We start from the raw sequence: 70,522 nt of genomic DNA, 5'->3' as shown, positions 1-70,522 counted from the left end.
GTGATACAAAGACCAGCGATACAAAATCCATGAAGTACCACATTGAGAAACAGTGTATGAAATGTTCGTTTAAGAAGATGGATAAGTTTCAAACTACTTTAGGTTGGAAGGCAAAGGATAGAGGAAGTGATAGTGGGGGACTTGTTCCTATGGCATTTAGTGTTGAGACTTGTAGACAAGTCTTAGTAGATATGTTGATTCTTGATGAGTTGCTCTTTATGTTCATTGAAGGTGAGGGTTTCAAAAGATTAATGCTTGTTGTTTGTCCTAAATGGGTAGGGATTTCATCTCGTCTCACGATTGCGAAAGATTGTTTTGAGGTGTATTTGAGGGGAAAAAAAAAAAGTAAGTTGAAAAATGCTCTTTAAGGGCAACGAATTTTCCTTACTACGGATACATGAACATATGTGCAAAACCTCAATTATATGTGTCATTGCACATTTTATTGACGATGATTGGAATCTACACAACATGATTATTTCTTTTTCTTTTGTTGAAAACCACAAGCGTGATACACTTAGTACGGCCATAGAGGTGTGCTTGCATAATTGGGGGCGACCGAAAATACTTGCAATCACTGTTAATAATGTTTGTTCTAATAACGGAGCAATATCTTATTTGAAAAAGAAAACCAAGTATAGGATGGACACTGTCTTGGGACATCAATTCTTGCATATTCGGTGTTGTACCCACATATTAAATTTAATTGTCCATGAGGAGTTGAAAGAGTATGATGACTCGATTGCAAGGGTGAGAAGTGTTGTGAAATACGTGAAATCCTCACATCAAAGATGCAATCATGTAGTACATTTAAGTCGTGTGTACAATTAGAAGACATTACATGCAAATGTCATGTTTTCATAGATGTGCAAACTAGGTGGAACTCCATATATTTTATGTTGGGAAGAGCAAAAAAATTTAGAAAAACTTTCGAATGATTAGCGGAAGAAGATTCAAACTTCCTTATTGGTATTGGAGATGATGATGACGATAATGATGATTGTTGGATGAGGAGAACGTCAAGGAAGTTAAGGCCTCCCAAGAATGATGATTGAGAGCAGGTAAAGTTGTTTGTGAGGTTTCTTCAAGTTTTTCATGATACAAATTTATGTTTCTTGGAGGTAAATATGTAACTTGCAACTCTTTTTTTATGAAGTTAGTTACAATTCAAGATGCAATTGACATGTAGTGTGAAGAAGAAAACCCCGTGGTGGTATTAATGGCAGCGAATATGAGGAAACAATTTGATAAATATTGGGTAATATTGCAAATATGAATTTGTTTTTGTATGTTAGGCTTGTTCTTGATCCTCGGTACAAGATGAGATATCTTGAATGTTCATTAGAATCAATGTATGTTCATGATCCAACAAAAGCGGTTGATTTGAGTTTGAATGTGAAAGATGTTTTAACCTGCATGTATGATGTATATGTTAGAATGAAGAAGGGAACTGTTATGTTCAACAACAGCAGTTCACAAGTCCCCACGTGAAGATGTAAGCGTTATAGTTAGTAGACTTGATGATAGAAAAGCACATAGATTAGCCCTATTTAAGCAACAGTTATAGTCGAAAAACTATTTGGAAAGAAAGTCAGAGATTGATAGATGTTTAGCTGAAAACTGTGAGGAACAAGATGCAAGTTTTGACATTCTAATTTGCTGTAAGGTTTATTCAGTTAGATATCAGGTACTTTCAAAAGTTGCATGCGATGTACTTGCAATACTAGTATCTATAATGGCCTCTGAATCTGTATTTGGCATGGCGGGTCGTGTACTTGATCATTTCCGAAGTAGTTTATCTCTGATGATGGTTGATGGTCTCATTTGTACACGGAATTAGCTTCGTACTTCTTTCTACTCCAATCAGCTTTAGGACTTTAATGGATGAGGTGGAGGATTTTGAGAAGTAGTTGGATATGAGTATCTACTAATTACAAATTTACTTCATTTTATATCGTTTATGATTTATATAATTTGTTTTGCTTTATCTTTTAAGTATAGAACTTGTTGGGGAGGCTGAAAATTCTATAGAAGTGTCAAATACAATGCCTACACCCAATACAGATGAATGAGGTGAGAAGAATATATTTTTATACTACTATACTAGTTATTTTTGTTATTAAACTAGGACATTTAATATTTGTTTGCTATGTTTTTGCAGTAATATTGCGAAAACTTGGAGTTTTGGACTTTGAGACTAAAGACTAGGAGTTGGAGTTTTTTTTTTTTAATTACTATTCAGTCATTTATAATTTTTAATTTCGACTTAGATGCATGGACTATAATTTATAAATTTTATTGTGTTTTTTCTTTACTGTTTTTTTCTTTGTTTTGGAGTTTGGATGATTAGGAATTTTTAGTTTTATTAGTATTTTTTTCCTTTTTTCTATAATTTTCTTTTATTTATATTAGGGATGTTATTGGCATTTTGTATCTTTTTCTAGTTTTTTTTTTTTTTTTCTATTTTCTTGTATGTTAATGATAATTTAGGTTGAAAATAGTCTCAAAATCAAGACTTGGGCCAAAACTTAACTAGTAAAGTTGGTTGGGCCGAAATTGAAAAAGTGGCCCATTGGGGGTAAGGGTCGGACAGAACGGACCGATTGGCAACAGTCCAGTCCGGTCCGGTCTAGGGTGGGAAAACTATAGACCGAAACCCTTCAGTCTGGTCTGCAAAATCCCTTAGGGACCAACCGGACCGGACCACATTAACCACTATTGATGACATTATCAACCTTTTGCCACCTTTTTCTCAAGAAGGTAGAAGGACATTCTAAGAAAAATTAGATCTTTAGGTCTTACGAATTGGAATTTACATGACATCCTCGAAGCTTTCCTATCTATCATTCACCAGAATAGTCAATGAAAAGTTTAGTCAAGTGAATTAAGTTTTTGGTATGATAACTGTCCTGTCAATGGTTCTCTTTTCCAAAAGGGTTTTAACGTTTCTAATACCACCTTGCAAATCAAGGATGTTTGTTCCCCTTCTAGCCATTATAATCAAATTTCTAATCTTTGTGATCACTATCTCCTCCAATAAATGAGCGAATACTCTTATCACTCTTAATTTTGGTTTAGACACCAAAATTTGGAAGCACTCTTCAAACGATCTCTTCAATAGAGTCAATACAAAAATAGCTTGGGACTTGGTTAGAGATCACTCTCCCCTTTTCCCTTTACTTCTTTCATTTGGAACAAAGTTATACCTAAGAAAATCTCCGTCATTGCTTGAAAACTTTGGCATAATGGAAACCCTCTTGATGAAAAGATTCAAAAGCGGGACTCTCATCGCTTCTAAATGCAATTGTGGCTCCATGGAAAATGCGAATTTGTACTCTTTAGTGATGTAGTTTGGCTTTATTTCTCCTCTCTTTGGTCTCATTCTCACTGCTCCTACAAAATGAAAAAATAAAACAAGCCATTGGTGGTACCCTTTTTGGGGCTCTAACCAACTCCATTTAACTGCAACATTAATTCTAGCTCTCATTCGGCTTGCTAGTAATAGACATCGTTTTGAGGACATTCAACCTAATTCTAGCTCTCTCTCTCTCGTATTGAATAAGGAATTGTGTACTTCTTCACAACTTAATTCTGGTGCCCCCGATCTTCTACCTGCTGATATGATTCAACACCTTTTGGGACCTTCTATGAATACATTCAAACTAGTAGGGGGTTAAAATGCTAACAAAAAAACTAATATCGCCTCATTGTCGCAAGTCATTAAATGAAACTAGCTACGGAAGGAAATGCTGCAGCAGTTTTCAGCTGAATATGCTTGAATCGACTACCAACCAGAACAAAAAACTTCCTATTTATGGATGACAGGAACAGTCATAAGAACCCTGCTGAGAGTTGGAACCATTCATTCTTTAGAACTAACCCACCGACCTTACAAAACATTAAGGATTGGTGGCCACAATCTTACAAAACATTCACCGTTATATAGAAATCAAATTTTCACGCAAAACTAACAAACCCAAATTGGGAGCCAAAAACAAGAAAAAGAGACAGGTTATGAAATTAAAAAAGATTCACCAACTAGAAACTCCGAAAAACTTGCTATTTGTTTCAGCACAGATAAAATTCTTTTTCCTTTTTTTTTTTTTTTTTTTTCCCCAATCACCTTAGTAGTTTCTGAGTTGGTAGGTCAAGTGGCTACACGGCAGGCAAGGACGAGGAATTCAGAGTCGAGCCAAGGAGGTCATTGCACTGGCTTGCCCCTTCAAGTGTCTTGTGATTCTCAGCTCTCGGGCTGCTCCCTGCACTGCTGTTAGAAAGAGACCCAAAAGTGGTCTTCTGTAAGACCCCAGTTGGAGATGATCCAATAGGGGGGCCATTGTCCCAGCCCCCAGTCATAAGGTTAAGAGCGGATGGGTTCTTGCAGTCATTTGCACCATTACTATGATGCAAAACCTCTCCAAGGGGACCACCCATAGATGCTTCCCATGAGATTGGTATCCAACTTGCTTGCCTTGGGCTTGGTTCATTAAGGACACTACCCACTCCCAAGCCCATCCTTACTGAGTCCAACTCATGTGACAGTCTGAGTGGCGAAAGGGTAAGTTTCTCACCAGTTGGAGAAGAAGAGGAGGATACAAAGCCCGGGGAAGCCAAGGGGATAGAGATCGATAGCTGGGTCCTGTCTGGTTGCATCCCAATCTCAGGCCAGGAAATAGCTGAGCGATCACATTGGGATTTAGGCCAGTCATCAATGAAATGGCGAAGTGCTTGTTGTGAATCAGTTCCTCCATCACTGACCTCTTGCGAAGAACAGTTCACTAAACTTGGGCTTCTATGTGAAGGGTTGAGCAAGGAATCAGAAGTGACTAGCCCAAACACATTTCTTGAGGGTTCTTCATATGAAATTTGCTGTTTTTGAATCATGAAAGAGTTTTCTTTAGGTTTCAGGTCAATGGAAGGAGATAGCATCGAGAGGCCGGGTTGATCTTGCATTCTTTCACCCATATTGTCTTTGTTGATAAACATCCTGCTAGAGAAATTACAATTCCATCATTCAACCTAACAATCGACGTTGGACTCCAAGAAGAACTACAACATCTTATGGAAATTCAATGAGAACCACTGTTTATCATACTATAAATAATTTTCCTGAATCATATCATCGATGTCAAGGCAGTACTAACTACTTATGTTCGAGCAAATATAAACTAACAGTGCTCAATAAGGAATCAGAAACTGACATCAGCTAGCCTCGGCTGAAGATGATACAATTCTATTTCCTTTTGAGACATGAAAAGTTATAGTAACCAATGTCGCATATGGTACCACACTAGCACAACAATTTAGATGCCAAAGGTGAAGCATCGCTACGAATAGAATCTAAGAGGTGGATAAGAAATTTGATACAAGAGATATTATATCTATTACTCACCTGTTGATGGTGCTGGCCACAGAAGGACCAGATACATCATGCTGCAGGTTCTTAAGTTGTTGGTGTGCAGAGGTGAGGCCATTGGCCGCACCGCCGCCACTGGGTACCACCGCTGCAGATGCTGAGGGGGATGAAGCAATAGGCATCAGCTTCGAGTTGGTGCTGGGGGTGGTGGTCCCGGTGATGGCGTGGCCGATTTGGCCTTCCACAGGCTTTCTTGAACGATGGCGGCCCCTGTTCATGTGCCGTTCACAATATTTTTGATCAGCAACGGCATCTCTTGAGCATCGCCATTTCTTCCCATCGGTCCTTCGACACCTTCCGGGCTCAGGATCGGTATTGTTGGAGAATCCCAAATGGAAAGAACTCCATCCCACTTAATACATCCAAAAGACAAAAGCATCCAAAATCAGAACAGAGAAAATTAGCGATACGAAGTTTGTAAAAATATTTGCATCTAAATGAACAGAAATCTGTGGCTTACGGCAACAATTAACAGGGTTGAATAGCAACAGTAGTTTAATTTTTTTAAAAAAAATAGCAACTGTAATTAATTCATTACAATTTGGAACAGTAAGAAACATTGGTAAATTAATTTATCCACTCACCCGCATATATCATAAACATGGTAGAGAGAGAGAGGGAGAGAGGAGGGGCCATATGACAAACGTTATATGTTAAATACGACTAGAAAAATTCTTTTAAAAGCTAAGCACGCAAATCTCGCGGATGTACCAAAGTAGTTTTCTTTAGTTTGCAAAAAGGAACAAAAAAAAAAAAAAAACTTACATGTATTGGCTCTCAGAAGCCCCCCTGGAAAGCTAGAGAACCCGGCAGAATCAAGGGCTTTTCTGATGGGAATGAGAAGGTTAGATGGTACAGGCATATTTGCAGTTATGTATTTGTAGATCAAGGCCTGGTGTTCTAGCTCCATCCATTGAGATGGAGTAAATGGCCCTCGCGATCCCGGTAAAACACCATGCGCGCTTGCGCCATCCAGGCTTCCTGAGCTATAGCCTGAGAAAAAAAAAAACCAGAGAAGATCAGATAGGTGATAGGTAAAAAAGGACGGAAGGGAAGCCAAAATCTCAAGGCATTTCACAGCAAGCTGGATAGAAAAAGTTTATTTTAGAGATACAAAAAAGAGGAAAAAAAAAAAAAAAAAAGTGCCACAGGGTTGCTATGGGGAAAACTAAATTGTAACTTGAATATCTATATATTTCTTTTTTATAAATAGCTCGACTGCAATATTTTACGGCGGCCGCAACAATCAAGTATTTTCTTGTCTTTGATCAGAAAACAAAGTGATTGTGCTAAATAAAGAAGAGAAACGAAAAAGACGGAGAAAATCAAAAGACAAAAAAACTCAAACCAATCGAAAAATGGGGCCTTTTCTTTCTGTTATAGCTCTTTCCATCCTGGCTTCATGAAAATATCATTTTTGTGCTCACTAATCAGCTGCGTGGGAATATTAGAAAAACACATCTCCCGGAAACAGGACGACAGAAATTTTAAGAGAGAAAATGAAGGGGCATTCTTTTTTCCTTGACAAGACTCGAAACAAAGACCACCCGGACATTTCCTTGAAAAGACCTTCCACGAGTACAGGGGAATCAAAATCCAAGTTACCAATAACATCCTTATTTCAACTAACGTTTCCCATCCAATGTTTCCAACCCAACAATCAAACATTAATCAAAAGACAACCCATCTCATAGATCTGGAGATCCATGCGAGCACCTACTTCCCTATCTCTCCAAATCATATTCAAAGCCATTTCAGTTGCACTTCCCCATATAACGGTCCAGACACCACATAAATATTACGACCTCAAACTGCTTAATGAGTACCTGTATTTCTACTGTATGCAGATAATGCGTGGTGAAAGTTAGGTAATGGGGCATTCTGAAAATTTTTTTCCACAAGAACTTCTGATTTGGGAGAGGAGAAGCTCAGCATTTGCTGTTGTTGCTGACCATCAGAGAATAGGGTGCAATTAGATCTCAGTAGAGCATTTTTCTGGTGAAGCAGCACCGCCTTGGAGGCAGAGTAGTCATCAGTCTTGACCAGCTTTGAGCTCCTCCAGTCATCTTCAGAGGTGCCAGATCTCTGCTGCTTGAGGAATCCAGCTCCGTACCACTTCTGTTTTGTCTCAGGATCTGAAGCAAGAGAAGAAAAACCATTGTCTGAACCCATTAACCCATCAAAACCCACCACCCCGAAATCCATTTAGAAAAGCCCACCAAAATATCACGAAACCGCTCAGCCGAGGAAATGGAGCATTGGGTCATTGGCTAAAAAGACAGACTTGAGGGGTTGGATGGAGGCGCATTTTCAAGGGTCGAGTGATAAGCTTAAACTCGAACTGAAAACCAGACTGGTTTTATTTCGGAGTTGATGTTTTGCGAAAGATAGAATAATTGGGGAGAGAGAGAGAGAGAGAGAGAGAGAGAGACTAGTGGGCGAAGAAACTGACCGAACAATGTTCGTACTGAATAATCCCTTTATATCTCGTGCATGCTAACAAAAATATCCGATTATTTAAATTATGCTGTAAGAGAAAACAAAAGAAGAAATCCTGGTTAAAAAGAAATAATTTCTACCACCATTATTTTTCCAGGAAAGATAAGAGCAGTATTAAAGAGGAAATAAAAAACAGAAAATAAAGACCACGTTGAAACCTTCTCACAACGCCCAAAAATAAAAACTTTCTCGTTCTTTGTTTATCAGTTTCTTTTGAATGAATTACAATAAAAATTAAAAATTAAATAAAATATTATTAAAATATATTTTTATTTTAAAATTTAAAAAAATTAAATTAATTATTTTATTTTTTATAAAATTTTTAAAAATTTATAATAATAAAATGACGAGAATGTTTATGAAAAGGCACTGTTTTGACTGTTTATATTTATATCACCAAATCAATAATATTATACCAAATACAAATAAAGTGTTTTATTTAAATTTAGATGGCCTTGGATAGGGATAGGGATAGGGAAAACGGGTTTTTTATTTTTTATTTTTTATTTTTTATTTTTTTTTGCCCTGCAAAGTCCGCTGGCGGTTTCGCATAGATCTCTCACTCATCTTAAAAGTGAAAGTGACGGACAAGTGGTGGGCAGCATGAACAAAGATGCACCCGCCACGTGACAGAAGCCACTCTCAAACTCTTACCCATATTCTCTCTCTCTCTCTCTCCGTCACCCCCACCCACAGTTTCATTTATTTCATTTACAACCTCTCGAATTGTTTTATTTTTCTTAATTCCCAAACACCGGATTTGGATTCCATTCCCGCCCTTACCTCTCCACCATACCGTCACTTAGTGTAACGGCAAACCTCAGATAAGTGCCACGTATTCAGTGATACATCGACGGCAACAAACAAGCCTACTCACAGCAGGTAATAAGCTCGTTCACTGGCTTAACGGTAATGTTAACGTTAACGCGGGTCTCCTTCTCCCACCATCTGTTTCCTGCAAACACAGCTGAACCCATTTATCAGAGCCAAACTCTGGACCCACCCACGATGAAGAAGACCCAAGGCTCTGTGGTGACTGACTCGAACTCGTTCAAGAACTGCTTCAGAATGATCTCACGTCCTCGACCTCAAATGGCTCTCAGGCTTTCTCCATCCATTTTTTATTACAGTGCCATCACCTACGGCGGATCTACATATAGGGCAGGCCACCCCAATATTTTTTCAAAATTTAAAATAGACCTTAAATTTTATTCATAATTCCATATATATATGTGAAAATTTCAAATTAGCCCCTCTAAAAAAATTTATAAATTCTTTATTCTTATATGTTTTCTAAATTTTTATAAAATTTTAATATACATGTAAATGTCTCTCTAATTCTTTTTCCTATATAACCCTTGATTTTGTATAATTTCTATATCATCTATTTTTAAGGATGTGACCACACTAAAATTAAACTAAAACTAAGTTTAAGACAAATAATAAACTATTAACATTGATTCCAAAGTATTTTATTATATAATATTAAGTTTCTTAATATAGAATTCAAAGTGAAAATACCAAAAAACCATTTAAGATTGAAGATTTATATAAAAAATAGTGGAGATGATTTATCCTCTAAACTTCATTGAGTAAGAAAAAGTTTATTTAAATTCTCAGTTATAGTATTATATGATTAATGTGACACCAAAATAGATAGATTTTACATTAGATTTGGAAACTATCTTAGATATTAGAATGAAAAATGACATTCTAAAATATCATTTGATAATTTTTACGAAGAAAATAATTTTTAAATATACAAAAAATAATAATGAAAAAAATATTATTCTATAAAATATTGTCGTCAAAAATCTAAAACAGACATTTAAGTTATGTTTTATGTTATTTGGAAAATTATCAAAATTTAATTTTATATATGTTTTATGATTTTGTAATATTTTTTCATTTTACATAAACATCTCGTGTGATAGAAAAGTTGGTCTCCTAACAAAAATTGTTGGTTCTGCCACTAGCCATGACCCAGCAAATTTCCACTCAAACCTTTCTGATGAGCTTCAGCTCGATCTTGGCCTAGTACGCTTGACGTGTGCATCGTTTATTTTTACAAAATTTCTCGTTTTATCTCATTTAATTATTATTATTTTTTAAATTTTTACATTAAAATAATATAAAAATATATATTATAACAATATTTTAGACCTTATGCATCGATTGTGGACTCTTTTTTCCCGACCCCATATGAGTTAGAACCGTGTCCACAACGTTACAAATTGTGAAATTGCTGCGGAGTACTTTATGAGATTCGAGATTGTCACCCAAAACCGCTTACCCAAGTCACCAAAAGATGCAAGACATCGTTGCTCAAATTGCTGCGGAGTACTTTAGCCTTTTAGGGGATGTTTAGAAATAATTTTTATCTCTTTTTATTTTATTTTATTTTATTTTATTCTCAAATATCATTTAAAGATAAATATTTTTAAATTAATCATTACAATTTTTTCAAACTAATCATTATAACTTTTTCAAAATTTTAGATAAAAAATAATTTAACTTCATCAAATCACAAAAAAATAAAAATATTAAAAATTTATATTCTAACAATATTTTAACTTTATAATTTTTTTTATTCAAAATTTTCCATCTCATTTCTCAAAACTCAATAAATACTTAATTCAAACTATCTCACTACTATTTACAAAATTTTTATCTCATCCCATTGCAATGATTACACAAACATCTCCTTAAAACTCCGTCACACTTGCAGTGACGATCAAAAATACAAAAATACAAGTCAATTCAAAACTTTCCTTTTTTACACCCAATTTTAGCTATGAGAATTTTTTTTTTCAATGACTCAAACAGAATACAAAATTACAAATACAAGGGAATAATAAATAAATTATAAAGAGTATTACAAATACATTATTGCTAGGTGATATATTTGGAATGTTGGATGTCTTTTAATGTCGATGGATGTCGTTTCTTCTGGAACAAATATTCCAATCAGATATAGAAGTACTTCTGTTTGCATAGTTATGATGACTTGCTACAATGGAATCGCCTAATTCTAAAATTGTATTCGACATTCTGAGATTCCAAGCTTCTCTAGCGGCCAATAGAGTCCTCTCGCTTCCTCAACATTTGGACTATCCAGTTGATTTGTATAGATCGATGCATGCTTCAATATGGCACACTGCCGCCATCATTTGAAATTCTCGACCTAGGGCAACATCGAAATCTAACATCATAATTAACCATATTTTAATTAAAGTCATTACAAAAAAATTATTTATTTGTTGTTATTTATTTTTTATTTTTAGATAAGTATATATATTTCATTCATTTATAACCGACATTACAAATTTGACCTAAAACATACATTACTAGTTAACTACAATATTGATAGCTCTTTAATACACAACCGTGATTGACATGGTATAGCTCTAGCTGCAAACCTCTACAGACTTAAAGTCTGAGAAACAACACATTTCTGTCCAAGACAAAATTAACCAAACCACATACTCCGTCTAAGATGAAGTAGAAGACACACTCTACGGACGAAAGTCCCTAGAGATTATGTGTTATTTTTCTAAAACAAAATAAATTACAGAAATTAAAAAAAAAATATGAGAAAATAACAGATTACGTTTTACTAAAATGATTATTTTTTATCAAAATGAGTTTATTTTCGTCATAAATAGTCATTTCCATCATATATAAATAATTCGTCATAAATACTCATTTTTTTGTAGTGGGTTATCCATATTTCAATGATATTATGTCATGCGGGACTTAGAAAGGGACCTTCACAAAATGCTACTCATATCAATAAATTTTGAATCTGTCCTAAAAATTTTATAAAGTTAATATTCACCTCGTAAATAGTACGTAATGAATGAAATATAGCCAAGTCCGACCAAACTAGAAATCTATGACTATTTATATATATGACTTCAAGCTTATACGAACTAGAAATCTGATCTTGTCGGACCAAAAATAAATTAAGGTCTAGTCATGTAAAAATTAAAATGGAAAACTAAATTTGTTGATCATCTCGTAATTTATAAATTTTAATGTATTACCAAAAGTAAAGGTCTAATCCTCTAAAATTAATTACTCTTTTATTATTTTGGACGGTGGATTGGATCTAATTAAGTCGCTCGTTCTTCACATTTAATTTGTATAAATTAAAGTAGGCAACTTGTCGTCCGTCGTTGTGTTCACTTTCTGTAATTGCTGGTCAAAGAATTTTGTCTAATATTGTGATGATTATTCTTATGTGCAGAGATCAAAGATCTGCGTCTATTTTTAAAAAGTTAAAGATTTATTTTTTTAGTGTGTTGTATTATTAATATGCATCATGTGTTACGTAGTATTAATATAATGAAATTCCAAGCACATGACTTCCACGTATATTATACGTAGGCTACAAGATAGCCTAGTGTTCTTTCCTCCTCGACCAAGTTGTTTTTGTACGACTTGTCCTAAGCTGCCATCTCTCTGTTCATTGGCTGTTTAACCTTTAAACGTACTCCTTTATAAAAAAAAATCATGTTAATTAATTAATTATATTTTATAAGAGCAAAAGACGTACGTACCCCTTTATCTTCTTATAAAAGGGATCGGAACTCCACAATCGTGGAAAACAACAAGTCAAGACCAACTAATCTTACTTATCTCTTTTATTCCAGATCCTTAATTATGTGAAAAACGTTGTTCATGGTGTATATGTTTTATTGGCAATAATCGTTGCATTGACCGGTCGAAACTAGAGGTCCCCATGACGAGGTAACATCAGCTTGTTTCCAATAAATGAAGAAACGCCTAACCAAGATTCGCATTAATTCCCGTATCCTGAAAAGCCATATCGATTTTGTTCGTACGATCGAGCTCGACTTTGGGTGCTCGATCATGAGAGTCGTAGGACTACTGATTTATATTTAAATTGCAAGAGAAAAAATATACAAAAATAATTTATGTCCCCTAACTTTGGTGCACTGCAATAATTTGCACACAGCATGCATTAAAACAAAAATAGTGGGGTTGTTCCGAGAACTTTAATGGCATTGTATAGGTGTAGGATCTGATTTGCGTTAAATTGTCATGGTGGCTGATCATGCTTGTGTTGGTGTTTGTGTTGGGTTCCTTCCAAGTACTGGGGCACACACCTGTCTCTCATCTGAATTTATTGTTTCTCTTTGAACTTGGTCTACCACGTAGCTAGCTAGCTAGCTAGACAATATATATGTACGTATATATACGAAAATTTTATACACCATTCTATTATTTCATTTTCATTTTACTAAATATGATATAATATATTTATTATCATTAAATAATTATTTATTACATATTTTTTTATCATTTAATAGTAATAAATATATTTAATATAATTAAAATAAAATGAGAGTGTGATGTATAACATTATTCATATATATATATATATCTATATCTGATGATTGATTGTGTGTTTATATATATTTATATATATTATATGTAGTCTTCGATCGGATGGCCAATCTTTATGATGACTGGCCGGGCCAACCCGTTTATATGGTTCCCAACTCTGGTCCAAGTGAATCTCTAAAAATCTTTTTGTAAGCGATTTTACGTATCAAATTATCTACTAATATTAAATGTAAGGAATTCTTTTATTTTTTTATAATAAAAAAAATTATGTGAGTGTTAGTATGCGATTTAGTATGCCAAACCGTTTGTATCCAGTAATTTCCATCTCTTAAACCGAACACTCGAGTACTACTGGAGAAAGATCTAGTTTGATATCAACCGGCAAGTACTTACTTGTTTGAGATATTCGTGAGAGCGTGTTCATATATACTAGTCTTTTGTATATATCGTCCGTGAAAACTCCAACACGTTTATATATATATATTCCTGCATGGCTTTACACATGCTGGCGTTTCTTTAGGTTGGGAAGGTATGGACCAGTGGACAACTGATCAAAGTAATTAGCATGCATCACTGTTTGTCTGTTTTTTGCAGCTTTGCACTAAACATATATAATCTACACACGCACATAAAAAGGTCTCTAAAAATATTGCCTCCTAATGTTTTGCAATTAATTAAGTACCAGCTTCGTTCCTTGTTAATAAACATGCAACTATTATTTGTGAGATAGCCAGGCATTCCTTATGTTGATTTACTGACGTTGGCTCAACACGATATTCTTGCCAATGGTTCGGATTAATGCGGTGTTAATTAAAAAAAAAACGATGTAGCAAATGTTTGACTTGTGAATTAGAAAGTACTTTGGTTAAGATCATGTGCAGATTGCAATCGGAGTTTATGAATGTTATACGTTGATTATTTCTAATATGGGAAAATGCATATATCTCAGTGTGGTTCCTAAATACCATTCGGGTCATGTACGTTTGTGTTAAATACTATATCATGTTAAGTTGGATACATCTTGGTTGGCCAAAACTACACCAAATATGTATACATGATGTGGAGTTCTTCTGATATTAATTATCTTAAAAGCATAGCAAACTAATTACCACCACCATGTAGATTTACACTATTTAAATGCATTTGTACTTGCTCGGACTTAGATAATAATGAATACTGGCGCAAATTAACTCTAGTCTCTCGCTATTGTGATGTGATGAAAGCTCTGCAAATTTCGTTTTTATTGTTGCAATTCCAAGTTGGTACAATATTAAACTCCACCGTATTTACATAAACTTATTGTCGGGATAAGACGAAATTGTTACTATATATATATATATATTATTTTTAGAAATTGTTAAGAATATAATATAAATAATAAAAATATATCCCTTTTATTTGCTTAAGATTTTGATTGAAATGGTAATATCACAGAGTTGCATATTAAAAGACTTTAAAAAGATCATTTAGTACAACTCATTGAATGTTTTCAGACTTTTGGATCATTCACGAAAGAAACCAAACGAGTTGGACCGTCACTACCTTTTTACTGATTAATTTATCGAGTCATTAAATTGGCATGCCCGTATATATAAATAATTTGTGCAAATTTTAAATACATAAATCTTTAATAAAATTTTATAAAAATATATTTTTTATTTTGAAAAAATATAAACAAACTATTATTTTTTAAGAAAATCTATTTATTTTTATAAAATTTATGCACAAAAGTTATCTATTTAAAATTTATAACCAGAATTACTCGTATATCAATGATCTATCAAGACATTAAATTTTTATTTAAATTTAGAGATGATTTTATCTCATTTCATTATTATAATTTTTTAAAATTTATACATAAAATATAATAAAAAATTTAATTTTTTAAAATTTTAAAATAATAATATTATTAAAAAAATAATATTATAATAATATTTTATTTAATTCATTTAAAATTATCTCAACTTATCTGTTTATCTCAACTTGTCGCACTGTTTAAACTTTAAATCGATAGCCGTAATAATGATTGGATGATTCATTCAAGACTAACCATCCGCGCTATTTTTTGCTTAAAAAAATAAAAAATGATATATCTATATGGGATGAGAGAGAGAGATGCTTGTTTCTAGCTGGAGCAAGAAAAGATGTAAAACTACGTCGTCCAAACCAAGCACAACAAACAATAATATTATTGTGCTTCGAAAAAGATAAAACAAAAAAAAAAAAAAAAAAAAAAAACGTTGTAAAAAACATCGAAAGAAAAGCTTACACAAAACAACGTTGTAAGTATTATCCTGAATATTGATCCACAAATAAAGAAAAAATAGTTGAAGGATGAAATCGAAGGAGCAACCTGGCAAGGGTATCCCATCATACCATCCCGGATTCTTCACTATCGTGCACACAGAAACAGAAAGAGAAGGAGACACGACTTTGTAGAGAGGGCGAGAAGGAAGGCGAGGTGTTTTGGGGTAGGAATTTGGATAGGTACTGGGTACAGTGACGTTGACGTGTCAATAGGGGGCGTGGTGGCGGTGATAGTGCCACGGTGCAGCGCTTTTTAAAGCATTTTTATATGTATGCACTTCTTTCAAAAAATTAAAAAAATACAATATTTAAAAATAAATAAATAAATAAACAAAAAAATAAATTATACAAGTTTTAAATAGAAAAAATTCATATAAATCTATAAAAAAATAAAGAATAAATTATATATAATCGTAAAATACATAAATATTATATGTATAAATTAGATTTATTATTAAAAATATATTATTTTTTATATAGATTCTATATTTATTTTTTTTAAATTGATTATATAATACTTACATATTTATAATTATAATTACTATTTATCAAAAATAAATATATCTTAAAAAAATATAAAAAAATTACTTTTTATTAACAAGAACACTCCGTATAAATTTATTTTTTGGAAGCTTAAAACAATGCGTATAAATAAACAATAGGTACACTTCCTGATGTACGTATAATTTTCCTTTTTTATTAATATTAATATATATTTTTGTGCTTTATAATTTTGGTAACGATTCTCTCTCCAGCAACCTGACAAAATCACTCAATGAATTAGGTACACCACCACTGACTGACTGACAAGTCACCCTCACTATTTGGATTGATTGGTTGTTGGCGCTTCTAGCACATCCAGACGTAGATCACAAAAGCCCTCGCTTCCTCTTTACCGACAGCCCGTTCTGGGCCCCCCCTCCCCCTTCTTTTCCTCCTTGTCCCCGTTCGCGCGTCACCCCTAACTGGGGGGTCCCCCCTTGATATTTTCGCTCCACGGCATCAAACCTCTGGGCCGTACTTCGCTTTTTTTCAACCCCTCATAATTTATATATCAAGATTTCGTTTTAACGTTAAATTCTTCTCAATTTATTTTAATTTATTATTATAATTTTTTAAAATTTTAATATAAAATATAATAAATAATTTAATTTTTTTAAATTTTAAAATAATAATAATATTTAAAAATAATATTATAATAATATTTTATCATTTTAAATTAATTCAATTCAATTCAATTTAACATTTAAACGTAATTTAAAAATAATTTGAGGGTATGGATTTTTTTTTAAGAAATTTTTTAAAAATAAGGCTTTGAATCCATTCTTACACGATAAATCTCCATCTCATATATCGTATTCTAAAAAATTTGCCATGTACAAAACTGGTTGAGTCATTAATTTTGCTAAGACTATAATTCTAAAGAATTGTTTGCACATATGAGATCAAACCTTATCCAATTATATCATAAGACCGAGGCTTCAATCACTCAGGCCAATCTCTGGAGATTATGTTTTAAATTTATAAAACTATAACTGTTACATTTAAAATAAAAATAATATTTATTATGCTTTTAAGCGATCACGTAATAACAAAATATAATGATAAAGTAGAAGAAAAGCTATAAGCAAGTGAAACAATGTCAGTCATGCTTTCTTCCACGGAGTCTCTGCTACCATGAATGTCAACACACATGGATGTATATATTAAATTGTATATGGTTTCGAAACATTTCATTATTGCCGAAATCTTACCCATTAATGGATATCACGTTAATCTTTTATTAAGAGAATTAACGATGAAATTCCCTTTTTATATGTAAAATATATATATATTTTATTATTATTTATAAATTATCTAATTATTATTTATATATCTCTCTCATCCGATATTATCTTATACAACCTAAATCTCCATCGATATTGATTTGATTGCCTAGGACAATCTACTAATAATGCTATCGTGTTTATATTGTGATGTGCCTGGACGGTGACATGTTCTCAAACTCATTGTGAGTCTGTGTCAGAAAGCAAGTCCGATTCATGGAGAACTGAAAAGGGAAAATGATTTGTATAGATACATGATTTGAAAAAAATAGAAAAATATATTATATAATACTCATATAAAAAAATCTCGTTCCTTAACAGTAGATTTAAAAAAAAATAAAATAAATTGTGCATCCTAATCTTACGACTGTGTTTAATATTACTTAAAAATATTTTGATACAATCTCCCCCATTTTAATCTAAGGATGCTAAAACACGACCAGCTTCTTCTTCTTCTTTTTTATTTTTTGAGTTTATCTATATTATTAATATCATATTTCGCACACTTTTAAACTAGACTTCGACAACTCATATATTTAAAAATAAGCCTACAAAAGATAAAGGCAGAAAACAACTAAGGAAAGGTGGTCTTGAAGCCGAGGAGTCTCCAATATCAAGATTAGTAAATATTCTTTAAAATTTGTAAATAAGTGAGAGAGTCTACGAATCAAAGAGAGACTTTTCCCATACATGAGACTTGTTATTTATACCATAAGTATGTGGGATGAGTGTGTCTGTTCTCATGGAATCTATGTCCTTCATATTGTTATTTGTGTCAGAGTTTTTTAATGTGGCGTGGCTCTGCGACGGTATCATTAGTAAGGCGTATAACCCTAATAGTAGTGCCATTAATACAGCATGGTTTCCATATTTTCTTTTCCTAGCCAGTATCCTTAGTGGTCCTTCGATGTCCTTTATGTCGGAGGATCGAGGATTCTCTGTACATTACACCCATTACGTGGACGAGCACTCGAGAGCTATACACTATTCAAGGGGCCTCTAGCCTGACAAGTCTCATCCCTTCTTGTACCTCTTGCAGGTTGCATCCAAACGAGGTTACCCATGAGCCGGGTTGGAGACTTTCTTCAATCTGGGGTGGGCATTTGATCTTAGTTCCCTTAATTGTTATTTTCAGGCCCACTAAATCTAAAAGGGAGGGGGAAATCCCCTTAGACATATATTATAAGATTGTGAATGTTGCCATTATAACTTATATTTATTGATGAATTTTTATTTTCTGAAATTAAAAGATACGACACATAAAATATGCTGATCCCAAAATCAAACTCATATATCTTACGCTGTCACTTTCAATTTACTATTTTTTCTAAGTAATGCGAAGTACAAGTCTCAAATAGACAAACTTTATACAAGTCATTTGTAAAAAAGTGAATTCCACTAATAAAACAATGGTTTTTTTACTTTTATTTTAAGTGGGGTCCACTTCTTTACAAAGACTCGTATGGAGTTTGTTTATTTAGAGTTTGTACAAATCATTTCTCAATCCTATCATATATATATATATAAATATTATAGCGGAAGAACCACACTGTTTTAGTCCTCCTTATGAGCTTTTATCGAAATAGGATAAAACAACTCTGTTTTCAATTAAAAATTATCAAGACTTTAGAATAGTATCCATTTAGAATCAAATTCAAAATTATTTTATGAAGCCCACAAGTTGGATTTAAATAACTGTAAAATTCAAAATTATGAAATTTTTTATTTTAATAAAAAAATCTAAATTATTGAATGAAAAATAAATACACAAATAAACAATAATCCAAAAAAAGATTTGGCCAAAATCAAAATCACTTCCAAAACTTGAAGTAAAATATTTACTAACAAGACAAAAATAAGCTTAAATATATAATTTGAGGGAAAATAACTAATATTGCTCTATTTCAAGGAAAATATTAAGTTTTTCTTTCCATATTTATATAGATTGATCATCTTTTTAAAGTGGTACTTTAACGCAATCAACATAGAATCTAAACATATATATCCAGTGTCAATTTGAGTTTGCACCGTTCTCACTGAGTTAGAGAGAATTCGTCTTTAAATTCTAAACTTTATTGCCTAGATCTTTTGGATGTTCACTTACACCAATCTTTTTTTTCTTTTGCTATATCATCCCGATAATCGTGAAAAAACTTAAATTGAGATGCTCGGCTCAAAATAAAATAATATTGACCATCTTATACTCAAAAAATAAGTTTCTCTCCCACGTCACAAATCCAAAATATATCATATATTTTGTATAGGAGAAATTGAAAAAGAATCCTCAACTAAAAGAAAAAACATAGTTACTTATCTCAAAAGTTGTTTCATAATCTTCAAACTTCAAAACTTCACCACCATTTTAATTTTTCAATTTTTTTTATGTTTTTAATAAAAATAGTTACATTATCCACTAGGTATCGTTGATTGGTATAGAATTTTGCCTCATGAAAAAAGGTGCATCCTCAAACTCTTTTTATCAGAGTAATAAATGCACTCAACCTCATGTAATAAATCAATGAAACTTTCAGCCGGTATCATAATAGAAAACTCATGCAGATTCACTCTAAAATCGAGGTCTCCATAACACTCGTCCCGACCATGGTACTTTTGAAATAGAGCATGATTGTGATGGGTTCTCAAAATTGGAATCGGAATCGTAATCTTACATTTCACGATCATTGATATCTTACGCTGTTAGACGCCGAGCTCTACAACCTATCCTTTAAAATCTTCAATCATTACATCTTGAATGCTACGATCATGGTAAGAAACATCCTAGTTCGTAACCTGCCCACAACAACCACAGCCACTAGCCATGGAAACTAATGAGATATCACCCCCAAAAAAATGCTAAAGCTCTTATGTCAACTAGCGCTAAACATAATTTAGATTAATTTTAACAGTTAGTTTCAACAAATAATCAAGGCAAAAAATATAAGAGAATCATCTAAAATACAGATAAGACAACTATGTTTTCGATTAAAAATTATAAAAATTTCAAAATAATATCTATTAATAGTAAAATTTGAAATTATTTTATAAAACCCACAAACCAGAGTTAAATAGCTGCAAAATGAAAAATATAAATTATTGTATAAAAAAATAGATAAATAAAAAATAATCTTAAAAAAATTTGGCTAAAATTGAATTGAGAATCACTTCTAAAACTTGAAACAAAATGTTTACTAAAAGATAAAAATGAGAGTACATATATGATTTAAAGAAAAATAACTAATATTATTCTAGTACTCAAAGGAAGATACACAAACGTTTTTATCTTATCTCATCTCATCATTATAATTTTTTCAAATTTTTATATAAAAATATAATAAACAATTTAATTTTTTCAAATTTTAAAATAAAAATAATACGAAAAACTTATATTAATAATATTTTATTTAATTATTATTCAAAACATTTCATCTAAACTATCTGTACAAACCCAATCTAAGTTTTTCATTTCATATTTATATATATTTTCTTAAAGTAACACATCAACGCAATCAACGTACATATGAATATATATATCAATATTTATGTCTTAAAATCTGTTTGTATTTATACCAATATTTATAACAATATTAATAACAAAAAACTCAAAGTATAATAATTTAATTTTTTAAAAATATAGGCATTCATAATTGTTACGACACCTTTATTTCGATCTGTCACTTCGATAGGAACTCAATTCTACTCAGTTTTGGTGGAGTAGGAGACAAGCGCAACTAGGCCGTCCTTTGAAATATCTAGGGTTCATGACTTCATTCGCATGCTCCTCGAAGAGGCCAGAGCGAGCAGCGTATCACATTAATTACGAATGCTTTTTTTTTTTTTTTTTTTTTAAAGGAAACGAATAACATCTTCTTAGGTTCGTTTGAATTCATACAACATTGTTACATCTCATTAATCTCATTTTATTTCGTCTTATTTTATTATACTATTATAATTTTTTAAAATTTTTATAAAAAATAATTTAATTTTTTTAAATTTTAATTTAATTTTTAAATTTTAAAATAATAATAATATTAAAAACAATTATTCTAATAATATTTTTTTTTAACTTTTAATTTTTATTTAAAATCGTCTTATCTCTTCATTAATTTCCTCTACAGCGAAAAGGACAAAACCATAACGATCGCTCCGACTCGCATTCAAGAATCAAATTTACAAAAATGTACGTGATAATCTCATTATAGACGAATGTGGCCTGTTAGAAAGTAAAGGAATCAACTTGCGAAATAAAAAGATTTTTTTTTTTTTTTCAGATCTCTAAAAGATTTTCCCATATTTAATTTGCCTGTCCTACAATACGCAGGTTTGTTTGTACTATGAGTCAGCTTGGAAGTTGACGTTCATGAGTAATTACATTTATGCAGAACCTTAGCTAGCTGAAAGTCCTTGCATGCAAACAGCTACCCGTTTTATTAATAGCTGAAAGTCCAATGATCTTTCGAGCTTTTTTAATTATATTATCGCAAATATGAAAACAACTGAACATAAGTATTCGAGGACATGAAAGCCTGCAAAACCAAGTCCAAAATATATATTAGTTATTTAATTATTTAATTTACTTTTTAACAATATTATCCAATATTATGTATCAAAGCAATACTGAATTATACAAGATCAAAGACCGCGTGTAAGTCAAGTATAAATTAATTATTTTAAAAATTATATTAGAACTCAATCTTAAAAAAGAAAAAAAAATCACTTAAAATACATCTCATTTTTTTCTAAAATAAAACTTTCAGACCCTTAACCTTATACACGGATAATTTCCTCCAATTAATCTAACTATAAACCTTAGATTACTTTCATTTTCTCGTCTGCATGCGTCCTCTACGAATATAATTTTTCCTAAAGGCTGGTGCGCAAACTGCAAAGCATAGCCGGCGGCTCCAGGACAAATGGTATCGGATCATTAACTCGTGGCTGAACTTCTTTTCGACCCTCCTTTCGAAGTCTCTCATGCATTGGGCCAAGGCCAACCTAGTGCCAGCTGCATGCACGACCTCAAACCTCTCTACCTACTACTACCATAAAACCATAGTAATTTTACCTTGCTTTCTAGGGACGAAAGTCCTAAACAAGTGGGTGCAGTAATTTGGTGACGTGTGACTTGAGTCTTACCCTACGCAGTGTCCTACAAACACGTGTTCCCTGAGGAAAACCCTAGTATTTGACTGCTTAATGTCTTCCTTAAACACCATTGGAGACGGAACGAGGACAAGAGAAAACTAGCTATTCTAATCGATCCGTTCTAGAAAGCCTAATGGAACACAATAATTAGTGGGGTGGCGAATAGTTCAATATAGGTTTCTGTACGTAGTTGGGCTCATGATGCTCACGTGACTAGCTTGGCTTTTATTTTCTCAATAGTTTATTCTCACATAAATTTATTTATTTATTCATTTTTCCCAATGGCTCACCCAGAAGCTAATTAACTAGGTCCTGATTGATGATCTTTAACGAACTTCAAGTCCATCAGGGATTGTACGTTTAGCTCAGACAACGAACAAAAGTCCGAGGGTTTGTTTGTTTGGATGAAGAGACATGATTACATTCGTCTAACTAACGCTCGAAGTTTGAGGAAGAAACTAAATATATTGTTGCGTTTCCAATAAATGGAACACAATGCGTAGGGAAGTACGTATGATGGAGAGACGATGTAACATGATGTGTTGGTCTGTTATGGTTTTGCTCGCAGAAAAGTAGGTCAAAGATATGTATCGTGTAGGGATAGTTTAGTTTAATTTAATTTATTGGACATGAACCGCGAATCGATCCTCTAAAAAAATATCGTAAAAGAACAATAATGACCAACGGGTATCGATGCGAGCATAAAAAACAAGACCCTATTTTTTTTAGGGTTTTCCAGTCCGAAGAATGTGTAATCCCAAAGGCATGTCTTATCACCTTTTCTGCTTGGTCAAGATTAAAAATAAAAAAAAAGGATTAAATTCTTCAGGGAGAGAGCCACCCACCATGCCTGTCTTTGTCCTGGTCTGTAGACTGTAGGTGCATCAAGGTGGGTGTCTCCTAGAGACAACAAGATGGTTTTTGGCTGTCGTTCTTGATTTTTCTTTTTCAAGAAATATATAAATATATATATATATATATATACACCAATGGCTTGATCTGATAAATTATATCTCATTAATATTATTAAATAAACGAATTAAACTTTATACTGTTCTTATAGTCTATCACCTCAATTTAATGGTGCCATTAATTTCAATTTAATTTCTAACGTGATAAACTATATCGTATAGTCTATCACATCAGGGGACATTAAATGTCATGTATAGTATGTGCCGCTTTAATTGACATTTGTTCATTGACATTTGTTCAATCTTCTCGGCATGGCCTTGTTTTTGGAAAACGACGGTTGGAAGTTGGAACCACCATTAATCCGATAACCTAAAGAGGGGTAGTCTTTGGTTTAAAAAGATACGTTGCGTAATTATTGGATTGCTTGAAGTACAGCATAGCCTATGCTCGTGGGGGGAAAAAGCGGGGGTTCTGTGTGGCCGACCGACTCACCATATCCAATCGCGCAATTCAATTGCTGTGAGTTGTCTAAATTCTACGTAATTATTAAATGATTGTACAATATTTTCGGGAAACATTACTATCTTGCTTAGAGTCTTAGACTGTCTCTGTCGAACTTCATTTCAAGACTAGCGATGGGCAAATGCCGTAGACCAGCGAAGCCGAACCTAGCTAGCTTTTCTAGGTCGAGGATGCGGGCTCCAACAAATTCACAGATACTTTTGCAATAGACTTTTATTAAATTAAGGAAGGCCTTAAATTAATTAGTTGGAGTTTGGGCTCCACTCATGGCATCCATTAAGCATTGCCTTTTGCCGTATAGTAACGGCTCAGTACCCCACAAATAAATAAATCCTACGTACGTGACGGATCGAAGAGCTTTGAGTCTTATATGTGATGGTTTTCGCAACGAGAAGACAATACATGAGATATTAAATGCCTGAGTTTGGTAAACCCTAGAAGGTTTTTTTCACTGTTTAAGACACCCCAAGATGCTTTCACACATCATCATCATCATCTTCTTTTTTTAACATAACCGGATTGAATCCCTCTGGTCTGGGAGCACTTGGGTTTGATATATTTTGGGGCACCTTCCTCAAGACAGTGAAAAGCAAAGTTTGTCTTTATGACACAGAGCTTTGAGCGCGTGTCAATGGTGGGCGCCATTCCCAATAATTAACAAGATGATGAAGCGCTTGTAGTAAAAGGTCTGTTAGTATTAACATCTCATCTCAACTTATTTTATTATTATTTATTATTATTTATTAATTTTAATTCATAAATTTTATTATTATTCACAATTCATCTCAATTCATATTCGAATCCAAACAATACCAAATCAATTCCTAATCAATCGAGAGGTTAATACCTCATGATTCTACGTAATTTGTATACATTATTCAACACATTTGTTTAATGCTTTCTGATCTCATCCATCCAACAACTTGAATTAATCAAAACATATTGTCACATGCAAAGATAAAAAAAAAAAATGGCAAGATTGATTAGTTAAATGATTAATGGGGATTCTTATGTTCACATATCTTTGAGATCATAGCTAATTGTATGCACGATTATCGAATATTCGCACGCATATGGTTATACTAATGACTTATATTTCTTTTTTAAGCATTGAGCTGCAACCCAGCATGTGAGGAGATCTTGGGATTGAATCCCTCTCTCACAAGCTATATATGTGACAGCTTTTTTTTCCTATTTTTTTTTCGCTTTTTCCACCTTGCTTGATCCAATCTTACTTACCGAGAAATTTAGAAAAAAACAACATTTTTTTTAAGGGTATTATCAAGGTGTTACACGATGGTTTTGTTTTTGTCTTTGTTTTTTTTTTATTCCTGAGCAGGTACATGCAGGGTTTATTTTTTTAAGAATTGGGTATATAAACCATGATGAACATCGACGTAAGAGATTATTTCGCTTGACTTGGTGAATATTCGTAGTTTGTGTCTTATATGTATGCAAGTAAAACGTCACACATGATGAGTGTCGATCGATAATCTAAAGAAAGCAAACTGTAATTCTAGTGTACATGCATGCACTCGTTGTGATCTGGTCCTGTGAGGCTAGCTGCGACTTTCTATGCCTAGCTGCTTGTATGTATTCCAGAAAGGATCTTGGCCAGTTAGACGCATTAAATTTGTTAATGACTCGAGAAAAATGGTAGAAGCGTTTTACAAACCAAGTACTCAAGTTAATACAATGGTTTTAGGTTTACAATTAGCGACTAGCGAGTGGTCTCAAGCAAGAGACAAGAGGAGTGGAGCTAGGAGATTAAAATAGCTTGATTTAATTAAAAAACAGTTATCTAAATTACACAAAATGAATATATATATATATATATTAAAATACTATATACTATACTATAATATCATTTCTACGTAACGTAATCGATGCGATAGTTACAATTTATCTTTGATTATTTAATATTTAAAAAAGAATTAATTTAATAGTCAATAAGTGATATCACGTTAATATAGTGCGAGGAATATACAATGAGAATATAATATACGATATATTTTGTATATATATATAAATGGCATAAAGGGTCCTGATATTTGCTGGCCTTTGTGGCTTGAGTAAGTTTTATTTATTTTTCTCAAGCGTAGAGAACAAATAATTATTTCAATTCATCATGGCAATATAACCTAAGATGGATTCTCAATGGGCCTAAACTCAAACCCACTTTTCTGTTCTAATCCACTTGGGCCCTAGAAAAAGGAGTAGCCTAGCACAGCAGGATGTGGCATTCGGCCCATGTGGACGATGAACCCAGGCTCGCTTTTGGTATAGGCTGGGCTGGCCCCTTGTAACTTGTTTCTAAATATGCATGTGAGCCCGCGCCCATTCTGAAAGTACTAAGTTCGAGTAGACTCCTGGTTCCAGTTAACTTTTGCGTTGACTATGTCTGTGTTTTCGAACAAGCCCTAGGTAGCTTTTATTAGACTCGTTTTTTTTTTCCTAGGGTTTTAGGGTTTTTCAGTTCTTGAGCTTGGGAGCTGATCAATGGACTCTGATGAAGCGAAGCTCTTCGTCGGAGGAATCTCTCGGGTGACTAGCGAAGACACTCTGAAAAAACATTTCGGCAAATACGGCACCGTATTGGGCTGCTCCATAGCGAAGGACCGGATCACCAAGAATCCCAGAGGGTTTGGATTCGTTTGGTTCTCTGAATCATCTGCAGCTGATAAAGCTCTTCATGATCCCCATGTTATTCTGGGAAAGACGGCAAGTTCATTCTATTTTGTTGTTAGCCTTTGTCTTTAGAGAAGATTTGAAACATTTTAATGTTTATACCCTGTTTCTTTGCTGAGAAAATAGGTATAATTTCGAACGCATTCGAATAATTCTGTAGGCTCCGTTAAGTTTTTTATTCACATTTTACAAGGGCCTGCTAGTGGCCGAAAAAACAAAAAAGTTTGTTAGTGATACTACGAATTTCTCATTTTCTTAAATCGTTCGAAATAAGATCTCCCATTTTCTTCTTCAAATATAATAATTACGTTTTACTGCCTTTAATTTCCACCTAATTCTTCAATTAACCGTCAAACTAGAACAACTATACTATATATAAATCGAAGTTTCTGTTTTGGCATTACCCATAATCTCTGTTTTCAGCTAATCCCGTCTGTTAATTTCGATCACTATCTTGGGGAAATTAGTAAATTTTACGGGTGTTATAACTGTTATAGTCTAACTTAAAATTTGAGAGTGCTAAATTTGTATAGTAAAATGTAACATAAAAAGAATCGGATTTTCTATTTGGAAAATAAGGTCCTCTCTTCCAACCTTAATTAGTCGGGATAATAGAGTTTAGCGCCAAAGTGTGAAGCTTTTTTCGCTTGGAAATTAAGATACTCTCCCAAACCGATTTAGTCCAGATGATTGATTTCAGTTTAGTGCAAAGGAGTAGGGCATTTTTTTCTATTGTTCTTTTCTGTTTTTGTTTGTAGGATTTCTCTCCTTTATTACAGTACATCTTCCTAGAAACTAAACAGCACTTTGATATTTGCATCTATTTTCTTGGTTGTTTGATTTACTGTTAACTTTTCATGATCTTTTTAGGTAGATGTGAAAAAAGCCATACCCCGGAGTGAACAACAACAGCATCAAAACCAACAACAGAATAGGGGATTGAGTAAGAGTAGTAGTACTGACAATGGCGATAATCAGTTTAGGACTAAAAAGATTTTTGTAGGGGGTTTATCAGCTAGTCTAACTGAGGAAGAGTTTAAGAATTACTTTGAGAGGTTTGGTAAGGTAACAGATGTAGTCGTGATGCATGACAGCACAACCCATCGGCCTAGGGGCTTTGGCTTTATCACCTTTGATTCAGAGGAGGCTGTGGTGAATGTTATGCAGAATAGCTTTCATGAGCTGAATGGTAGGCTTGTGGAGGTCAAGAGGGCGGTGCCAAAAGAGGCAAATAATGGTAGTGACAATGGTTTTAACATGAGAATTGAGGGTAGAGGAGGGCCTCCTGGCAATTACCCTCCTTATAGTCCCGGATACTGGATTCTCCCAGGTTATGCACCTTTTCCTGGGTTTAACAGTGGTGGAGGTTCTCTTTATGGAGCAGGCATTTATGGTGGTTGGTACCCTACAGGTGGATCTGGTGGCATTGGTTCTGCTGTTGCTCCATTTGCCCCAAGAAGTTCTTGGTATGGCCCCAGGGGGAGCATTGGCAGGGTGTTCCCATTGCCTCACAGCAGTGGTTCTATTTATGCTGGGTACTTGAGTGGTGGGGCTGGAGTTATGGGTATGGCTGCAGGTGGGTACAATGGGATTGTTGGACAGAGTGAATTGGAAACTGAATCTGGTTCTTGGTGGCAATGAACGTGTTCCAGTTGATATTACACCACTTTGTGTTGAAGGGGTAAAGTTGGACGCATTCTTTAGGTTTGAAGGGAAGTGATGGTGCTACTTTTAGCGAGAAACTAAAGTAGTCAGGATGGATGATTTGAGCCTAACCCTCTCGGTAATTGTAGCTAATTCTAATTGAATTCTCTGCACCTTTTAACTTGTTTGCTGGTGGGGCTAGGTGGTAATTATCATTCCCTTTTGTTGAAAGTAGATCACCATCATTCTTTCATTTGACATGCGGCTTGCTGTGTTTCATGTGTAGCTTATATGATATGCATTGGTACAGGATTAAGTTTTCTGTAATATAATGGCTTTCAAAATTCATTCTTTCTGTGCTGCTCCTCTTAGTACATGCTAGAATAGTAGTTGGCAGAAGTTGCATCCAAAGAACGTGCATTCTCTTAATCTTTTGTTCTGTCTGTGTATTTGACCCTCATAGAAGAACAAGTGGTGAGAGAGAGAGAAGGAAATGGCAGAGCATTAATTATCCTTTCAAAACACATCCTTCTTGCTCATGAGTTTTATTGGCTCTGTACTTGTTTTTGTTACTTAGAGAAGATCATGCAGGAAAAACTGCCTCAGTTATGCATGTGCAAGGTGTTACTAATATAAAAGGGGATAGGATTCCTCTGTTGGGTCCTGATTTTTACTCCATTGTGTTGTATCTTTCCTAAGTTGCATCACCTTCTTGAGGGTGAAAAAGGGCTCTTATTTACAGTCTTTGATCTCCGGCGTTCATATTTGCAGTTGGAATTGTGATAATTATATGTAGAATCAAACCCTGTTCAGTGATGCTTTACATTTCAGGGTTTCCTGAACATGAGTTGGGATCTAAACTTCTCATCCCTCTTTGCTCTATTCTTAGAAGTATAAACTGTATCTTGAATTTAGGATGCATTTGGATGTGAGGGTTTAAAGGCAAGGCATTTGAGAAGCAACTTTTAGTATCAATAGCCTGATGTGAATTTCAACATGATTAATTTTTCATTATAACAGAAAAAGAGAGATTTTGTTCATACAAATCACTTTTGTTATAAATTTGAATAACATCTCATACCTAGTCCTCATAAATCGCCATCAATGAGTCTCATCAATATGCAAATTGTGTACTGTCCATACTCCATTCAAGCATTATAATATAAAATGTTTGAAATACAAATCATCCTATTCAAATGCTGCTATCCCCTTGAACATATGATGGGGAGTATTGGGATTTGATGCAATTTTGTGGCACGCTTATTGGTTTTTGCTGGTCACTATATTTACTTGCATTCTTTATCTGTGCATATTGTATGGCATATAGCATTATTTCTTTTATACCGTATAAATATGGCCTTGGTAGGATTATGCAATAAATTTAGACCATTCCAGTTGGGTTATCTTATAGAATCTAAATAAAGAGGAGAGTGTTTTCCTTTTGAATGCCATTAGTCACCGGATCAGACGACATTTTCTGTGTCTATTATTTACTTCATTGGGTGAATGAATCTTATACGGGTGTCTGAGTTATATTTACCTATCGGAATTAGGAATCTGGTCTCCTAGAGTTCAAGCAGGAACTCTAGGTTGGAGTGAGATAAAAGACACAAGGTATGATTCCTACATTATGTATTGAGATTTAATGTTATTTGCTGGGGAAACAAAAAAAAAAAAAAAAAAATGGTGTGGGGTTCACACACCGCATATCTATTTCGACCCCTGGCCCTTGAGTTAAGGTGGAGTTTCTAGGTGATCATAATCCCAGAATGAATTGATAGTAATATCTGTTTTTGTTATCTCAGCAAAGCATAAGCTACGTAACAATACTTTATTAGCGACCCCTGAAGCATCTATGTACAAAGCCGTCAGGTTACAACGATAACTTAAAGGATTAGTATGCTCTTTACTATTATTAATGTAAAGCTATTAAACGAGCCTGCTTTTTGTTTTTGTTTTTAAATTCAATTCATTGTATTTAAAACATGAGGATCTTGTTGGCGATAAATTTTTCTGGAGCGGATGCTGTGTCATCGGATAAAGTTGAAGCCTTGAAAAGTCGGAAGTTGAAGTTAGTCGGCTGGTCTGGTCCCCCCCCCCCCCCGCCTCGAGGAGAAAGACTCGGGACTGCTTATTAAAACACCATGCTTATGACCCAAATCACTAACTACCCCCTAAACCTAGCAACATTGATTGCAGTCAAATTGGCAAAACCAGGGCTTGGAAGGTCAGAAAAAAAGATCATTTCAAGTTCGACTGCCGATACGGCTTTCACGGGAAATCCATTGGACAATGAATATTTAGAACTGTTTATTATACTGTTCATATCCCCGTAAAACTTTCATTAACATTCAAGTTCAATAAATATACAAAATGAACTCTACAACATTTATTAATCCCCGAACTCCTTCTCTTCCATCTCAGCTACTCGCTGATATCCATCCTAAAATATAACCCCGAACTCCTCAACTTCCCAACTAGTAGAAAAAGAATCCGAAAAAAATAAAGATAATGAACAATGGAGGATTTATCATTTGTCTGACTATTTAAATGTTTCCAATCTGTCAATTAAATTCTCGATATCAGGTTTTTAAGCATCTACTTGAACGATATAGGCGTTGCAAAATCGCTTTGTATTTGAAAAATGAACTTACTACCGAGAAAAAATGTTCTAAATCGTAAATCCAATTCTCTCTATAATTTTTTTTAGGGCTTAATTAATTTTAATAAGTTGGAATGATATAAATTGAACGTGCAGATTTTATTAATTAAATAGTATTTAACATTAAAGATTTATAAATTATGAAAAATATTCTTAATTAAAAATTATGGTGGAGTAGCCTAGCTAGCATCGAAGGTTTCCTTTTATTTGCTAGTGTACTTGTATAGAAGTCAAAACACAAAAAAGAAAAACGCAAGAAGGAAAAAAGGAAATGCTTGTGCTAAGCCAAGCTCCAGGGGGAGCTCTATCGACCAAGAGATGTTCCCTCTCATCCCCTCCCATTCCCAACTTCAGCAAACCAAATCCTCTCCTCTTCTCCTACCGCAGACACAAATTCAGTCCCAGGCCCTTCGTCAATCTCACGCTCGCAACCAAACAAGATATCTCTACCTCCTCCTCCTCCTCCACCAATCCTTCCCCTTTTCAAAATGACCAAGAAACTGTTTTCGTGGGTGAGGAAAATGTTCCTTTGGAGGGGGTCATCCAGTTTGACAAACCCACTTCTTCTTCTTCTTCTTCCCGTTTAGACAAATGGGGGTACTGTAATTTCAAAAACTCTGATATTTCATTCTTCTCGTCTTTTCCCCCTTATTGGGAGATTTATTGCTTAAGATTTTGGGTTTGTTATGTTTCTCAGTCGGGTTGCTTTGCTTGCTGGTGGGGATGTTCTGGCTTTGCTTTTGTTCGCCGCAATTGGGAGGTTCAGTCACGGCTTCTCTGTCTTTGACGCTGAGACGCTGCGCACAGCGGACCCTTTTATTGCCGGTACTTTTTGTTCTCGTTTGTTTGAATTGAACATGATTCACTTTGTTCTGGAAATAAAAATAATAATAATCAATTTGGATTATCAGGGTGGTTTTTAAGTGCTTACTTCCTCGGAGGTTATGCGGAGGATGGCCGTGGAATGAATGGTCTTTCAAAGGGCGTCTTTGCGGCTGCTAAATCATGGGGCCTAGGAATTCCGGTAAGTTGCCTATGTTATTTACCTTTCTTTACGTTTTAAACTTGTTCCATGTCTTTAAAATATTTCACTGAAAGTGCTTCTCTCATCTCTGTAGGACCAGAATTTATAACTGTTTACATTATCCAGTAATGATCCGAAAAATGCTAGTATTACAAGTTTGATTTCTGCTTTCTTCTTCTTCTTGTTATTTTTTAAATCGGTGCATGTACTCCTCTTTTCTGTTCTACTTAAAAGTCTGGTGGTTTAGTTTGCATCCGGAAATCATTAAGGCGTATATCCTGAAGGAGGAGAGTATATGAAATTCCTAATTTCCTGTCAGATTAAGTGGTAATAAGAATCTTCGTCAATTCTAGATGGTTTATAGAAAAAGCAATACAGAATAGAAATGTATCGACAGATGATGTTGGAAGCTCTTTGCCTACAAAATATAGGCAAGCAAGTTTCTGCACGGGGAAAAGTCAAATCTCTTAAATTCTGGATTACTTGAGCTTTTCTATATGCATCTTTCTCAATGGCATTATTAACATCAAACTTACCTTGTTCTATCTAATGTAGCAGCCCAACTAGAAGTATTATTGGTTGCATTTGTGATTATGCGTCCTCTTAATAACCAAGTGAAATTGATCCAGTGGAAATTAGTACGGTGCAGATGGCTACATGTGTGGCAATGTGAGCCACTAGAATTTCACAGGAAGAGGAATCATTCCTCTCCATGATCTACTCCCTTATATCCTATGGAATGACAGTGGAAAAGACTACCTCCCTTCTCCCAAAAATGATCTGAGAAATCTTTTTTTATTTGAATCTCATTCTTACTCAATAAAAATGAGGAGAAAATACACTTCTCATCGACCAACTACCATATATATTTTACGCTTTGCACCTCAAACTACTGAAACTGACACGTTGTGTCCTCAAACTAAGGGTGGGCAGCGGGGCCCCTGCCCCTGCAGGGCAAAACACCGGCGGGGGTGGGTGGCAGTATGGCCCCAACAGGGCCCCGACCCATTCCCCGCCCCGCATATTTTAATTTTTTTTATATAAATATATATTTATATCTATTTATGCATATTTATAAATATTTATTATTTTTACTACATATAAATATAGTAATATGTATTAAATAGAACTTTTACTTAATACTTTGTGGAAGTTGTAATGTAGTAGGGTGGCCCTTTTATAGGTTGTCTTGGCAATACAAGTCTCACACTTGAGTAATTTGGGACTCTTCACTCTTGTATTGGGGGTCTGCCCCTGGCACCAGGGCAGGGTCCGGGGTGTAAATCCCACCCCCCTCCTTGTAGTGTACGGGTAGCACCCCTACCTCAAACTGCTAAAAGGCTTCAAATGTGCAACCTGTCGATTTTAGTAGTTTAGGATGCAAAGTGTAAGACGACTCACAGTTTGAGGATGTCAAGTGTATTTTTCCTTAAAAAGAAAGATAAAAGTGTGGTCTCACCCTTGCTGGAATATGAATAAACATGGTAGTTATCTCATGGTGATCTCAATGGGCAATTTCTACTATTTGAATTTGGCATTTGAACACACAGAGGCTCATATAGGCCTTAAGCTATATTCTTTCGAGCACGTGATCAACCTATAACTTCTAGCATGCACTTTCTTAGTTTCTTTTTTTTTTTATTACTAAGCCAACAAGACACCTGTTAAAACCCTGCTTTGGTTGGACATCAATGCCAGCTGGGGATAATTATAAGGGCGGCAACCTCAGGTCGTTTTCCACCTTATAACTTTATAGCAGTAACAATGGGAAGTACTGCTGTTTTACTCATTGGATGGAGAGCAATATTGTACAAAATTCTTCCGAATGATAAGAGAAAGACAAGTGATGTATATCGTCGTGGCAACCCATTTGAGTTGTTTGAGGTATGGAGTTTTTTTTTTCCCTGCTTAATCAGTTTATTGAAATTTATAATATATTTTGGTGATAGCTTTTTTGCCTTGTCTAAGAAATATCTTCCTGCGCAATACGAAAGTGTGTGCTGTATATGCTGAAAAGTTGATAAGATTATTTCCTTGGAAGAAAATTGAGCTTAGGAGTTGAATTATTGTCCTGTTCAGTTGATGATACAGCATTGGGAAAAGAGTAAATTTCTGTGTAAGGAATTACAACCCATTAGCTTGTTAAATTTGTACTCATCAGTAAACTGCATGGTGCTTGGGAAAGGGAAGGACCCTTGCAAGGATATGATCAAAGTTTTACCTGTTGTTTCCGACTATCTTGTTATCTATTTTGAAAGCCAAGTAAATATTCTGTTTTTTTTTTTTTTTTCCATCTTTTGCTAGGCCATAGTTGTCAGTGCAGTTTATATTAAACTAGACCCAGATGGCATTCGCCTCTTGCTTGTTTCTTAGGAATTGATGCTGCCCTTTTCAAATACACAGTGATATGGATTCCTGATAGTGACATTTCTTTGTTGTTGTGGTTGCTCAGGTAGTAAGGAGGTGGTGATTATAAAAGCAGTTTCCTCTTGAAAAGGAATTGATAAAAGTTTTTATACGTTGTTTACTACCTTCTTGTTCTCAATTGTGAAAGCCAAGTAAATAGTCAGTTTTTTCGAGTCTTTTGCTACCATGGTTGTTACTGCAGTTTATAGTAAACTAGACCTAGATGGCACTCGCCTCTTGCTTGTTTCTTTGGAATTGGCACTGCCCTTTTCAAATACCCTCTGATAGGGATTCCTGATAGAGAACTATTTCTTTATTGTTGCAGTTACTCACATCATTGGTACGAAGGTGGTGATGACAAAAGCAATTTCATTTATTTCTGTACGATCGTATCCTCAACGCAGACATCAGTTTTGTCAGTGCTTTTCTTACTCCTTGCACTCACCTGCTTAAATGTAACAGTTGTGATATCTTGATTAGATCTGTATCTAAGTCAAAATTTGATTTCTTGAGTAGGTACCACGATATAACTTTTGCTTGATCTCTCCTTTTAGAATTTGGTTTCATCTGATGTGTCAATATAAGGAATAAGTAATAAGGTTGAAGGCAGGCTTTAAGAAATTGAATTGCTTGTTTGGACAGCACACGGAGCATTCAGTTGTGCACTTATACCTAATTTCTCGCATCTGTTTTCTAGAACGAATTTTGCTCTCTCTATTTAATATTGGAGAACGAACTTGGGTGCGTCTCCGTTGATTTGAATACACTAAAACATAGTCATTTAGGTCTCAACCATAGTGATGGGAGTGGTTCTATGAAGATGTTTGTCATAGTTCTTAACAAAATTGTAGGTTAAGGAACAATAGATTGAATATTAGATGGAAACGATATAATGGTGATTAGAGACGAGGTTTTTATTCCTATGTTAATTGAAAAGGAAATCATAATAGAGAGGAAAGGAAGGGTTGTAAGGCATGCCAGGCATGAATGTATGGTCAGAACATTAGCATATTGCATCCTCCCTTGCCAGGTTGAGAACGAACTGCTGTTAATTCATATCAGGTACAAGATTATTAGATCAATACATGAGTAGCATCAGAGCACGGCATGCTCATGACTTCTCTCCCAGGGAAAAAGCTAAGCTCTTCTTAACGATATGTGATATATGGGGCACCTTGGTCCTCGGTTTAGACTTCCATTGTCCAAACCATACAAAAATGCCGTTTTGGTATAATCTCACCCTGTAAAATCAGATATCCATTGGAGAAAGGAGAAAAAAAAATGAGAGCATTGCGTGAAATGACAATAATAATGTTTGCTTGGGAGACCATTGCTCCATTGCTGAGATGGGGAAAGCCTTTTTGTTGAACCTTTTGAAACAAGGCTTGTCGGGTGTGAGACAGTCGTGGCCCAATGTCCTGTTATGGGACTGGACCTGAGCTAAACTTTTTTTTTTTTTTTTCCCAATAAAATATGAATAATCTTCTACGGGCACTACTCTCCTTCCCATTGACAAGTACGCCGATGACTCCAGGGAAAGGCCGCAATTTTATTAAAAAAATAAAAACACAATTATCTAACAATGCTATAGAGAAGTTATTGTAGCAGTGTACGTTTTATACTCATTATATAACTGCTTTTAATTTTTTACTTATTTTTTTTAAATTTAATAAATGTGTAGTTTATATGATATCACATCATACATACAAAATGATTGTTCTCAACAAACAGTAGCTACAATCTATATTTATTCCGTTGATTAATATCTCGGAAGAATATTTGAGCAAAATAATCTCAAGGGCTTAGGAAGTCTGCCCCTGTTTGTGGGTGAGGAAGTCCTTGTTCCTATAAAACCGGAGCAGCCAAACACAGGTTCTTACTGAAGTCGATAACTATTCTTACGTGATCTACAATGCTAAGTGATTGGACAACCCCAGTCTAGGTGACGGTAAAAAAAATTGAAGTCCGGGTTATCGGAGTGGTCAGTCTTGTCAACAGGCTACCTAGAGCCGTCACAATAGAAAACGCTCGGCTGCCTATTCTCCAATGAGCCCCAGAAGGCCGAGGATATGCTACAGACCACAAGTTTGTCAGCAGTATTTTCTGGGCACGGATGATTAAAGTCACGGTGGAGGTTGACCATCATTAACCCTTGATGGATCATGGCTATTATGATGATCGCCAAATAACAACATTATTGTCGAGTGATTATCTCGATATCTGCAGTGATGTTTAGGATAGGTCCCAAAATCCGAGATCAAATCCTTTTTCTGGATATAGTACAAGAAAAGACAAAAAGAAAAAAAAAAAAAAAAATCAATAACCACGTACAAGATTTTTTTGACCGGCTTAAATTGAATTTTATGGTACAATTTGGCTTTAGCAGACTTTGCTGCAGCTGCTGCTGCTGCTTTAACTGCATTAATGACACAGTGATACAGAATTGTTTTCATTAGGTAAAGTTTTCAAACATTTATCCTGTATAAAGTAGTTCGACACTTTTGTCCATCGGGTAAAGAGGTGCCATACTGCCGATCATGTGAAAGAGGATTTTTATAAAGAGGTGGAGGATGCGAGATCAATGGCTTTCTTTTTCATCACATTCCTGGCAAAAGTCAGAACATGTTTGCTCCTAAAAACCCACAATACTTTAAAAAGAAACATCCTAACCATCCTAGACTTGTTCCATAACCCAAGCAAATAGGGAAGGCAATAAGATGAAGTGCTGTAAGCCTTATGCAGGGGGATCAGACGTTGAAAGCAAATCTCGTATCTAAGAGAATGGTGACGAGAGCATGAATTAAGATTTGAGAAAGGAGCCCACCTAACCCTTTTAAAGGAGGAAGATCTAGGCTTTGAATTCTTCCAACTACATGCTTTAAATATCTTTCATTCTTTTGGGAACTAAAAGAATATAGGGCGGTGTTTTAGGATGTGGCTAATTTTATTGATTTGTCTTAATGCTTGAATGCGCTTTTAAAAGAGTTGCACCACTTATTTCTGTTCATCTTATAGGTCTTGCTTCAATCGTGACAAACTAGCGGACTCTTCAGCCATACCAAAGCCAGTAGCTAAATGAAAGAAAAGGTAACCATCCATGAAAAAAAAAATAAAAGCGAGAGCGGGATTGAGAGAGAGAGTAAGGTGATTGTGACATGACAAATGGGGTAAGATTTTGACATGTCATCCATGGCTGAGAGCGTGAAAGAGAGAGGCCGGTGACAAATAGAAAATGGAGAGAGAGATGTAAGCGAAATGGAGGTTAAAAAGGCTATCTCGTGCGCGTAAGTGAGTCTTAATGAAGAGAGAGATACAGATAGGCATTTTAAACAGCAAAAAACTGAACAGTGAAACAGACTCACAGCTAGTTGTCCTTCTCCGTTGGGTACCCATCATCCAGTGATCTCCTAATCCCTTTTCTTTCTTTCTGTTGGCCCCCCATTATGGCCAATTTCCGTGATCTTTCTCTAGATTTTGTTTGGATTTTGTGTTCTCACGTGATTCTCATAACTCCTTCCCTCATTTAATTCTCTCTCTGTCTATGACGCTGTGGGCTGGGCCTCACAGTTGAGAGCAGTCTTAATGTTAACACTGGACCAAAACAGTCTGTCCTTTGTACATTGGCGCCACAAGGAAAGAAAGTGAGGATGATACTAACATGGCAATGTGGCGTCCAATGCTAAAGAATAAAGGGAAGTTGTTAACTCCCTCTTATCTACTTTTCAGATTGCTGGGCAACCTCTAGACTTCTCTCAAATTACAAATTTTATTATTTTCAGAAAAGAAATACTTCAGTTTAAAAACATGGTGGCTAAATAATCCTTACAAGGAAAGTTGGAATTGAGAGAGACATTGCAGAATGATGTTGGGTTATGGAAGTGCAGTCATTTATAATGTTTTTATGGGATGAGTTAGATATAACTGTTTTTCACTGTGCTATTCCTCAAAACAGTGATTCTGATTCTCTCGCTTTCCAACTGATAAAATTTTTTGCCGTTATATTTAGAGGGAAATTGTACTTAATATCATAAAAAAAATTGTCTTGTGCCGGAAGATAAACGTACTTTAGAAGACAGAACCATGAAAATGGTGAACACCAGAGCCTGGAAGGCATCATGCATCTATCATCTGGTTTTAGAAGTCTTTCGTACTTAAGTTTCATGGATAGATATTGTCTCCATTTCAAGTTAAATATTCATTTCATGTACAGAATGAAGTATTTTAATCATTTCGTTTGTTAATATAATATGAAATGATCGAACGTCGGGGGTGTCTTAGTTATTTTAGCATTATTCTATAGTTTTTTCCACGATAATAAGGTCTGGTTTAGACAGTAAATTTCTCTCAACTCATCTCATATCATCTCATCTCATTTCAATATGAAAAATACTATTCTTACCGCTCCTTCTTACCGTTTAAAATTACCGCTATGATTTTTTATTTTTTTCAAAAATATTTAAAATTATTAAAAAATACATGAATGAAAAAGAAAAAAAAAAATAATCATATAACTAATGGTCCCTCTTGGTTGAGAGCTGGGAGTGGTGGCCACCCTTTCAATATACAAACAATACAAATATTTTTCAATTTTAAATATTTAATTTTTTCATCTAATTATTATCTAATCATTATAAATTTTTTAAACTTATGAACAAAACATAAAAAATAATTTAACTTTTTTAAATTTCAAAACAAAAATAATATTTTAATAATATTTTGACTTTATAATATTTGTATTTAACTTTTTCTTCCTCATTTCCTAAAATCTCATAAAACATATTATTTCAAACAATTTAATTACTATTTATAAATTATTTCACTATTATTAAAAATTATCCTATCTAATCTCTGTTTGGATACAAAAATACTTTCAACCCATCTCATATTATCATTGTAACTTTCCAAAATTCACATATAAAATATAATAAACAATTCAACTTTTTTAAATTTTAAAATAATAATAATATTAAAAAATAATATTCTAACAATATTTTATTAAAATTATCTTATTTCTTCTCACTATCCAAACCAACTCTTCTCATTATAATCTTGACTTGTACTGGGTACGTACTATTAGTAGATGCATTTTTGTTCTTTCATTTTCATTTTCGTTCTAGAAAAAATAAATGAAAATACGAACAGTCCCTTTATCAAAATCACATGGTGTATGAACTTTCCTTGATTGTGTAGAATGGATAGCCACAGCTGATGGCATCCTTTTTTTTACCACCTTCAATTTCGATAACTTAAAATCAATGTTATTATCCAATGGAATTCTTGGACTTCTTGATCCATGTCTGCAAGACAGACACAGCCATATATCACTGTCGAGATTCAGACCTGAGACCTGAGACCTGAGACTGATCAAATTAAAGGATACAGAAGAAGTTAAATTAAAGAACCACGTACCAACCCCCCATTAGCTTCTTGCCAAGGCCATGCATAATATCATCATAAAAAGTTGGGGGGGGGGGGGGGGGGGGGAAAGAAGAAAAACTCAGTGGTCTCTGTACTAGTGCTGGTGGATTCACTCATCATTGCTATGTAATTAAAAGAGAAAAAGAAAGCAGAATAATCAAAATCCTCCCACCTCTATGCACCCACACGCACGATCCCAAGATCTTCTTTTTTCCCTCCGAAACTCAGTCTTCCTTTCAAGGTTCAAAACACCATCATTCCCATTTGAAATTCTGTCGCCGTGAAGACTTCCATGCACATTTGCATGCAACATTAAATTGCCACTCAAATAAAAAGGAACTCGAGAAGAAACGAGACTCAGCAAAACCCTGGCAGATAATTTCACAACTCCCCTGCCAAGAACAGCAAAAAGGAGAAGCAATAGCAAAAGGCAAAATTTGACCGGAAAACACACAATTGAGAAATAGAATATGAAAAATATGAATATTCTATTAGTCGTGACGGAAAATGGTACGCATGCATGGACAGCAGTTTAAAGAATGGAGCGGCAGACAAACTTAATTTGTTAAACTAGACACATTTTAATCGAACTAAGAACCAGCCAACCTTGAATTGCCAAAGTCATATGACTAACACCCAAATCTTCAAAATAGAGACCTTGAGTTCGACCCCCTCCCCGAATAAAAAAAAAAAAAAATCAGTTTGAATTTATTAGTTTTATAATTAAATAGAAAACTACATAAATTAGTGAGAATTTTTTCCTTCTTTTAAAAACAACTGAAGTACCAGTTTAAAACATTGGTAGGAATTTCCGAAAACCACCTCAAAAAGTCAAGGAAAAAAAAAACACTTTCTTGAGGGTGCGAACTACCATGTCTGAGAGTTGCAACATGAACATTAAAATAATTTCTTGGAGAAATAACATGCGAAGAGAAAACAGCATCAAGCATAAACAGGCATACGTAATCAAAACACGATAAAATTGAGGGGGAAAAAAAACACTATTTAAGGATAGAAAATAAAATAGATTTTCCACCTAAAGCTTGTCTGGGGAGGGGGCCCTTTTCATCATCATTCCTGGAATATTTCAAGTTTATCAAAGACCCACTCCTGCTTTTTGGCTGAAAGCAGTTGTTGACCATATCCCTTCGCTTCCTCTTAAAAAAGCTAATGGAGTTTCTGTTCTTTTTATCGTTTTAGTAAAAGAAGACATCTTTAAAGACCGTAATATGTGACAAAATTGCGGTTTTGTTTACTTAATTTATTAACTTTACCACCTTCTCTTGTAGTTTTTAATTTAAAAACATCGCATTAAGTTGTAATTAGAATGTTATTAATTGTTTAGATTTCAATAAAAGAATGGGTCGAATATAATTCATATTGGTACTATTTCACACTGGTCCCAAAATCCTACGGCAGATTTTAAGTGTTTTTGTTGCCTCTAAAAGAACAGTAGTCACTGATGAGTTCGTCTACTGTATCACTGAAATGTCCAGCAAAAGTGGTGGGCCGTCTCCCCTGACGGGAGTAAATCTCTCACGCACCATAAGGAGCAAATGCAATGCCCTTCGTTTATTTTTTTGGTTGGGATATTATAAATTCAACATCGATCTTGGCTGGTTTCCAGTTGATTCAAGGTAGAGTTTGGAGGCTGCTCAGGAAAGGGAAAAAAAGGTGGAATTTTGAACTGCTTGGAAAATAAAATTAAAAAGAGCCCCCATTTTGAACCAGGAGGCTTAAAGTGGTCCTGCTGCCTGCAAATAGAAAAACATCAAGAACACAACAGTTCGTGGAAATATTTTGTTTGGAGGGATTCATTTTTTAATCTTAAAATTAAGAAAACGTAATTTCTACGTGTCTGCTGGTTCTTCCAATCCGATCTATGCCTACCTATGTATAAGACTTGTGGAAAAAAAACGCAATAAAGTAGCGAAAATAGTGATTTGATGAAAATAAAATAAAAATTAATCTCCCATTTCAACAAGCTACTACATTCATTTTTTTGTTTTGTAGTCACCCTAAAAGATCATAGATGACAGTCACAGCCCGCTGTCAGAAAATTAAAGGGGGAAGGTGGGGAGAGATCAGAGGGAGATGACCCACATAGCACATCCTTCTTTTAACAAGTAGACGTTGGTGATGGGCTGTGACCCATATAAAGTGGCAGTGGGCCGTGAAACTAGGTTTGTCGTTGTTTTAGTTTTTCGAATTGAAAGCTGGGAACCAAATTCGAGCATGAGCAAGTCTTTAGATGCGGTTTATTATTAGAATTATATTTTTTAATAATATTATTATTATTTTATAATTTGAAAAAATTAAATTATTTATTATATTTATATAAAAATTTTAAAGACTTATAATAACAAGAGAGAGGAGACTAACCAAACCAAAGCAATTTCATTATCAAACGGGTCTTAAAGTAGAAAGGAAGAAATAAAACATTAGAATAAAATTGGATCCTTTTTAGAGTTGCAGAGTGGCACAGAAGGCTGTGTACTGTATGAAGTGACTGGATGGGGCAGATGTCCGGCTCGTCAAATCTATCCAAGGCTCTGTGACTGTAAAAAATAAAAGCAAACAGGTTTTGGGCAATCTGACTCTATTTGGCCATTGCTCATCCACTAGACTCAGCTGACTGGCTTTCCTTACAGAGAGAGAGAGAGAGAGAAAAGTCGATAATAATTTCTGGGTAATAAGGAATTATGTGTGTATTTAAGATACTTGGTGGTTTCTATGGGTTGGGGCTGGGTTCTGGTGTCATATTGGATCCGGGTCTTTTGTAGGGTTTAAGAAAAAGGCAAAGAGTGGAGGAGAGGTGAGAGGAAAAGCAAAAGACGTGGTCTTTCTCATATACACAGATCCCTATGGAATGAAGGGGTGCTCCCCAGCATTGTTTGCTAATGTTCATTCTTTTTGTTTAGTTTAAAGAGACCAATATTGTTGTTCTCTTTAGAGAGAGAGATTTTGTGGGGAGTACATAGAATGAAGAGTTTCGCTTGGTGGATAAAGCTCTTCGCATGAGTCCTGAAGCTATAGAACAAAAAACCAAGTTCCAGAGGGGAGCCAAGAGATTTCGCTATGATTAGTTTAGGTGCTTGCCAATGATTGAGTTGCCTTACTGCAGGATATAAGAAGAACCTGTGAGTGTGAAAAAGAAAAGGAGAGAGAGAGAGAGAGAGAGAGAGGGGAAGAAGATGAAGTCCATGCATGATAATAACGGGAGCAATAATAACTGGTTGGGGTTCTCTCTCTCACCCCAAATGAAAATGGAGGTTACTACTGAGCCCCAGCATCATCAACATCAGTACCATCATCAAGGCCAGGCTTCTTCTGCTGCCGTTTCCGGTTCTATCCCTACTGGCTACTATCTTTCCTCACACCTTAACAGCTCTGGAATCTGTTATGTAGTCGGAGAAAATGGTGGTTTTCACTCCCCTTTGTCCGTAATGCCACTCAAGTCGGATGGGTCTCTCTGTATCATGGAAGCTCTCACTAGATCACAACCAGAAGGTTCGCTTATGTTTATTTTCCTATTTACCTCCGTTCTGTGTATAAAAATGTTTCTTTAAAATAAAAAATTTATTTCACTCATCTTTCTGTATCAAGGGATGGTGTCAAGTCCGTCTCCGAAATTGGAGGACTTTCTGGGTGGTGCAAGCATGGGAACCCACGAGTATGGAAGTCATGAAAGAGAAGCAATGGCTCTTAGCTTAGATAGTATCTATTATAACCAAAATGCCGAGGCCGAAACCAGCAGGGAACATTCCCTGGACCTTCTTCAAGAGCCCTTCAGGCAACAAGACCAACAGATTCCAGTTCAAAGTCACCAATATTATACTGGGCTTCCGTGCCATGGGATTTATCAACAACCCTTAGAGCAAGAATCTAAGGAGACCCATATTTCCGATTGTGATTCCCAAATCCCTCAAATCTCAGAGGATGGGATACCTTGCCTGAAAAATTGGGTGTCTAGGCAGTACTCTGCCCATCATTCCCTGGGGCAGCAGATGGGTAACAACATGGTTGATGATGGTGGAGCTTCTGGGTCTGTTGGTGCAATGGGTTGTGGGGATTTACAGTCTCTAAGTTTGTCCATGAGCCCCGGTTCTCAGTCCAGCTGTGTTACAGCTGCAAGGCAGATATCGCCTAATGGATTAGAATGTGGTGCTTTGGAAACAAGAAAGAGAGGTCCTGGAAAGGTTGCTCAAAAGCAGCCTGTACATAGGAAGTCCATAGATACATTTGGTCAAAGGACGTCACAGTATCGAGGTGTTACAAGGTTAGTTCATGCTCTTCCCTTGCTCCATTCAGTTTCTTCAATGTTCTCCTTTATGATTTTATTTGATTAACTGCGAGTTAACTTATGTTGTGAGATTTCTAAATCTCTAGTACATTAGTCGTTCCTCTATCTTGCGTGGTTCTTGTTTTCGATGTCTGTTCAGTTCTAGTCTAGTTTGCTCTCTGAATACCAATTAACACATGTCGGTTTACCTCCACCAGGCACAGGTGGACTGGTAGATATGAGGCCCATCTTTGGGATAACAGTTGCAAAAAGGAAGGACAAACCAGGAAAGGAAGGCAAGGTTAGTGAAATTGAAAATAGCCATTCACAATCGTTGTTTGGAAGTATTCTTGCGGAGATTTTTGTCCATTTCGTGTTGACGCTCTGACATGTGCCCTTAATTCTTACTTGCCATGTGCACGCCTCTTGGGGATGCCATTTCCAATCAAATAATGCTCATTTCAGTTTATCTGGGTACGCTGTTTTTCCGCCTTGGAACGAAATAAAGAAGAATTTTGTATGAAATATCTATTTACTGTTTGAAATAAATAAACTTCACATATTAACTTCAGGGGGTTACGATATGGAAGAGAAAGCAGCCAGAGCTTACGATCTTGCGGCCCTTAAGTACTGGGGACCTTCCACCCATATTAACTTCCCGGTATGATTAATCCCGAAGGTCTGGTTGTTTTGAAGTTTAGTAGCTGAAATCCCATTCTCTTGGTTCTTTTCTCAGTTGGAAAACTATCAAGTAGAATTGGAAGAAATGAAGAACATGAGCCGGCAGGAATATGTTGCTCACTTGAGGAGGCATGATTCTGAGTTATCGTAGTATTCTACTGCCTTATTTTCCCGGCTTTATACTCAAGCTTTTCCATTAACTTGCAGGAAAAGCAGTGGGTTTTCCAGGGGTGCGTCAATGTACCGGGGCGTCACGAGGTTTTTCTTTAGATTTTTTGTGCAAAAAAGGTTCATTCCAGCCAGAATTCTGGTTTTTTGTGTTTCTTATCATTTGTCCTTTTGTAGGCATCACCAGCATGGTAGATGGCAAGCTCGGATTGGCAGGGTTGCAGGGAACAAGGACCTTTATCTTGGGACGTTCAGTAAGTTCATGCATCTATTAATTTCCTCGGATGCAGTTTCTTTTTCTATTTTCCTTATTATTAGCATTTTTCCTTGGTGATTTATTTTTATATTTTGGCTCTCGTTGTGTTCATAACTTGGACGAAATGCAAAAGTGTTCGTTTTGATGACACCTCCGCCCTTTGTTTGTTTTTTCCCCCATCTTCTAGTGAATAGCGATGCTTTTATAAGGCTGAATTGCTACTTTGAGACTGTAGCAATGAACTTTTTTAAGGCTGTTCCTCACACTTGAGATAATAAAGGGAACAAAAGAGTTTCAACTTAAACCTCATAACTAAAGGGTACATTCACATTCTAAGCCCTTCCTGATATTCTTCCTGTACTTGCATTTCAGGCACCCAAGAGGAAGCAGCCGAAGCTTATGACGTTGCTGCCATAAAGTTTCGCGGGGTAAATGCTGTAACTAACTTCGACATCACCAGATATGATGTTGAAAGGATCATGGCCAGCAATACTCTACTTGCTGGAGAACTGGCTAGGCGAAACAAAGATCCAGAGCCTAGAACTGAAGCCATTGATTATAATCCCTCAGTGCAGAACGTTGGGGAAGAAACAAATCACCCCGAGAATGATAATGGGAACGGCCCAGATTGGAAGATGGTTTTGTACCCATCCCCCCAGCAAACACCAAATGCCTGCGTCGAATCACTTGATCATCATCAAAAGACTATGAGTTCAGTCAACTACAGAAATGCCTCTTTCTCAATGGCCCTACAGGATCTGATTGGCGTTGATTCAGTGAACTCAAGCCAGGCGATGGTGGATAACTCTGGCAAACTTGGAACCCATTTTTCCAATCCATCCTCTCTAGTGACTAGTTTGAGCAGCTCAAGAGAGGTTAGCCCGGATAAGACCGGCTCCACAATGCTTTTTGCGAAACCACCTTCGGGTTCAAAGTTTGTCAGCCCTGCTGCCGGTGTTAGTTCTTGGTACCCGACAGCTCAGTTGAGGCCGGGTGCAATCTCCATGGCACACATGCCTGTTTTTGCTGCTTGGACCGATACCTAAAACGCTTCATGCGTTTGTCACATGTAAAGTTTTGCATGCACAAGGAGGAAATTTGGGGGGGGGGGGGGGGGTGATGTAAGATTTTGATTTTGCTTCTTTAGACGTGCTAGTGGAAGAAATGGGCAATTAATGAAAAAAGAAAAGGTGGGGGGCCAGCTTTCTGTCTCTAACCAAAGTGTTGAGTTACTTTTCAAAACTGAACCTTTTGGCTCATATTGGAATGAAGATTTTGCAAAATGAAGTGAAGGGAATTGGGAGGGGCTAATGATTAAACTCCATGAAATGATGTCTGCAATATAGAAGTGGCGCCATTACATTATTGAATTTGCTTTTTTTTTTTTTTTCTACTTTTTTACGTCCTGCTAAGTACAAAACCAGCTCAATGTTTCCCAATAATGCAAAGGGGCTTGCTTTGACCACACCACCTCATTTCATACCCCCCAGTCTGTTCCTCAATATGCATTACACCATCATTGCAAATTCCTACTTTCTTATCTTAGCTTTGCTCAAAGGCAACAGACATTCCCATTTCATTATGTTAAAAAGGGTGCGAGAGATTCTTAGATGACGACTTTAGTTGGAATATTTTATGATTTGTGATCGTGATTGCTTAGCACTTTGTCTCCTATTTCTTAAAAAGCGTCTATGGTTAAAAAAAAAATTTTAAAAAAAAATCTTTAGCTTTTCTAGTTCCACTTACTGTAATCCAAGGTGAATTAGGATGTAAAAGCGATTTCATGTCCTGGTGTGGATGCTTAAAAAAACTTTAGAGCCGCATGAGTGAGAGAGGGTTTCCCTCGTGTTACCGTGGCTTGCATGCACGTTTGAGCTCCATTTCCAACTCGACCACGATGTACTTAAATGATAACACGACAATGAAGACCTTCATGCCCTAAAAGCAGGAAAACCCGACCAGATAAAGTAGGAATTACGACTTTATATATGCATTATTGTAGAATTAACTTAAACAGTCCAAGTTAACCAAAATAAATAAAATTATTAATTAGGATCTGTGACAATAATTTTGTTATATTTCATGTCCAATATTGAGTCGAGTAGCTTGTTAATAAATAGCACTGCTCAGATGCTGACTTTCTAGTGTGCATAGTTTTCTCGACATCCGAAGGGCATAGATCTGTAAATGGGTTGAGAGATTGATCATATAGAAACCATCCCCAAGTACCGTTTTGCTTGATCTAACTCAATTGTAGTTCATGATTCCCATGCACAGTCAGATATTGGAGGAGAACGTCGTGCATGAGTGTAGTTTGAAAACATGCCGGAATATTTGATCAAGTCTTGTTACCTTTCGAGAACAAAGATCATGATACTCTAATGGGGAAGAGAAATATAGTTTTAAAACAAGAACACGAACGCTAGCTGGTAATTATGCTACAAATGCAGGTAATTTATCTCTCAAGTTCAAAGATCTTTTAGGAATATTTAGGGTATTAAGTTGGTGAAATGTCCTGTAGATTGCGGTGGTTTAAAAACGATTTCCTTTCCAGGAATCGTGTGAAGTAGTGATGATGAAAACCCCCCTACAAAAGAAAAGAAAGAAAAAAAGAAGTCTCGATTGGACAAAGAAAAAGGAGATAAAACTAAAGGGAAACAACCCAACAACCACAAAACAACGAGGAAAAAGGCCACAGTAACGAGATTGATGGTCAAAAAGATTTGCTAAGCCTCGTGGAAAAGATTGCAAAGCAAATAGGTAACTGATTTTTAACAAAAAAGTAGAATCACTAATCCAAATTTTCTTCAAACCTTTGAGATTAGTCAAACATATATGATTACAACCTTATGATTGACAGCTTGGATGGCCAAAACAAAGTTAACGTAGAACTTCCTTGGAAATTATCTGGATTCATATAGTTGGCCACGAGCTGGATCAAATTATAAATAGTATATATTAATCATCATCGACATCTAAGATTGAATAACATTATTTTTATAATTACACTACTGAAGTCTGAAGATTTATATTTTTTTATTTAAATTTTAAAACTTCACGCCCTTCACAGTATATTTAAATAGGATAAATTATACATATATGTACCACACATTATTTTCATCTAATCAACATGTGATTTATTATTTTTATTTTTTTATCTTAATGCATGCTTAAATATGTATGTTTAAATAGTATGACAAAAATAAAAAATCACATATTGATTAGGTGGAGATGAGTGATGTAAAATTTACTCGTAACATTTTTTATATAAATAGAGTTATTATATTCTCACACTGGTACTTAGAGTATACTTTTCACATCACGTAAATAGTAAAATTTGACAATTTTAAAACTTAATTTTTAAATCAAAGGAACAATAGATCTCAAGTCCAAAAAAAAAAAAAAACTCCGTATTCATTATAAGAATTCGGTGGTGAAGACAAGTCATAAGAAGGATAATCATTCGAAGAAAATAAACAATATGCATGTTTGGACAGTATCAATTAACACAGGACGGTATCAGAATTCAGCAACTAAACAAACATGTTTAGACAATAATGGTACTAGGAAATATAAATGGTTGACTTTTATTTAATTCATGCAATAAATCTTCTCTCTCTCTGTATTTTATTTTATTTTATTTTTAATCACAGCTCTCATGAACGTATTATTCTCCTACTCTGTTCGACAACCCAGCCCCAGTAAGCTTCAATTTGTATCAGCTGAGCAGAATCCTAAGGACTTTTGGATTCTTAGTACATGTGATAAAAAAAAAAAAAAAAAAAAAAAAAGAGAGAGAGAGAGAGAGTATATAAAGTATTACTCTGATGTCGCATCTTGCCGCATAAAAGAGTAAAAGAATATTGTTCCTCTGTACTAAATGTTTCCATGCTGTTAAAAGGACTTTTGGATTCTTACATTTGTATTGCTTCTCCTCTCTACTAAATGTTTTGCTTGCTGTTAAGGACTGGGCTGGTCCCCATCGTGGATCTGGACCTTCCGGTGTCGTATCTTGCCGCATAAAATAACGCTAATGTCCGTCATAATCCTCCTAATAATAGTAGCCATAATAACGTTGTTCAGATTGTTGGTATAAGGTTGTCAGAAGTCAGGTTTACAGGTTTACGACACAGTCCAAACACATTGCGCAAATAAAAAAAAAAAAAAAAAACAGCTCCATTTTTTTAGCTAAACGGTCCCGATCGATATCTTGAGGGCCTTTGTCACATGGCTTAATTATGGGTATTCAAGTCGGTGGTGCTGTCCAATTAAAGAGCATTGGAAGGACCTTGTGGACGTATTTACATGTCATTGATTTGGAGATATGAAAGGGTGGTGGGATGTTTCCTGTGGAGGGGCCCTGTTTCTTCCAAGGAGACCTTCCGCTTGCCAGCCCTTTGATTTGGACCAGTCCCTCTGAAATTTGTTCAGGTGAATTAATGGATATGGCATGAAGATATTTGTCTAACACGGAAAACAGAGAGAGAGAGAGAGAGAGGGAGATAGAGTGAATGGAGAGATCAGGATGTCTAATTGCTTTGCTATAAACCACCAATACATGTCATGTTCATTGTCATTTATGAAAAACCATACCCTTTCAACATCACCGAGACAAAACATATTCGCTTGGTCATTCATTGAGAGGATTACTCCAAACATTATATAAAACTTGTATGCGATCATGAGAAGAAAAGTTCTGCTAAGTGAAGACATTGTCCAATAATTCTTGTGCATTCACGAGTCCGTCTCTGTATTTGCCTTTCAATCCAGTTCCGCAAATTATGCTAATTTTTTGTTGTTTTTCATTCCAACTGTTTTTTTTCTTTTTCTTTTTTTAATTATTTCTTTGCAAATTGAATCAAACTGGTTTGTTTTTTGTTCAAATGTAAAAACATATATGTTTTTCTTCATTACACCCTATATATATATATATATATATATTGAAAGAAGGTGTTCGGTTTTATTTTTTTTATTAAAAAAATAAAAGGTATACAATCTTTTTATTCATAATTGTATAAAAAAACTAATTATGTGGCATATCATTACTATTCTGAATTAGGATCTGGTACATATCTTGACCAATATATCAATAATTGTACTTGTTATACCGGTGACCTTCATTAGTTCTCAGTCTTAAAATTGTAGCACGTGATAAAAAAAAAAAAATGTTATATCAACCAATCATCTCACTTTAATTCACAGATCGAAAAAATTAAGATGCCCTTATTTATTATTGCCAGATTTTTTTAATAGATATTTTAATAAATTTATGTTTCTTGGACAAAAATATCTGACGAATTCCTTACTTTTTACTACTTACAAGGTGTTATTTTGTTATTTTCTTTTTTGTCATCTACTAATTTGAGACGTTTTAAAAAATCTCATATAGGCATAATTGTGATAAATCTTAAGCAAAGAATACACACATATATAAATTTTTCAAAAATAATTAATTGCTGTGGTCGCGTGGATAGTCAGTCACTGATCGAGAATATGACGCACCGTGCAATACTTATGCTACTAATAAATTGCAGAAAGAAAATCAAATCCACATGAAGGCATGAATAAATGTTGACGCAATGGCCGAGAAAAATAGCTTTTGGCGGCGAGCGACTTCCATTTTCTCCGGTAATACAGTATAGTTCACTTTATGTGGGGCTCTCAAACGAATGACTGTTAACAAATTGAGAGTAGATGAAGCCTATGAATGGTGTTGTCTTGTAAGTGGCCCACCCTATACCTGGAATTCTGGAAAGCACCACAAACATTCATGTGTATATATATATATATATATATATATATATATATATATATATATAATTGCTACGTGCAATAGAGTCTAAAAGTATCGTATAACCGTTTTAAAAAAATATAAAATTTATTATAAGAAATTTAATTTTTTTAATATCTTATTTATTTACTTTTTTAAAAATAATTATACAATACTTATAAATTCATAACTACAACTACCATTTTTCATAATTAAAAACATGTAAAGATCATTATTTATACGTTCGTTGTAGAATATCAGAATGTTTCAAACCCCCGGCCCTGGTACTTTTTTTTTTTGTTTAAATTCGATCATTTTACCACATTCCATCAGAGAAAATCAACCCAATATAAAGCATAAAAAAAAAAAAAAAAAAAAAAAAAGATCTGAGAGACGCCCAAATTTGTTTTCCTTTAGTTTCTTACTTTTTTTCCTTTCCGCATCTGCTCCCCGCAATCGAGAATAATAAATACCTTTGCGGGTGATGAAACAGGTATGCTGGCTTGTTAGCATTCCCTGACATCAATGGCCATTTTTTCAGTCGATGGCAACAATATGATCAATAGGATATCAAATACCTGGTTTGTTTACTTCTTTTGTCTCATGCATGCATGTTCGCATTCGCTCTTCCTAAGCACATGACTGCTATCGTACAAGGGTCTGGGTACGTACTACGTATCAGACGACATTAGTAATGGTTATACATCTGCCCAAAATGTTTTATATCTCACCTAATTTTATATCCACCTAGATTGTTCAAATCTTAACCCCGGACCAGCAACAACATTGGGATTGCATAATTTTCTGAAACATTCTCAAATGGGCGTATACATGTAACATGTCTTGCCAAAAGATGTTATAATTCTTCTCTGTCCAGCGCCAAAATTGCTGTCTAGACACCAGCCACATACCTAACTAACCCACATATAATACTACGTACGTATTAGATGATGGATGGTATGAATGGCTTTTTAATATAGCAATGCTGGTTATAAAATTCAAATAGATAAATTAAATATAAGCATTTTGTTGAAAGGAAAATTCTATAAATAAATAATAATTTTTATATTTTTTTAAAATAAAATCTATGTTGTAATAAAGAGTTATACGAGAAGTGTTTATTTATACATTATACAAATCATTTGCCTTTTAAATATTTTTTAAAACTAATAGGTTGAAGGAAAGAAACAAAAATGGAGGTTGAAACTTGTGAGAGTGTAGGGAAGGGAAGGGGGAAGGATGAGGACAGGTTTTGGGGCACAGCTCTGACCTGAGAAGCTGACAAGACAGAAGTAGAGGCGTCCGTACATAGTTTATGGGCTGGAAGCCTACTGAGCCCAGAGAGAGAGAGAAAGAGGAAGAAAATGAAGGGACCTGTCCAACTCACGTATCTAACTCAGGATCTTTGGCCCCTGACATTTCGCCTCGTGATCCGGCTATTACTTGCTGCTGTCGTCCTACGTGGCTTTTTTTGGGTTCTCTCTCTCTCTCTCTCTCTCTCTCTACTATCTAATGGTACAGTACCGCCGTAAGTGTCGCCTGTCTCTCGATCTTTTTCTGAGACCGTAGAGAGGGGCATAGAGTGTGTCGTCAGGGAGAAGAAGGCCACAGCATCTAGCTAAGCTAGCACTAGCAGCAGGGGAATCCACCGCTTCATCTAGGCATCTCTCTCGTCACCATTACATTACTCTCTTTCCATTCCCATTTGCAATGATCTGATAATGATATCGTAATGAAGCCTTTTTCATGGGTCTTTTCTTTTTTTAATTTGTATTTTTATTCATGATTATCAAATATAACTGTCAAAGATATGCTCCATAAAATCAGATGAACATCCATAAACACTGCACCTAATTTATTTACATAGTGTAGTTAGAAAGGCGCATACCACCAAACAATAAACATGTGTTAAAAACTTCACAAAGATTCATTATTTCTATAATAAATTTAAAGCCGATACTTATAATTTTTTTATGACCATATAAAATCTCATATGCATCAACCCGTATTGTTTTTTTCCACCGACACGACGCCGAACTCTTTTTGGGCTTTCTTCTTGCGCTAGCAATGTTTGCCAGGGTCGGTAGTGGCTGGCACTATAAGGCTGCAGAAAAGCCCAAAATGTTGTTATATTATTAGATAACAGCCCAGAAGAGACTGGTGTGGACCTCTTACGCAAACCTACGGCTCATCATTGGACCTAACCGGAGACTGTGAATGTTTCCAGTCTTGGATTGGGCTGGAAAATCGACAAATACATAACTTTTTTTTGGCAGAAAATAGAGTCTACAGTTAAAAAAATAATTTTTTCATATAAATTTTATATTTAATCATTTTTCTCAAAAGGAGTACACGACGTGTAATATTATTTCACGGCCAACTAGCCACTCTGCTGAAAGAGCAATGTTTAATAAACGTTGTGTAAATAAAATAATTTTAAAACTCATCTTAAACTAATAAGTTCATAACAAATAGGAAAATGTTAGGTTGCCACAGTTCATGTATTTTAATTTTTTTAAAATATTTAAAAGAAAAAAAGAATGTACTAGGGGCTATGCCCAGTGGTACAGCGGCAGAGTAGCATCATCCTAACAAATAATGTGGATCAAAGGCAAATGTAAAATGATCTTATTTTAAGGTTGTTCCTAAACAGGAGGGAGGATGTTTTACATAAATCTCATCCGGCATTGACTAGAGTACGTACGTACTGTCACTCGGAAACATATATAGTTCTGTAGTTCAGTTAATCCTAGCTAACTGCATCGACAAATGCATGCATGGGACATTTTTAGTGCATTACAAGGAGGCAGGCGGCAGGAGGATATATTCCTCGTTACCATTCCAGGAGGTTAATTCCAGCATATCATCACATGAGATGTGGGAAATGGAATAAGGATCATCTAACTGGCCTTGATCAGAAACTGATCAGCGTCAAGGGATCGGATTTGGATTTTGGAATAGATGTTCGAAGACTCATATCGATTATGTATGTCTGCAAGATCAGGGCTTCATATCTTGGCGAGGTGATATTATTTATTCTTTATTCCAATCTATTTACCTATATATATATATATATATATATATATATATATATATATATATAGTACTTATATATAGGTGAAAATAGAGAGTTCAAAAGAAGTGTGTTCCATAATATCATGGATTTGCCCAAATAGAAACATCACTCTTCAGGTAATTACAGTGTAAAGTCTGCTTATGCAGCTTTAGTTCTCAACACAAGTACAAGCACACCTGATGTCCTAAGGAAGAAATTGTGGGCTGTTAAATTGCAGGATTGTTTGAAACTTTTCCTATGGAAAGTTTATAATGAAATCCCTCCCACTAAACTTTCTCTCAGTCAGTGTCTTCCACTAACAAAAGATCAGGTTCTTTGTCCTCTTTGTCACATGAAGAATGAAACTCTAGATCACATTTTCCTCAATTGTACTTTCTCTAGAATTTTATGGAGAAACGCCCCATGGCCACTTGATATAACTTGTTTCAAGCAAGCTGGAATTAGGAATTGGATCAATATTGTCCTAAACCCATCAGACAAATTACAGATCCCTACTTCTAAAGCTCATAACTTTTAGTTTTTCTCTGCATTAGCTATGGATAACTTATAGTTTATAAGGAATCAGATCATACACAACAGTGCAAACCATACAATCCACTACTTCATAACAAAAACGCAGGATCTATATAGAGAACATGATAAGGCTTGGGAGCTGAAGTGCCTAGAATCACATCATAGTTAGAGTCCCCCTGAAGCTGCAAATACCTTTTCCATCACCTTTGATGTGGCAGTTAGACATGATAGAAGCACTTCATTAGCAGTATACAGAAATAGTCAGGACATATTACAATTTGTTGTAGCACATTACAATTGGAGTGCTGATCCAAACATTGGGGAAGCAATGGCTGCCTTCATAGGTGTCCAAGAAGCATATACAAGGAAGATTACTAAAGTTGTTCTTCAAGGAGACTCTCTAAATACAATCCAGTCTAGCAATAATCCACACAAGGCCATCAATTGGGAAATAGAGGGAATAGCTCGAGACACTCAGTTTCTGCTTCAAGACTTTCAAGCATAGCAAGCAGAAAAAATATATCAATCTCAGAATCGATGTACGCATTTTATTGCGCAATGGGCTCATTCTAACCTAGAGTTTGGAAATATCCCACTCATCAAAATACCCACCTGTTTGCTAGAATTTCCAAGTGGCAAAGACCCACCGATTGTAACTTACTAGTTTTCAATTTTTGTGATTTATGCTTCTGTGTTGTAATAATCTAGTTTGCTTTTGTGCTGTAAGAACATTTTAAGTTTTTGGAATGAATCATTTACTTGCTGAGAAAAAAAAAAAAAAAAATGAAAACATCTAACTATACTACCTGGGGCTGGGGCTTAATTTTTGTAATCTGTAAGACGCGATGTTCCTGAACTATATATCATGTTCAGTATCTAAACTAATCATGGTGCTCAAAATACAAAGATATTGTTACGATCTTCGTGATGTTCCAAAACACTACTTTTCTTTGTACCACTCGGGTCCTTCGTGTCGTTCTTCGTTCACACCCAGCAATATATGCAGAAACTTCTTAACGTGGAAATGGTTTATGTACAATGATTAAAGCCGTCATGGGTCTGTTGAGCTGCATCAAATTAATATATAGCAGGCATCATTGTTTTCAGCTTCAATTAACAGCAGCCTTTGTACATGTTTTCATTTGAAAAGTGATCTAGCTAGAGGATCATTACTTTGTTTCGCGCGCGCATGCTTCGATCTGTTTCATTGGAGGATATATATATATATATATATATATATAATATATGAGTTTGAGATTCTTTGTATCTGATTCATCAATATAATCCCCAATATCCATTATGGGCTCAAACTTTATAATCTTACTCGTATTGTTTAATGCAGAGTACTTGGTGAATTGTTCCATGCATTCAGACTCCAATAGTCAAGTCGCCCATTAATAAATGAATAGAGGCAATGGATGTTCTTGGTTTTCCTTTTTAAGAACTAGATAGCTGCTTTGTATGTGTGGAAAGTGGGAGGGTTTTGGCAACTTTTTTAAAAAGAAGCAGGGAAAGTTTCATTGAAAGTATAAATCTTCCTGGCCGAAAAGATGAGTGCATAAGTGATCAGCATCAGGCATGGGCTGTCAACTTTGTAAAGCAGAGACTGAAAGTGATTAATTTATCCTAAACAAAAGGACGAAGCACTATTATTACGCTGAAAAAATTGAGGTTGGGAAGCAAATCTTGAGAGAGATGTATCAAACCCATCATTGCTAATTAAGATTTTAGTAAGGGCCACAGGATCGAGAGGGATTAGGCCCACCGCAAGCTCAATGCGCAATGCACGCGTGATCAAGGGCCCTCCCTTTTGTTCTCTGCTTTTTTATAAATGTTGATGGCTCATAAACAATTTGTTGTACACTTTTCTATATATATAAAAAAAAATCTATTCAAGTTGTTGTCCAAATTAGAGGGCTTGGAATCTGTATCGCGTGATCAAGGAAGGGCCCTCCCTTGGTATCCAAATTAGAGGGTAAAGGAGAGTGACACATCAAGTTCGTTCCACAATAATTATATATTGGTATCTGTATAAATATTTCAGAAAAACAATAAAATATTCTGATTTACTTTATGTATATATATCTCTTTCATGTTCAAATACGAACCTAAAGGAAGCTTGATGTATTTTGCATGATGTTTAATGCATGCAACACATTAATTTCCCAGGCCCCTAATCTGGCCAATGTGAACCCCACACATTTCGGTGGGTCAATGGTCTTTCTATACCATGGAAGCCACAAATAATTGTTGACGTATTATTGTAAGTTAAATGGTACTCATTTATTCGTTATTAAAAGAGCTAGTAGAATATTTGTAAGTTAAATGGTACTCATTTCTACGTTATTTAATCTAAACAGAATCATTCTCTTTAAAAATACCATTTGCAACTCTATTTAATAATTGAACGTTTAAGGTCCCGTTTGGAAAGTGGGATGAGATAGTGTTAGATGAAAGTTAAAAGTTGAATAAAATATTATTAAAATATTATTTTTTAATATTATTATTATTTTAAAAAAGTTGAATTGCTTATTATATTTGTAATTATAAGATGAAACTGTTTCTGTAACCAAACGACCCTATTCTTCATTCTTTTGTTATTAGTAGGGAAGTTATTGGGTTCTCACGAAAACAATTAAGCAACTTATTGGCTAAGGTCTTTTGCCAAATTGGTTCGAACCCCCAACCATATATAAAATTAAAAATTAAGCAACCTATAGTCTGCCACTGAAATTGAATTTGAGGATCCCAAATCAAAATTCACAAATGGGTTTGTGAGTCTCATTGAATATTGGAAAACTCTTCTTACGAGTGAGTTCGCACACCGATACTAACATATAAAACATTCGTTTAATGAAACGGTATGAATTGAGATGGAAATAATTTTCGTAAAATAAAAGATCTTATTGTTCTCTCAAAATTTCCATACTTTTATTTTTATTTTTAATAAAAAAAAATCATGTCAACGGCGGTACACGGTTTGGTGCGTCAAACCACTTGTACCTAGTAGGGCTCTTCATTTCATTAAACGGATACCTTACATGTTAGCATCGATACACGATTTGGTGTGCGAACTCGCTTGCAAGAAGACTTTTTCTTTATGAATCATCAAATTCGAAAAAGTAATTTTCAAACAAATTATATAGAGCAAATATAAGAGTGAAAGAATTAAAAAAGTTATACAGACACAATTATTTTATAATTTTTATAGATTTCCTCAGTGAAATATTATTACAGTTTAAAAGATAGTAGATTCAAACAAAACTCAAATAAGTTTTAAAAATAAGATGAACTATGTCATTTTCCGAAAACGCTACAAGGGAGAAGAGCTACCGCTAGCCACAGCCCCTTCACTTTTGGAACGTACCGAGAAGAATGATTTTGGGCCGAGTTATGAGTTTGGTGTACCATCCCAATCATCATTTCCACCGGTCCCTTGCAGATCTCGGAGTGGGTCCCTTCTACTCCTAACAAATCAAAAAATCATTTATCCTTTTTAAAAAAAAAATAAAATGAGATTTTTTTCGTTATTTTGAGTGAATAGCAAGTTTTTTTTAAAAAAAAATTACTTACCCTAAAAAATGAAGTTTAAAATATCATACATTAATAATTAAAAATATTAAAATTTAAACAGTAATGATACCTACACAATACATTTCACGACATATTTTATAACAATTTTTTTAAAGTGAAAATATTTTTGTAATGTGATGTTACTTTTATAAAATATTTTAATAAAATACGCTTTATTTTAAAACATAGTTGTATAATATATTATAAAAAGTGATATGCGTTTGTCATTTTTCTTCATAAAATATTTGAAAAAAGATGTTCGTACCGTAAATTTCTTTAAAAAATGTAAACTCAGTAATTTTAGACACGAATGTAATTTTATTTGGCTTATTTACTGAACGCTATCACCTTAGGAAATAATTAGCATATGTATTCTCGCAGCTCATGAAGAATTAGTATTTGATTCAAAATAATTAGAAAGTATAATTTCACGAGCTTTAATATATCAGGAGAGTAAATTCAGGTTTAGTTTTTTTTTTTTTTGGTGGTGTCTTTCACTGAATCATCATCAGGGGTTGGGATCAAATTAGCCGTTAATACCGGAATAATCTTTTTTTTTTTTTAGTTCTGCTTTCAGCAAGATCACATCCGGAGAAGAGTTTGACCAGATAATTTGGTTTGACCGGGTTAGTTGGCTGAAACTTTCACATATACAGCTACGAAAAAAAAAAAAAAAAAAGACTCGCACACATCTACAGCTGGAAACCGTACAATGACAAGGAGGTAAAATTGGATGATTAGATTCCATTATTCCTTGTGTTCCTGAGAGACCCGAAGCTCCCTTAAAAGTAAAAGAATAAGATTGCTGCTGGCACAATATATTTATATGTAGAATAAAAGTAGCAAGTCATATTCTGCCCTATTATTCACTCTAAGCTGTTTAATCACAGCCACACACTTGTTCAAATGGGTCATCAACTTGAAACAGTCACGTTTAAGACAGAAGTTGTGCATATATATATATATATTCCTGGGTGTTCATGGAGGATGATGGAGGTTAGGTAGATAAAGTGTGTTCCAAATAGAAATAGAAGAGGTTAGTTGGCACTGAGAAAAATGAGTGTGTAACAGCAGAGAGATGTTGGGAATAGTTGGCAAGTGTGTCAGTTGAAAAAAAAAAAGTCTTATGTCAAAGAAGGAAGCAAGCAAGCAAGCTTGGTCTTGAAGAGAAGTACCCCTCCAAAGACTCTCAATCCCCTCTGACAGGGAAAAAAAACAAAATTAAAAATAAAAATTGCAAAATACTCATAAAGTATTATATTGTAATCCAAAGAAAAGAAGGAGAGAGTTACAAACTTACAAGAGTTAAGTGTGGAAGCATAAGTGATTAGATTCTGTAATAATTCACCAACAACTAAGGGCAGTTGGCCGTAGTTTGTTCTTTTAAAATCTTTTACATGTCACTCGTTAGCTTCGGCAGGTAAGCAAAGCCGCTCTCTTCCGGTCTGTCTCTCCTCCCTGTCTCTAGGCCTATTATTTCAGTACTACATTGTCCGTGATCTATAAAAGTTCAATTTTTTTTATGCTTTCCCTCTGCCCATTTAAGCAACTACCCAATCGGTGAATTTGGTTTTTCTTCTCGATTTTGAGCCAGCATTTGGTGCCAAGAGGGCCTAATAATAAAATACGCAATTCAGGTTCCGCTGCCAAAACGCTGCCCCTATTTCAGTTCTTGCACAGTCCAAGTTAAAACTTGGTGCTTTTTGTTCTTCTTCAGGTACCCATCTGAGAAAAACCTCAAAAGGGTTTCAGCAACTCCCATCTCTTGGTTCTTGGGGTTGTTGGGCCTTTATTTCGAAAGTCGAAGAATTGGTTCTTAGTTCATTGGAACATCACTGGGCACTACTTCATTCCATATTCATTGCTTCAAGTTTAAAGTGATCATTGTCAGTCAAGTCTTGCTTGAAAAAATCCAAGCTTTCTTAAATCAATCATATTGGTGTCTGATTGAGTGGAGGACATGAAAAATTCAGTTCTCCCAATTCCCACAAACAAAAGAGGAAAAGGGAATCTGCTTTATTTCTGCTAGTCTGGTGAGCTGTTAACTAGCTGATTCCATCGTTTGTCTAAGTCTACTTTATACTCTGAAAGGTTCACTTTCCTGTCTGTGGCAAGCATTTTCCTTAGCGTTGGAGTAGGCTCGATCCTAGGGTTTTCGAAAGAAAGAGGTAATTTGCTGGTGCCGTTTGGATTTTATGCCTGATAGATTTGCATTTGTCCTTTTACTTTGTGTCTGTAGGATGCTGCAATAGGACGCTTCTTTTGCTTTACACTCGATAAGTTCTCTAAAGCTGCCAAGGTTACTTGTTCCTTGTTCAGTCCTACAAGATATCACCAGTCAATTTTAGTCAAACCCACTTTACCTTCTGTTTTTTATAGTTTCTTCTGTTTCATCTCTATCTATAGTCCTGGTCTGAATCAACTGTTTGGTCGGGGTTTCGTTTGCTTAGGAGAAAAGTGAGTTTCCTTGGTTCTGTTGGCCTACTTTTGAATTTAGGAGATGGATGGTCATGAAAATGAGGATGTGGGATTTCAACATGGAGGTGAGGATAACCTGCATTGTCCATCTTTAGGAATGAGCACAAACCCACTGCCTGAAAAGATTTCAGGAATGATTATGAGTTCTGTCTCCATGTATAAACCTTCAAATGGAGCTGACCCTTTCTTTAGTTCTGGTTGGGATCCACTTGCTTCCTTGAGTCAAAACGAGAATTTTGGAGGTTCTTCCACGGTTTCTCACAGTGAATTTGCCAATCCACCTTACCCTATTGCACTAGAAAATCAGGGAACTAGTAGCACATGCCAACTGGTACGATACCCATCCAATTCCAGCTTTGTCGAACTAGTGCAGAAGCTTCCGTGCTTTGGAAGTGGGAGCTTCTCAGAAATGGCTAATTCCTTTGGCCTTCCCGACTGTGGCCAGATTGCTAATTCTGGGTGCCCTCAGAATTATGCATCACTCAAAGAGAGTGGCACTGGAATAACTTCAACAAATGGTGTACTGTCTCGAGATGATCCCCAAATTTCATGTGAGGGTGCTATAGGCTCTTCACCTGATGCAAAGAAAAGGAAACGAGCGTCTGATTCCAAGAATTCACCCGTCACGCATCAGGTAACTTGAGTTATTCTATACTAGCATTTAGTATCTTGAAGATTTTGCTACCCTTTGATTTTATTTATTTCCTCAAGAACGAAATTGCTTGGTTATCCATGGCAGAATGCCGAGGGGGAACTACAGAAGGATCTTTCTCGGGAGAGTTCTGATGTTCTAAAAGAACCTGATGAGAAGAAACCAAAAATTGAACACAGCAAAGGTTCAAATTTGCGTGGTAAACAAACGGGTAAACAAGCTAAAGATACTTCCAGTGGAGATGCTTCTAGAGAAAATTACATCCATGTAAGAGCCCGAAGGGGCCAGGCCACAAACAGTCATAGCCTTGCAGAAAGGGTACCTTCTTAGTTCTTAATACCATGTTTACTAGTTTAAATTTTTTCCTTTGTATATAGCTTGGAGTGATAGAACTCACTGCTTGCAGGTGAGAAGAGAAAAGATTAGTGAGCGGATGAGATTGCTTCAAGAACTAGTTCCTGGGTGCAATAAGGTATTTGGAGGGAGCCAGTCTTTCGAACGATCTCTTATCTTCATTTGTATATTTATTAATTTGATGCTATTTACTGTTTTAGATCACTGGGAAGGCGGTAATGCTTGACGAGATTATAAACTACGTGCAGTCGCTGCAACAGCAAGTTGAGGTATGCTATTTTGCAACTCTAAGAATAGGAACTTGTTCATTTCTTTCTCCTGATAAGTTTCTAAACAATTTGGGACTGCTTGAGTCTAATTATAGCATTGCTGAACAAGTATCACATTGCAAACATCAAAGAAGCTTTGCTGAAATCTCTAAGCGAGTAAATAATTGAATGAAAGGGGGGTTATGACAACAAAAGGTCATCTTCGTTTATATAAGAGATTCCTCCCTCGTTCATTGCCAGTTAATGATCTTCTATACTTTTTAACAACTGAGGTCTACTTTTTCCAACAGAACAAATGAACAGCATGTTTAGAGGTTCAACTATTTCGTTGCATTATAAGAGATTTTAATTGAAATATCGCACAAGATTACAGGAAATGCCTAATTGAGAATTTACATCTCATTTTTAAATTTAATTTGATCTTACAACTATGATGGTGTGGCTCTGGAGTGTTCTAATGCTAAGTAAAGATATGCTTGCTATCATGTTGCAGTTTCTGTCAATGAAACTTGCCACTGTCAATCCAGAACTGAACATTGATATAGAACAGATTCTGTCAAAAGATGTAAGTCAATATCACCCTATTGCTGAATTCAATTCATAAATTAAACCGAATGCCAAATATGTTTGTTGAACAGAATCAAGTTCATCTTAGAAAACCTCATGTGTAGATAATTAATTCACGGGGTGGCGTTGGAGCTATTCTAGGATTTGCTCCGGGAATGAGCTCCTCTCACGGTTATCCACGTGGAATTTTTCAAGGGACCTTCCCAAGTATCCCCAGTACAACTCCAAAATATCCCTTGCTGCCCCAGGTGAAGTTTTAGTTTCATCAACTCATGCAGCTTTTCCTCTTTCTAATATAAAATACAAGGCATCTTTTTGTACATGCAGACTGTCTTAGACAATGAGCTCCAGAATCTTTTCCAAGCGGGATTTAATTCTTGTCCAGCAGTTGACAATTTGGGATCAAATGGTAATTTCCAGAGGTCTGTTTGAGATCCATGCAGGGTGTTGTTTCCACATTCTACTGACCTTGACATACTTATCATGTTCGGCAGGGAACTTGAAACCCGAATTTCAATGATAGGAAGAAGAGAGAAGTGTGTGATTTTTCCTGCTAACAAAGAATATAAAATATATCAAGTTGGCTGCACATTTTAACTGGATTACAAAGGGAATGAATCATCTGTTGTATAGGCTGTCATTTCCCGACTGTTTGTTCTTCTAAGTTTTAGCAGAAGATTATGTGACCTGTTAGAATTAGAAACCATGTATATTCAGACAAAAAGGCGAGTCTTTGATTGGTGGAAATTATTGTTATGAATTGTTACTGTAGATTAGAGGGATCATGTGTGAAACTTTGTGAGAGTTTTGGGGAAACCCTGGAAGAATTTAATTTTTTTGTTTGAATAAGAGGGAAGAAACTCCATTTTTATTGATCATACGATGTAAAGCTATCTTTTCTACTGGGCTTGTAGGCCCACGATGCACTCTGGAAAATTGTTTGAAACCTTGAGCTCCATCTTTTGCAGGACAATCTGCACTTGCATCAACATCTCTAATCTCTATATATAACATGAGTGTTATTTGAAGAGACAAACTGCGTTGCTTTTCGAGTGTCATTCCAATGAATTTAGGGGAGCATAACCAGTGGACCCACCACCTGAGAAAATCAGTCTCAACTTCAACAAATTCAAGATTTTAAAACTATTACACCAACTTTAAACCACTTAAGACAGCATTAAGCTCTGCCTTGTTGAAAGAACCACATGCAATCATATTGTGCTGGAAAAACTAGCTAAGAAACATCCAACAGTATCTCTGATTATACCTGCAAGCAAGTATGGCATAGCCTCTCAAGTAAAGCATTATTTGCTACATTAGTGTGTACCCTCACAAGTCACAAGTACTAGAATTATTTTTCAAGGAAAATGTTGTTCCACCAAGGGAACTTCTCAGAAGAGGGGGGAGCACACGCACGTCTACTGCTATCCAATGGCTGGTTATTATAAACTGGTTGACAAATTCAACGTGGTAATCTGGAAAATCCAATTAATAAATATATATTTGAAAAAACTAGTGGATGTTTGAGAATGAGATGAGATGATAATTTTGTAAATAGTATTGAAGTTGTTTGAGTTAAAATGTTTTACAGGTTTTGGCACATGAGAGAGAGAGAAAAAAAATTTATATAAAAATATTATAAAATTAAAGTATTGTTATAATATTATTTTTTATTTTAAAATTTGAAAAAGTAATATTGTCTTTTGTCTTTTGTTTTGGAAGTTTGATTAGATGAAAAACTTAGAAGATTTAAAATTTGAAAGTGTTTGTATTTAAGTGAATATTTGGAAAAAAAATATTTGAGATAAAATGAGATTGTTTGAGTTTTCAAACAAGGATTAAGAGTGCGAGACTCGTTAAAAAAAATTTCATATAGTTTTTTTTTTCTCCCCTACCTCAATGTGAAAGGTAGGCTCCATAGAAGGGTAAATTGGACTGAAATATATATTGGTTTAAATTATATTTATATATATAAAAAAAAAAAAAAAATTCAAGTATAATATTACGGCATATTGTATAAAGCTGTAGAGACACAATACAAATAGTTTTGCAAAGCTTGGCTAACGATTATGAGACCATGCCAATATCTCTTACCTAACTAAACTATATCAATAGACTGATATGATTTAAAATTATGCATTCGAATATTGCGCTCAGACCAGATCGAGTATAACACAGTTTGTGCCCTCGTTGACAGGGAATGACAACTGTATTGCTCCCGCACTACACTGCAACCTGACGAAGCTCCACGCTTCCGAAGCCGTATTACACGTGCCCATCAACTCGCAGATGAGCTGGACCTTTTTTTTAAAAAAAATAAAATCTGTTGGGTCCAGCTGCTACGCCAGAATTTCGGTTTTGCTAATGCTATTGAATTCAATGGACTATTACACCCCTCAAATCAATAGAAAATCATAGGCTACCAATGTGGGCATGTGTTTCCTTCCCTGCGACTTTCATGGTTTTTGGATGAGTGAGTGACTGATTGCTTCTCCACTCCGCTACATGCTTTTTTCCTCTCACTGCATCTTTGTAAATATATAAAAAAAAAATAAATTAAGTGGCTGTGACAAGAAATGCCACTTATTTTGAGTTACTTTCTCAACCTTGATTAAAATCATTTTACTAATAAATATTCCGCCTGAAACTGGCATATATGCAGAGGAGGATACTGAAAGGTTTTATTCTCCAGAACGACTCAAATTGGAAACAACACTGATGGGTTTTGTTCCCACTGCACTTCTTTACATTCTAGTTGTAATTTCCTTTTTCCCCATTTTGCGGTGGGTTTTAAAGGGGATGCAACTTGCAAGCAAAAATCCTTCTACGTCACATTAAACTGAGAGGGATAAACAATTTCATTCACTAACATCAAATAAAGAATTTTGATTTCAACTTTAGCATCTAAAAAACCAAAGCCTGTAGGCCCCCTGCACAGGAGAACAACAAATTAGCTTGTGTTTAGATAACGATGATAACGAGGTATTCTCATTATTCTGTGAATGATATAAAAATAATACTAAAATAATATTAAATAATAGTAAAAAGTATATAAAAAGTAATAATTGAATAATAGTGACCAGTGAGTTATTCGAGTACTTTCCGCCACTACGGAACTAAACAAAAGCTAACATTATCGAGTACTTGAGAAAAGCACCAAGAAGCGTGCCACTATTCTGATTTAAGCTTTTACTAAAATCTATTTTTTTGAAGTTTGAACCACCTTTTTCTTCATACAAAAGAATCGACCCAAAAACAAAAGAATCACAACATAGGAGGATTACCAAAAACAAAAAAAAATTAAACCTTACATACATTGAACAGCTGCACCATTTTCTATTGGAGTCTTCCTCCGAATGAAAGTCACTCCACTCTGCATAGAACACAATTTCTTCCAAGTATCGGGTGGATTCCGACTGGGGATCTGGAAGGTGGAGGACAAGCAAGAAAAGCAGCACTCTCATCCTCTACAATTTCTTCAAATCTGTTTTCGCTCAGCCGTATTCACATGCCATATCCACCCAAGTTGCCTGTACTTGTAACATCCATATCCATCGCATCACAATCCTACCTTTTTTTTGGTTCATTGAACCTGTTCGCCAATGAGATCCAAACCAACCAGCAGGAACGATATCCCCTGAAACAGCAAGAAGTAGAAATGGATTCCCTGAGCTGACAGGAGACTCCTTGCTGAAGCTGTTAGAAGAAGGAAAGCCAACGCTAGCTCCTTTGTATAGAGCCTGTTATGCTTCTTCTTTCGAGAAGCCTTTTGCTCTTGCTGTAGAATTTCCTCCTTCATTTCCTTAAGATTGGGCACTGAGACCCCCCGGTGATGTGTTGGCTCCTTCCCGACCAAGGAGACAAGATCACCCTCAGAGGAACGCCCAGATTTCTTTGTAACAACCCACTCATAGGCACTTCCAAGCTGGAATAGGCCAGAAATCATGGCATTGAACTTGGTCACTGACATGGTGTTCTCAAAAAGAAGGTAAGGGACGATAAATGGGAAAGATTTTGGAGCTGGGAGGATATTAAGAAAAGACATGGTGGCTGGGATATAACATACAACCCATGAAGGAAGCTCGGCCTCAGGTATGAACATTGTCATGGGGAGTATAATGCAGAAAAGGGTAAAGGAATAGAAGGGCAGTATCAGTTTTCTGAGGAGAAAGAAAAGAAAGATCAAGTTGAATTTCTTCCCAAACTTTATCTGCATCAACCAAAAATTGATCAGGGCGACATCAGCAATCACAATCCATCATGATTTTAAAACACGTAAATTTGGGCGAACAGAATAGTACTTAAAAGAAAACAACAATCTAAAGCTAAATATACCTCAGCTCTGATTATATCAGGTAAACAAAGTCTAAATAACTGCATAGGTCCAGAATGCCATCTATGCTGTTGTTTCCTGTAAGCTTCATATGATTCCGGTAACTCACACTGGCACTGAAGTTGAAAACAAAACGATAACTATCAATTCGGAGGAACTCTTTTGACAGCACAAAACAACACATGCTAACGAGGGAAAGCAGTACCTCGACATCATTGAGGAAAACGAATTTCCATCCTTTAAGATGAGCACGAACGGCAATGTCCATGTCCTCCACGGTGGTCCTCTCCAACCACCCACCAGCATCCTCCAAGGCCTTGATCCTCCACACACCCGCCGTTCCATTGAAACCAAAGAAATTAATGAAAATACCATTCACTTGTTGCTCTACCTCGAAATGGAAGGCCAAGTTAATGTTCTGCAACCTCGTTAACAGGTTCTCGTCCTTGTTCACAAAGGACCACCTTGCCTGGACCAATCCAACTTCCTCATTATCCTGTTGTGTCACAATACGAGACTCCATTCAATTTACTCCGAGTGAATTACAAAGATAAACATAAGCATTAGATTCGTTATGCATTTTCGAATTCCCATCGAAGTCTAAAAATTTTAGCAACTCATGATTACCTACCTTAAAATGAGGAACTGTAAGTTTGAGGAAATCAGGGTTGGGCTGGAAGTCAGCGTCGAAAATGGCAACAAACTCATAGTCTTTGACATAGCTACAATTCATTGCGGACTTGAGATTACCAGCCTTGTACCCATCTCTAATGACCCGATGTCGGTACACAATGTGGGCACCCTCTTGCTGCCATTTACGAACCTCCTCCTTGATCATCAATTGCGTTGTTGGGTCATCAGAATCATCAAGAATTTGTATCAGCAGCTTCGATTTCGGCCACTCTAAATTACACACTGCAGCAATCGATTGCTGATATACCTGATTGAAAGCAACCCCCGACCCAAAAAAAAAATCCTTTAACAACTATACGTAAATAATTAATTGTTTAAGTATTTCTGAACAGCGAGAATTAGAAAAACCCAAAGTGGAAATTTCAATTTCATTTACCTCCTTTTCATTGCACATGGGGATCTGAACAAGGACCATTGGGAAGTAGCCATTATTCTCTCCCGATTCGAGATCCTTACCGGGGTCATCTTGTTTGGGAAGCGGCTTGATCTTCTTCAGTCGGATCCACAAACATCCCAGACACAGGATTAGCCTATCCACACTCTGGATTAAGAACAGCACGATGCACGCATTGGCGAGGAATTGCAGAGGAGGAGCAAGGTACTCCACCCGAACCAAAACCCAACGAGAATAAATCCAGTCGAACACACCCTTAACCCCCAATGGAGTTGCCCACAGACTCTGCAACTGGAATTCGAAATGCGGAGTACCGAGATGCCAACCTTTGTAGAACGCAATGACCTCAAGTCCTAGCAAAAGTACCGAGAGCCAGAGGAACATTTTGATACAGAAGTAAAACCTTGTCTTCACAGTGGGATTCTCTTTCTCTCTGCAGCCGCCGCCACCATCGTTCTCGTTCTCTTCTTCATTGTCGTCATCTTCATCGTCGGTGCGACCCGAGGCCACGCGGCGCCTGATCGCGGCGGCGAGGCTCAACATTGCAGAGGCAATGGAGGTCAGGCAACCGGCGGCGCGGTGGGCCTTGAGGAGGAGGACCCAGGTGAGTTGCTTGGCATTCTTACCGCCTCGGTGACCTTTGTCCCGGACTCGACCCGACCCGGAAGACTCGGTCGTGATGAGGAAATCTTCTTCGGATGGACCCTCGAGCTCAACCATGGACCAGTTGGGGTTTTCCATCTTCACAACCACCGGCGTGCCCCGGTGGCTTTGCTTCGCCCACCAATCGAACGAGGGTGCCATTTTGGGAGCCCGATCTCACAGATTCAGGGCACAAGACCCCCCACCTTGGTTTCAAGGCTAGGCTACTAATAAATTTATTCGAATATGCCAAAAACAAAAAAGGCTATGAACTTGATCTCATTGTCAGAAAAACAAGAGGCAAGGTGAAACGAGAAAGAACGGAAATGCAGACGCGTGGAATGAGAGAAAGTAGACGGCAGAGGGAGAGGCGGCTTTAAATCAAAGGTGACATTCGGAGAAAACTCATACGAGAGCTATTTCAGAGGGAGGGAGACAGAGAGCTACAAACTTGCGCCGCAGCCTGCAAGCGGAATAAGTCTAAAGCAGCTCGCTCGCATTCAATTACAGCTTACTAAAAAAAGGGGAGTCTCAAACGAAACGTCATGAAAGAGGAGCAGAATAGATGTGTGTATGCTGTGTTTGTTTTTGTGTCTGTGTTTGCGAGAGAAATAGAGACCGCGATTGATATATACAGAGATGTGGTAACAGCTCAACACGTCCTTAGGTTTTGATTCCAAAAATGAAAAGAATATTCACTGGGAGATATGTACATAGCAGCACGTCTCAGGCTCCGAAATGGCTCTGTTATTCTTTAACCCAGTTTTTCAAAATCAAATCACACAGATCCGCAGTGATTTCTTGCAAGGTAATTTCTGGGGTCTATGGGGAAAAGAAACCGACGATGGATTCTAACTCACATAGGTATGGAATTTAAATGAGCAATGAATAAAAACTGTGCATAATCACAAAACGAGACAGATTACCGACAAGGACAGCTTCTCTTTCTTTCCCACTTTTTTTTCTCGCCACCTACTCTTTTAAATTCTAATAAAACCAATGACAACCAGCAACGTAAGCCCTATCCCTAGAAATTTCCATTGCTGCTGCTTCTTGCCTTTACAGTTGGCTAGTTCTTCGCATTCGAAAATGCTGGCACGAGACAGTCTAACATGAACGTTGAAACAACCTACCGTGTAATGATCCACGATAAAAAGGGAAACATTTTTTACTTCTGTCTTATTTTTTAAGGGTTTTTTTTTTTTAAAAAAAATTTAACTTACTCACAAAATGTCAAAAACCACAAAATAAAATCATAAATGTTAAACCAGTACTGATTTTGACACTATATAAATCCGTCTATTTTTTTAATATTCTCTTGTTTTTTAACTTTTATATGGAGTTTGGAAATTTTTCTAAGCGCTAGTTTAAATTTAAAAGTGAGATATGATGAAATGATTTAAAATGAAAGATGAAAGTTGAAAAAAATATTATTTTTTAATATTATCATTATTTTGATATTTAAAAAATTGAATTGTTTATTATATTTTGTATAAAAATTTAATAAAATTGTAATGATTAGATGAAATGAAATAAAATAAAATATTTTTCAAATCTAAACGGAGTCTAAATAGTAATTTAAAGATTGAGATGAATAGAAGAGAAAATCTCCTGAGTTTACCTTTTAATACGAAATATTCAAAGAAAAATTTTAATTATCATTTCTTACTCTACATTTCAATACGTGATTTGTTATTTTTGTTTTTTTATTTAAATACAAAAATTTATGTATAAATATGTATATTTAAATAAAATTACAAAAACGATAAATTATATATTGATGTATGGTGTATGGATAATAAATAATATTTCTCATATCCAAATACTTTTAATAAATTATGGCTCAACTAATCCTTTCTATCTATTTGTGGGAAGAGTAATGTTAGTTGAAAAACTTTATTCTATATAGCATTTTGCATGCTATAATTTGATATATAAAATTTAATCTTTAAAATTTATCTTTAAAATTAAATTATGTCACA

The 70,522-nt window shown here is 35.4% G+C and overlaps 6 protein-coding genes and 1 long non-coding RNA gene across 11 annotated transcripts; 4 read left to right on the top strand and 3 right to left on the bottom strand.

Annotated features, from left to right (window-relative positions):
• Positions 1-3,921: 3,921 nt before the first annotated feature.
• On the bottom strand, positions 3,922-7,881 carry LOC121260697 (growth-regulating factor 6-like). 2 transcript variants are annotated; one of them, XM_041162677.1, is made up of 4 exons: positions 7,243-7,881; positions 6,182-6,409; positions 5,393-5,768; positions 3,922-4,990 (listed from the first exon to the last, which is right to left on the bottom strand). In XM_041162677.1, exons 1-4 carry the CDS (start codon positions 7,619-7,621, stop codon positions 4,156-4,158), a joined length of 1,818 nt encoding a protein of 605 aa, XP_041018611.1. In that variant the 5' UTR covers positions 7,622-7,881; the 3' UTR covers positions 3,922-4,155. The 2 variants fall into 2 exon arrangements, with proteins under 2 accessions (XP_041018611.1, XP_041018612.1); XM_041162678.1 differs by having other exon boundaries at positions 3,922-4,987; positions 7,243-7,879.
• An 18,461-nt stretch (positions 7,882-26,342) lies between these two features.
• Positions 26,343-28,677, top strand: LOC121260601 (heterogeneous nuclear ribonucleoprotein 1-like). The gene is made up of 2 exons (XM_041162542.1): positions 26,343-26,718; positions 27,556-28,677. The coding sequence occupies exons 1-2, from the start codon at positions 26,497-26,499 to the stop codon at positions 28,324-28,326; spliced, it is 993 nt and encodes a 330-aa protein (XP_041018476.1). The 5' UTR covers positions 26,343-26,496; the 3' UTR covers positions 28,327-28,677.
• Positions 28,678-31,212: 2,535 nt separating this feature from the next.
• LOC121260772 lies at positions 31,213-34,933 on the top strand. Its single transcript, XM_041162789.1, has 5 exons — positions 31,213-31,588; positions 31,689-31,816; positions 31,903-32,015; positions 33,714-33,899; positions 34,747-34,933. The coding sequence occupies exons 1-5, from the start codon at positions 31,263-31,265 to the stop codon at positions 34,774-34,776; spliced, it is 783 nt and encodes a 260-aa protein (XP_041018723.1). The 5' UTR covers positions 31,213-31,262; the 3' UTR covers positions 34,777-34,933.
• A 5,536-nt stretch (positions 34,934-40,469) lies between these two features.
• LOC121260706 lies at positions 40,470-54,407 on the bottom strand. Its single transcript, XR_005939770.1, has 3 exons — positions 54,247-54,407; positions 47,205-47,206; positions 40,470-40,481 (listed from the first exon to the last, which is right to left on the bottom strand). It is a non-coding gene; the product is annotated as an uncharacterized LOC121260706 (long non-coding RNA).
• Positions 42,407-46,537, top strand: LOC121260705 (AP2-like ethylene-responsive transcription factor ANT). Its single transcript, XM_041162690.1, has 9 exons — positions 42,407-43,349; positions 43,446-44,118; positions 44,340-44,422; positions 44,587-44,595; positions 44,694-44,782; positions 44,858-44,931; positions 45,010-45,060; positions 45,148-45,224; positions 45,599-46,537. Exons 1-9 carry the CDS (start codon positions 43,034-43,036, stop codon positions 46,270-46,272), a joined length of 2,046 nt encoding a protein of 681 aa, XP_041018624.1. The 5' UTR covers positions 42,407-43,033; the 3' UTR covers positions 46,273-46,537.
• Positions 54,408-59,449: 5,042 nt separating the features above from the next.
• LOC121260577 (transcription factor bHLH74-like) lies at positions 59,450-63,351 on the top strand. Of its 4 annotated transcripts, none has more exons than XM_041162519.1 (9): positions 59,450-59,578; positions 60,398-61,270; positions 61,376-61,606; positions 61,695-61,760; positions 61,843-61,911; positions 62,405-62,476; positions 62,583-62,726; positions 62,806-62,887; positions 62,973-63,351. In XM_041162519.1, the coding sequence occupies exons 2-9, from the start codon at positions 60,659-60,661 to the stop codon at positions 62,996-62,998; spliced, it is 1,302 nt and encodes a 433-aa protein (XP_041018453.1). In that variant the 5' UTR covers positions 59,450-59,578; positions 60,398-60,658; the 3' UTR covers positions 62,999-63,351. The 4 variants fall into 4 exon arrangements, with proteins under 4 accessions (XP_041018453.1, XP_041018454.1, XP_041018452.1 ...); XM_041162520.1 differs by having other exon boundaries at positions 59,467-60,326; positions 60,656-61,270; XM_041162518.1 differs by having other exon boundaries at positions 59,469-59,875.
• A 2,271-nt stretch (positions 63,352-65,622) lies between these two features.
• On the bottom strand, positions 65,623-69,407 carry LOC121260387 (probable xyloglucan glycosyltransferase 12). Its single transcript, XM_041162243.1, has 5 exons — positions 67,881-69,407; positions 67,443-67,751; positions 67,017-67,307; positions 66,814-66,927; positions 65,623-66,688 (listed from the first exon to the last, which is right to left on the bottom strand). Exons 1-5 carry the CDS (start codon positions 68,700-68,702, stop codon positions 66,062-66,064), a joined length of 2,163 nt encoding a protein of 720 aa, XP_041018177.1. The 5' UTR covers positions 68,703-69,407; the 3' UTR covers positions 65,623-66,061.
• Between the last annotated feature and the right edge of the window lie 1,115 nt (positions 69,408-70,522).

This window comes from Juglans microcarpa x Juglans regia, chromosome 4D, assembly GCF_004785595.1.
Source record: "Juglans microcarpa x Juglans regia isolate MS1-56 chromosome 4D, Jm3101_v1.0, whole genome shotgun sequence".
In the NCBI taxonomy this organism is placed as follows: Eukaryota; Viridiplantae; Streptophyta; class Magnoliopsida; order Fagales; family Juglandaceae; genus Juglans; species Juglans microcarpa x Juglans regia.
The sequence above is the reverse complement of the archived record's forward strand: the minus strand, read 5'-3'. Positions and strand labels throughout refer to the sequence as shown.

What these genes read in the sequence shown, in the direction of transcription:
- LOC121260697 (XM_041162677.1), bottom strand. Translation starts at nt 7,621, where the DNA reads ATGGATTTCGGGGTGGTGGGTTTTGATGGGTTAATGGGTTCAGACAAT. An exon ending in GCTTCTGAGAGCCAATACAT is followed by an intron (nt 5,769 to 6,181) that starts GTAAGTTTTTTT and finishes GGATGTATTAAG; the next exon opens with TGGGATGGAGTTCTTTCCAT. An exon ending in GTGGCCAGCACCATCAACAG is followed by an intron (nt 4,991 to 5,392) that starts GTGAGTAATAGA and finishes TAATTTCTCTAG; the next exon opens with CAGGATGTTTATCAACAAAG.
- LOC121260601 (XM_041162542.1), top strand. Translation starts at nt 26,497, where the DNA reads ATGGACTCTGATGAAGCGAAGCTCTTCGTCGGAGGAATCTCTCGGGTG. An exon ending in ATGTTATTCTGGGAAAGACG is followed by an intron (nt 26,719 to 27,555) that starts GCAAGTTCATTC and finishes TGATCTTTTTAG; the next exon opens with GTAGATGTGAAAAAAGCCAT.
- LOC121260772 (XM_041162789.1), top strand. Translation starts at nt 31,263, where the DNA reads ATGCTTGTGCTAAGCCAAGCTCCAGGGGGAGCTCTATCGACCAAGAGA. An exon ending in AGCGGACCCTTTTATTGCCG is followed by an intron (nt 31,817 to 31,902) that starts GTACTTTTTGTT and finishes TTGGATTATCAG; the next exon opens with GGTGGTTTTTAAGTGCTTAC. An exon ending in CATGGGGCCTAGGAATTCCG is followed by an intron (nt 32,016 to 33,713) that starts GTAAGTTGCCTA and finishes CATCAATGCCAG; the next exon opens with CTGGGGATAATTATAAGGGC.
- LOC121260705 (XM_041162690.1), top strand. Translation starts at nt 43,034, where the DNA reads ATGAAGTCCATGCATGATAATAACGGGAGCAATAATAACTGGTTGGGG. An exon ending in CACTAGATCACAACCAGAAG is followed by an intron (nt 43,350 to 43,445) that starts GTTCGCTTATGT and finishes TTCTGTATCAAG; the next exon opens with GGATGGTGTCAAGTCCGTCT. An exon ending in CCTTTATCTTGGGACGTTCA is followed by an intron (nt 45,225 to 45,598) that starts GTAAGTTCATGC and finishes CTTGCATTTCAG; the next exon opens with GCACCCAAGAGGAAGCAGCC.
- LOC121260577 (XM_041162519.1), top strand. Translation starts at nt 60,659, where the DNA reads ATGGATGGTCATGAAAATGAGGATGTGGGATTTCAACATGGAGGTGAG. An exon ending in AACAGATTCTGTCAAAAGAT is followed by an intron (nt 62,477 to 62,582) that starts GTAAGTCAATAT and finishes CCTCATGTGTAG; the next exon opens with ATAATTAATTCACGGGGTGG. An exon ending in AATATCCCTTGCTGCCCCAG is followed by an intron (nt 62,727 to 62,805) that starts GTGAAGTTTTAG and finishes TTGTACATGCAG; the next exon opens with ACTGTCTTAGACAATGAGCT.
- LOC121260387 (XM_041162243.1), bottom strand. Translation starts at nt 68,702, where the DNA reads ATGGCACCCTCGTTCGATTGGTGGGCGAAGCAAAGCCACCGGGGCACG. An exon ending in TTACAGTTCCTCATTTTAAG is followed by an intron (nt 67,308 to 67,442) that starts GTAGGTAATCAT and finishes GTGACACAACAG; the next exon opens with GATAATGAGGAAGTTGGATT. An exon ending in TTTTCCTCAATGATGTCGAG is followed by an intron (nt 66,928 to 67,016) that starts GTACTGCTTTCC and finishes TTTCAACTTCAG; the next exon opens with TGCCAGTGTGAGTTACCGGA.